The sequence below is a fragment of the Ipomoea nil genome, unplaced genomic scaffold (assembly GCF_001879475.1).
Source record: "Ipomoea nil cultivar Tokyo-kokei standard unplaced genomic scaffold, Asagao_1.1 scaffold0382, whole genome shotgun sequence".
Lineage (NCBI taxonomy): Eukaryota > Viridiplantae > Streptophyta > Magnoliopsida > Solanales > Convolvulaceae > Ipomoea > Ipomoea nil.
In genome coordinates, this window is record NW_017616810.1 from 1,114,656 (window position 1) to 1,181,872 (window position 67,217).

Consider the following 67,217-nt stretch of genomic DNA (forward strand, 5'->3'; position numbering starts at 1 on the left):
AGGTGAGAACATACTCACAGAGTCGCGGGTAAAAAATGAGGATTAATATGATTCATTCATCTGGATAGATCAACAGTTGAATGTTGTTAGGAAATAAGGAGCCCACCATACTTTGTCAGGCCAGAGTGTGGGAACTTTGGAGTTGGAGATTCAGCCTTTTGTGAGAATATAATTGGGACCCATTTAATCCCACACAATCCATATATAGTAGTAATGAATTATTCTATATTCAATGCTGCATTTGTTTGTTTGTGTCTTCATGTCTTTTTAAGGCAACAAGTGGATTGGGAAAACTGATGCCATGAATAAGCCAAATGTATCTTTCAAGTGCGGTGGGTACGCGGGAGTGGAACATTGGTCCACCCACCATTGGTTGGGTGGGAGGAGTAGATAAGACTGCCTCTAAACCCTAATTATAACACCACTAATCAACAAATAATTCAACTAAATATACACAACTTTGCATATATTTATATATTTATATTTTCTTGGAAATATTGTTTTAGTGTATTTATTACTATATATTTTATTTATTATTTAATTTTTAATTATATATATAATGATATTTTAGAATAATTTTACATTTTTAATGAGATAAATGTTTAATTAAATTATGGAAAATATATTGAAGATGATAAGTATTGATATAGTTAGATATATTAATAAATTGACACCACTCATTTCAAAGTCTGGTTACTTGTGTGAATTGTACTCTGTAATTCACTGCTGGAAATTATGAAATTTCCCACCATCTGAAAATGATCTTAAATTAAGTCGAAAGTCTTGTTCCGACTACTTTTGGTATCCGGAAAAATCATTGTTGCTATTTCTGATCACTTTTTGCTTTCGACTTGATATAAGATCACTTTCAGGTGGTCGGAAATTCCATAATTTTCAGCAGTGATATAATGTAATTCACTATTATTACTACATTAAAAAAAAAATAGTGAAAAGAGAAACTCGCAAACCACACAAAAGATATAAATTGCACTAAAAAGTATGAAGACCCTGTAGATAGACACGACCAAGAGAGTATTGACAATAAGTGAACTCGTGACTTTTAGGTTATAATAATATTTTATATATATATATATATATATATATATATATATATATATATATATATATATATATATATGTTTCACCCACTCCCCCTCTTTTGGACACAATGAAATATTTTTATTTTTATTTTAAAACAAATACTTTTAGTTATATAGATGTATATATTAATTGATTACTTACGGGACATAATTCTTTTTACTTAATTACCTCGTTACTTTTGTCTTCTTCGATCACCATATGAAATGAATTTTTCCATGGACCAAAATAATGAAAAAAAAAAAAAGAAATTAAAAAGTATATATATTTCCCATTCAGACAATGCTTTAAAAATAAAAAATAAAAACTTTGAAAAAGTTTAATGACTTGCATGCCTACAATTTACAGGTAACATTACATACAAATTAGTTATTTAGTCTTTTTGTAAACATGTATGACACAACCCTTACATTCTCGCTGTAACAATTTACATGTAATTAAAAAATAACATTGTGCTAATACTTGTAAAATAATGTTTTAAATATCATATGAAATTAGGAAGCAAAATTTTCTCACCAACTTAGTTCCGCGTGTTTTTGTTTTCTGGTTTTAGAACCATTTGCAAGTCAAACATACAGTTGGTGGATGTGAAAGATTGACTAGTTGCCCGTCGACCAAACCTAGGTACAGATATTCTCAATCTTCCTCATCACGTTTACTAAGAACTAATATGTTCTTAATATTAGTTGTTTATTATTTAGAAAAATTTAACGGATCTGATACAATTTTTGAAAATATACAGTAATATTTTGGTAACTTTGTCTAATTTGAAAGTGTAATTTTAACACTATATAATGTAATTTTTAACTGTATATAGTGTATTTCTAGATACACCTTAAAACCTAACAAAAAAACATTAAATCTTAAATCAAAAAACTTTGAACAGCTTTTTGGATTTTAGCATTTGAAGCAATAAGCTGTTACAAAAAGCTAATTAGTCAAACATTCATTGATTGTTTTACCAAGTCAAACAGCTAATAGTGATCAAATAAATCAAAATTGGTTGATAAGCTAACTATGTTACCAAGCAGGCCAATTATGATTTCATTGACCAAGTAAATTTGTATAGAAAATTATTGTACATATTACAAATTGCCATTATATATTTGGATGGTAAGGACAATTATATCTTATATATATGTTGGTGATTTGGATTATATTATATGAAAGAACATTAATTATTGGCGCATGACATTTGGAATGTTTGAAACTAGCCAAGATGATGAATACATTTCAAAATAGCAAATGGATATCCTATGTAATTGTGTCGTACTACGTAATTGACAATTATTTTTATTTCATATATATATATGTTAGTTTATTTCATGTTTGAACAAGCTAGTACTCACAACATGATGATGATGAATGTATCCATATTTGTTTAGTGGTGGTGATGTAGTACAAACATGTCAAAATGACATAGTCCACACTTAGGTATACCTAATATAATTGTATATACTTACCCTAAATATATATTCATTTTAATACATACTAAGATTTTTTTTATATGAAATTATTATTTGTCTAGCTTGTTTTTAAGGATTTTCGTGATATAAAAATGTTTGTGATTGTCACTCAAGATTTTAGTGTAAGAGGTCTCATGCATGATCTATCAATCTTTACTTCGTCTAGATATACGTGCACCGAATGATGTTTGTTAAACCCTAAAAGCCTACCAAATTAAATTTATATATCACAACAAGATATTTACTGAAAATGGTTCTTTTAATTTAGCCTCTTAGTGTTGATTTAGTTGCTCATGAGTTAATTAAGGGGGGATAATTTAATCTTAAGACTCTTAATAAAGTGATGAATTTAATCATCCGTCTCTAAAATTAGTAGTGTTTCATTAAAATCCTAGAGACTGAATTCATCATTTCACAAAGAATTTAGTTCAGAGATTAAATTTACACATTAAATAGATGAAGATTCGATCGAAAGATTGTATCTACAAAGTAACTATATTTATACGACTAAAATTTCATACTTTCATCCTAGTAGAAGTTGGATTCTACGAGCGCGATTTGAGTTAATTAAATCCAGACTAGTTTGACAATAGTGAGGATATCACATGTTGTATGCAAAGAAAAAAATATTGATAGGAGCGATAAGAGGTCTTTAAATTTGGAGTTTAAATATTTTTCTTTAAAAAATATTGATGTAATACAATAAATATAATTGACACATTATAAACTTTTTTGTAAGCAACGTAACGTATAAAATCTTAAATTGCAATAATTTCACAACTTATGGCAATCTGTTGGGCAAATGTTTGGAGACTCGAGTTTAATCTCATATCATCGAAATGTGACGTTAACTATTATGCAAGTATAAGGAAATAAAGTTTGCACATTTGCTACTAACTATAACTTTTGGTGTACTGGTTAATTTAATCTGACCATACTTCGGTGGGTAACATACGATTTTTTCCTTGTTCGAATTGAGGTAGAAATTTCATGTAAAAAAAATCAATAAGAAAAAAAGAAATTATTTCTCTATCATGTATTAAAATATGTTGGTCACATTCGAACCAATAAATAGACTAATATATTAAAGTATGTATTTGTTTAACTTAAAATAAAAGATTAATTAAGTAGTTAGTCAATTCATATATATTTTATTAATTATTTGTATATTTATTCCGAGTATCGCAGCAAATACACAGTAATACAACTGAAAATTCTATAATACAACGTTAATTGTCCCTAAAAACACCATAAATCAAATAAAATACACATTTCATCGTACTTTAGTACTTTATATGGAAATTAAAATATAAAACAAACACAAAACAGCAAAAGTATTATATGCGGATTTAATTTGCAATAAATAAATTAAGAACTCTTCTTCTTAGCATACGCTTGAAGAGCGTCGCCGGTGAGCTTGCCGTACCGGAACTCGTCCATGATTTCAACGCCCATGTCGACGTAGAAGTCGTAGGATTTCTTGTTCCAGACCGCCACGATCCCCTCGACGGACGAGAACCCCTTGTCGGCGGCATTGGCGGCGACGGTGGAGAACATCAGCCGCCCCATCCCCAGCTTCCGGTAGCTAGCCCGGAAGTACAGGCTCTCGAAGAAGATCCCGGGCTTGTCGTAGAAGCACGAGTAGTTGGGGAAGAAGAAGGCGTAGCCGGCGATATAGGCCTCGTGGTCGGCCACGTTGGACCGGAAGGCATCGCTCTCGTCGTCGGCGACGGGGGCTTTGAGGTCGAACTCCTTGACGATCGGCTCGAACCCCGACTCGTCGGGGGTCGGGGCGGGGAACTCGGTGGCGGATACCTCGACGAGGAGGATGGTCGGCGAGTAGAACGGAGGGTTAGGGTTTTCTTTGAAAAGCATCTTGCACAAAGAATCCTCGCTCACTTTATAGAGGTGCGTTAAACTGTGGTATTCATGGATTTGGTAAAACAGTTTGTAAATATGACTCACATCGGATTCTTTTGCCAACCTAAGTCTGGCATAGATTTTATCACTAATTCTTAGTTTCTCAGTAGTAACACCAGTATCAATAACAGCCGGCGGAGCCATTACGGTGGTGATATATATATATATATAGTGGTAGTGTAGTGATATGGAGAGAGAAAAGGTAGCTAGCAAAAAGATGATGAGAATTGAAGAAAGTTTGTGTTTGGTATGAGAGTTGATTGCCTTAGCTTTGATGATTCAAAGAACTTCAAAGGGTTTGGTATTTATAGAAGAGAGAATTTGCCACCAACCAATAGAAGTAGCCAAGTCAAATATATATTATGCATGGGTTACGTTTTTAACTTTTGATCATTGGTACGGTAATATAATGCTGAATTTTCAATTTTCAATTTTCAATTACTTGGTGCCTTATCTAATATGAAACCTCCAAACAGTGTCTTAGATGGAGTTGGTGGCCGGAGACAATTTTTTTTAGTGGACCTACATTATCAAATCGGACTTATCCTCTTTGGTGCATCTTCCTTGTACATTTCGGCAGTTGTCGTCCCATTCTTCTCTATTCAATTGCTGGCTAGATTTTAATTTGGATACTTTTTTAACCAGTTGCTTTTGCCATTTTATTTTATTTTTTGGGTGACGAGAGAAACTCATATCTACTACTCTTAAAGGTGTACTATATTGGATAAACCTTACTTGTGTTGTGTAATAGTCTGTCAAACCATACAAAAGAAGCAGGTTGCAATAGGAAAACCCTGTGCGACAGGTTCAACCGAAGGGATGTTTGCAAGAATTAAATTCATGACCTTCAAGTATGAGACCCATGCTCATCCAGGCCACTAGGATTAGGGCTTTTTGGTGTATACCTTAGTTGAGTTGGTGGATGAGCTTGGAAGTTTAGTTGATCGATCTCATGATCAAAGGGATATTTAGTACACTTCGATCCAACAAGATAGTATGGTAACTCAAGTGAGACTCAATCATTAATTTCTTTTAACAAATTTCACAATCAATTGAGCTGTCAATGCGAACATGATGACAGTTATGTAAGTGGAGGGATGATCAAAGAAAAATTCAAAGGACACGTCTTTAAAAATATTTAATTTTGAAAAGTTAGTTAATTGTCAACTTGAGATTTTCATAATGGGCAATGCCAGATCTGACGAGGATGCTGGCTCCTGGCTTTGACGTTGTTGATCACTCGAATCTTTCTCGTTCCATTTTTTATTTGGCTCCTCACAAGTGACAATGTCCCGTCGTGTTATACATATATGTTTTTTTGTTTACAAGAATGATTAGTTCTGGGAATGACTAGGTCAAATTAATTACTATACTATACATAAAAGAACAAGAATGAAAGAATGATAAAGTATTTCTTGTCCAACACGGTTTACCTGTCCTGTGTAATTTGTGGGTTATTATATAATAACAGAGTCGATGCACACCATTGAGTAGTGGCTTAATTGGAGTTTTTCTCATCACCCATTGAGTCGTTTTTTTTTTTTTTTTTACTACAGGTTTCGTCAGGTAGGGTGCAGTGGATACTGGGTACGACCTCAAGGGCACTCCCAAATGGATTTATTGAGACTTCTGGTTAAATTAAAAGAAATACACATCATCTCATCCACATCCCACGAGGTCAGTTTCTTTTTTTTTTTTTTTTGCAATATATATTTATACATTTATGTTCTTTTTTCTTTATGAACAGATACTACAATGTAATAGAGCTAGTAGCATTCAAAAAAAAATGTTCTTTTTTCTTTTCTTACAAAGCAAGAAACTGAAAGAAAGAAAGAGTGGCCTGAAGGCCAAGTCTAATAATGTTTTAAAATCTAATTAATTAAGAAGTTGAATAACTCCCTTACAGATATCTTTGTCCTGGAGGTTGAGAATGCCACATGCATCTCCAAAATAGTTGTTCCAAGGTTGCTTTCAACTTTCAACTCTCCTGCAAAGTTTATTAGGTATTATTGCACCACTAATTTACTCGCTAACTTTTCATAGTGGATGATGCAACTTAGCTTCATATCACACTTCAATAATCTTTACCTAATTAATATAGATTATTATTAGGGTTTGAGATAGATATAAAAATTGATGAATTCAGATGCATTTAATTTGGAAGAGTGAAATGGTCTATTAATACTTGCTCCAATCATCCTTCTTATTAAAGTCTTTTAAATAAATTACAGTTTGGTCGCAAGATACTGTACTCGATCCTTGAAATTTTTACCCAACAATCTCTTTCGAGTAACTTCCACTCTTAATTGGACATAACCTTATAAGTTAACTTAATTGCTTTATAAAGAACATTTTATAGGTGCACGTACTAGTCAAAAATATCTGCAAAGTTTTGTACTATATTTACTGTTTCTTTCCCCCATTTACATACATTTTGATCCATTTGGTAATAACGTGGATTATGCACAAGTCAGAAGAAATTAAGAGGTGGATGGCAAGATGCAATTAACCTAGCTAAGGTAGCTTATTCTTGCAAATTATAATTTGGTAATAACGTGGATTATGCACAAGTCAGAAGAAATTAAGAGGTGGATGGCAAGATGCAATTAACCTAGCTAAGGTAGCTTATTCTTGCAAATTATAATTTGGTAATAACGTGGATCATGCACAAGTCAGAAGAAATTAAGAGGTGGATGGCAAGATGCAATTAACCTAGCTAAGGTAGCTTATTCTTGCAAATTATAATTTGGTAATAACGTGGATCATGCACAAGTCAGAAGAAATTAAGAGGTGGATGGCAAGATGCAATTAACCTAGCTAAGGTAGCTTATTCTTGCAAATTATATTGCTAATCATGCATAAAACAAGCTAATTAAGAAAATTAAATACAATTCTTCCAAAAGGCCCTACACTCCGACAGAGCATTTGGGACGATGTAAATCATGGTAACTCAACTGAACACAGAGGTTATATCGGTGCTCACTGCGCACAAGGAACCCCGTTGCTCCCACACTGCAACGGTGAAACTCGAACTCTAATCATTCTTCCAAAGTTTCACCTCTGTGACCAGTTGAGCTGCCCATGCGGGTGAAAATTAAATACAATAGTGAGACTTTGTCCAGGTTGAGAATTACAATGTGATATCACATGCATGACATTTCATGTTTTTTTTTTTTTTTTGAAATATTCATGTTCTATTTTTTTGTTTGTTTTTTAATGAAATATTATAAAGTAAAATTGCAAACTTTGTCAAATAATTTGTAGTCAAGCAGTATAACTATGACTCTCCAAATGGGAGTTCACAAGTTCAAACTCTAGTATGGACATTGCTTCAATAGGTAGAGTCAGTCAATTTTTGGCAAGGATTAGGGTGTATGTAGAAAGTTATAGTTGAAATCTTTTAAATGATACACATATTAATATTTTTATTCAATTTTTAAATAAATCTACATGTTCATAAAACCACTACACTATTGTAGATTCATTAAGTAATTATTGTAAGTTTATATAGTCACTATTGTAGGTCTATAAAATGACAATGGCAAGTTCATAAAGTCACACTACAGTTGTGGACTTGTGAGCTCATAAAGTTACTATTAAAAACTAATAAGTCACTAGTATAGGTTCATTATGTTACTACTGCATATTCATAAATTTACTACTACAAGTTCATTAAATAATACTTAAAGTTCATAGGGTTACTGCTGCAAGTTCATCACACAATTATTAAAATGTCATATTGAAAATATATCAATAAAAGTGTCATTTAAAAGATTTTAACAATATATTTTTTTATATATCAATTCTATTTATTCAAAAAGAAAAATAGAATAATATATTAAGTTATGATTGATTAACTTGTGTCATTTTATAAACCTACACTATTATTTTTTTGAACTTATAATAATATTTTTATGAATTTGGATTCATAATCTCACATGAATTCTGATCAATGATATAATTTGTCAAAAAATATTATTCATGTTTCTCTTCCTATATTAAAAATTCACAGCCCAATAAATAATCCAATCTCCATCTTGTTTCAATTCTCAAGACCCAATAAGCCAGCAGCCTAGAATTCGATCAGCCCAATTCTGCCACTCAGAATAACCCTTCAATAGTTGTTATACCATGGACCTCGGTCCTAAACGACGTATAAATTGTGTATTTTTAATATTGAAATTGTAAACTTATAGAATATAAATTGTGCTTTTAAGTCAAAACACATAAATGCGGAAATACAATACAAGGTCATCAAATCCTAATATGTTAATATTGTATGACTGCAATATTTGAAAGAAACTTGTGAATACAAAACAATGTAATCAATTACATATATGTTTATATTATGTGTTCGTAGTATATAAAGTTTAAATTTTTAAAAGATAAATTATAAACATTTACATCCGGATTCATATAATAATTTACAACCCTTCAATGATGCAATCTATACAAAAATATACTCTACATAAGCCTTACAACACAAAGCCCAAACTTGTCAAGTTAAAACCCTATGACTCAAAATTTTAGTAATACTTCCACAAAAAACTTTTATTTTTACTGTTAAAAAAAAAAAAAAAATCCTACCCTTATACTTAAGTGACTAACATCATGTTTAGCTCATCATAGAATACGAATTGAATGAATATAAATTTTACTCATAAAGAATGAAATATGTAAGAAACAAGGAGAGTGTTATCTATTTACCGCCTAAATATAAATAAGAAATGAATGAGAGTGACAAATTACATAAGTAAATATCCTTCTCATTTTAGGAGTTTTTTTTTTTTTTTTTTGGAGGGGGGGGGGGGGGGGGGGGGGGTGAGCTAGTGCCTGATTTGGAGGAGAAAGGAGATCAAAGAACGAGTGTTTGAGTTTCTTGAACAAAAAAAAATGACAGTATTTTAGAAATGTACGAGTTATTGTCAACTGGCGACCACTCTCACGTTATTATTATTATTGTTGTTGTGTTCTTCTATATACACAGTTTATGAGTCTCACAAAAATTCTAAATAAACTTAATCTATTGGGAATACTCTAAAGTAATTTAAAGTTTAGTTTGTAATTCAATGACCAAAAATACTATTTAAAAATCATTCTTTATTTATTTTTACAACCAAATAAATAAATTTTACAATGTTTTATGATATTACGGAGTATTAATTTAGAGGGTAAAGTAGTAAATAAACATTTAACTTTAATATAAAGGCACAAATTAAATCGTAGAAAACCCCAAACCCTTCCTAAACCCTTGTACTAGGCTTCTTCCTATCTTCTCCACTTCTTCTTTCATGGCGGAACTACGTGAGAAAATCATCCATTCTATCCGCGCTTCCGAGCTCCGTCTCCTCCGTTGCACTCTACCCTCCGACCATTCCCCGTCGTCACCGGAGCCGCAGACTGATTCTCCATTCGCGCACTTGCACCGCCTGTTCGATCAAGTCATCGAGTTGATTGAGTCCGGGCAGTATATCCAGGCGCTCTCCTCTCCCGCCGTGCTTTCCGTCTTCTCCTGCTCTCAATTTCAGCCTCAATTCGTAGATTCCGGCGAGTCTGCTCAGCAATTCTACTCCGAGTTCGTGCCCGGATGTGTAGCTTCATTCTTCAACGATACTAATGGGGATGGAAATTCGGAAGATTTGAGCTTGGAGAACGGGTTTAAGGCTCTTGTGGTTATGTCCGTTGCGGTTGCCTCTTTCCTTGCATTCGTTCAATGCAACACTACTGGGTCAGCCACAGTTTCAATACTACTGCTGAAAATGAATTCATCTTTTTTTTTTTTTTCTTTTTCCTGTAATTAGTTTATGGCTGGTAAGTTACTCAGTTACGTGTTTATTGGTTCAGCCCAATAGAGATCTTTCCACAGATGCCTTTAGTTGCCTTGGCTACTTGTGATGGAGAGAGGAGTGACAGTGGAAGGTGGCTGGAATGGGAAACATGGGCACAAAAGGAGTTAATGTCAGTAGGTTCGGATTTACGTGCTAAATTTTCTAATGTTCAGGTAATAATTGGCTGACATTGGTTGCCATTAGTAATAATATCCTGTTTACATTACACAATTATGGAAAGATTAGAAAAAAAGAGGAGATGGTATTCCAGTCTTCCTATTAGTCTCATTATGCAATCAATGACCATAATAAAGGAGAGTAGATTAGAGAGGGGAGAGATTATTGTGCCTTCTTGATTTTCATCTGGATAAGCATCTTTCATTTCCTTCTCAAATATTTGTGATTTTCATCATAAATTTGTGCTGGAACATGCCCTTTTATTCTCTTCTTTATGTCTTTCTTTTTCTGTAGTATATAATTTTGGCAAAGATCTTGCTCATGAGCACAAAAGATCTTTTATTAGAAGGCAATGTGTCTTCCTCGGTGAAAAGCATCTCGTGGTGGTTGGCTAGGTTGCTTCTCTTTCAGCAGAAATTGTTAGATGATCGTTCTTCTACACTGTTTGATCTACTACAAGTTTACACTATTGAAAGTTTAAATCAGTTTGGTACATCAGAGAAAGCTAGAGATTATTGGAATTCTGAGATCTCAAGTGAAGATGCCTTGACAATTGTATCAGCTCTTCGCTTAGAGGCTGGAATCATGGAACTCACCTATGGGCGGATTGATTCTTCCAAGTGAGTTGTTTTAGTTAGATGCTTTGACTATCATATTGATACTTTGTTCAGAAATGGAGTTTTATAAGGTACTTGTATTCCAGAGTGCATTTTGAATCAGCAGCAGCAGCATCCAGACTTAGTTTTTCTTTGAGTGGGGCCATGGGCTTTCGAACTGTACATCAGGTATATAGTCATCAAATAAGACTGAACTTTCTGTGCTATGCTTTGATGTCACAAAAAGTAGGAATGATAAACATAAACTATCAGCAAGGAACAAAATGTTGTAGAACTAGAACAATAGGCTTAATATGTGGTTATGAAGCAGTGCTATAGATTTCTGTATCAAAAGGAAAACATTAGAACTGGGAAATTTACTTTTAAGGACTAAAACAGGTAAAATACGCCTTTTACAGTGGAAGAGACCAACTTTATATTGGATGCCTGAACTAAATTTGCTAGCTGCTACTCCCATACCTAATCTAATCCTTGATCCACTAGTTTTAGTTCAGAAGAAACTATCCAAAAAGTAACATAATAGCTGCCTGGAAAAAGTGATGATAACAATCTTGGTAACTATGGGAAGAAAACAAAAGAGACACCCTAATTTGAGTAGAATTACTGTTGTGGTATGGCATTGAAAACTGTTTATGGTACATGACTCTAGCTTGCTTGCTCTTCATTACCTCAAATGAGTCTTGAATACAGGTTGAACCAAAGGCCCAACTGGTTCTCGTTGGTTGCACAAATGGTGGTGAGAAGGTTGCTCAACAAGGCCATGAGTTGCAGAGTGATGCTTCTATCACTGGTGAAGATGCTCAGCCTCCACATCTACGTGAAATGTCTGAAGCATCTGATATACTATTGGCGCCAAGGTTCTTGGAAGATGCCAAAACTTCTGAAGCCAACTCCAGTATTGCCACTACCCAATTAAAGTCAGTGCAGCAAGCAGTAGTGTTGGCACAATGTCATTTTATAGAGAGAAGTGCTCGGAGTGATGAATTACAAAGTAAGCTGTGTGATCACAATCTATCTCTGTCTCTCAATTGATGGTAGTAGAAGAAACAAAGGAATGCTACTCTCTTCATTATACGACGTTTTCTTATGCTCACATTTTTTTTTAGAGTGGGAGATGGCTCCATATATAGAGGCAATTGATTCCCAGCCCTCATCACCCTTCATGGTATGTGATAGAAGTGATATAATAATTATTATTATTATTTTAAAATTCTTGTAATTCAACCTCTCAAATGAGACTTCTGATTTTGCTCTTTTTACTTCTTTAAGATCAGAATTTTTGTATCCCACAAAGGAACGTTTCCTTCCCTCTTTGGTTGTCTGTTCATGCTAATTGATTTGAATAACTAGATTTATTCTTTTATGGTGGAATTGAAATTCTTTCTTCACTCAGATACATTATCTCTGTGACATTTTACGCATCCATTGGGAGTCAACTCGTAGTCGTACAAAGCAGCGTTCATTGCTGATGATGGATAAACTGGTAGGGCTGCTACATTAATTGCATGGTGTCAGTCGATTGCATTTCATTGAACTCTTCTCATTTTATTATGGTTACCATTAATTAAATCAATGCCATTTTCCTTTCTACTGGTTCATTTATCATAGTTGTATCACTGCCTATTATGCACTTAATAAATAGCATCCTGCCTTGATTATCTTCTGGCAGCATGTGTAAAATTAGTAAAACGAAACTAGAAAAATGTTCGGAAAATTTAGAAAGATAAAAAAACAAAAAATTCAAAAAATGGATTTGTGATAGTTTAATGGAGGAAAGTAGGATGGGGTTTATGGAGGAACCACTAATTATTGTAAGACATTATTTATGGATGAATCCTGTAAATAATGTCACGTCAGGGGTGGTTTCTGTAAGAGTTCTATTGCCCTGAGTCACTGACATTGTCTTTATATTTTCTTCTTTAATTGATATCTTATCCTCTTCTATACCTCATGTCCTCATCTAATAAATAGAAATTATTCTTCAGTGTTACCAAGAGTTGGCTAATGAAGGATAAGTAAAAGGAGTACAAAATGGCACGCAGAATATTTGCAGCATTAAGTTACTAGCTTAAATGCCTCATGTTATCCCTGGTTTCTGTGGCAAGGTTAATTTCTTTGGTTACCTCTGTATCATTTTGAGTATTTTCTTTTTTTCCCGAGTGTTCCAGGTCCAAAGTATATACGATCCCTCACCTGGAGTTTTGCAGAGGATGCTTTTTTGCTTTGAAGTTAATATTCCTACAATCCCTGCATTGCGCAAGTACGTTTGTTATCTTTGTTTACATTACTTCTAATTGAACAGTATCATGATTTTTCTCAAATATTGTTGTTGGTTCACGTAAGAGTGCATTTTTTGCATCATTTCCTTTCCATCTTACCCATAAAATATAATTGTCTATTATGTTACATACTTACATCTCTATGCATTTTTCTTTATGGTATTGTGATACATGCTCTGAGGAAGTCTTATTTTAGATATTAATAAATTACTAAATAGTTATTTAGAAACTAATAAATAGTTATTTAGAAATTACTAAATAGTTATTTACCTTATTATTCTTAGTCTTCGAATTAATTTAGGTAGTTTAATTATTTAGAAGATTTCAACAGATTACTTAGCTTATTTAGTCATTCTATGAGTTGTATTTTACCCTATAAAAAGAGAGTATTATTCAGAATAATAAGAAGCAAAAGTTTAATCCCAAAAAGGGTCTAAGGGAGTTTTGGGTCTCAAGCAAACCCAGTGTCTTCTTCTCTTCTTTTCTTTTTCCAACTATTATTCTTTCTTCCTTTTTCCCTATGTTTTCTTGCCCATGACGGGAGCACATAACATATTGACAGTGCATTTGGTTCTTGGCCAGGGAGTATGGTGATCTACTAGTAAGTTGTGGCTTGATTGGAGAAGCTGTCAAAATATATGAAGATCTAGAGCTTTGGGATAATTTAATTCATTGTTACAGGTACAATCTAAACTTAAATAATATATTTTTGCATGCATAATTTTGATTTTACTAGGAAGTGGAGGTTCCATCTGAAAACATCATGTGCTTCTGGTAGGCTAATGGAGAAGAAAGCAGCAGCCGTAGATCTCATTAAGGCACGATTATCTGAGATGCCTTCTGACCCAAGGTTATGGTATGTTGACGTATACTGTCTTCTCTAAATTTTCTTTCCTTAAGTTAAGCTGCACTTTCCAGGCTCATTCCATGAATATGAACTGCTTAAGGGTAGATTATTTGCTTTCTTTCATTATGCTGTTAATTTGGTGCATTGTTTATATCTATATACAATAAGACATATATTTGCCATCAATTTTATAAGGATTCAGTTGCAATTGGCATCTATATAATATGCATATCTGTATTTTATTATTGATGGGGAATGAAGGCCTAATGAATCGGGCCTGGGTTTGGAGTGTGAGCTGTGCCAATTGAGTTAGGCTAATGGTTGGTCGGTCATCCAACAACGAGCAGTTGAGGGACGAAAATGGGTTGATCAAATGGGAAGCATAACGCTTTCCATATTGGATGTGCAGGGGCAGTGCATCAAGTAAGGAGGGTTGGAAGCATGGGTAGTTAAAATGGACTTGTGCAGTGGGGGCTTGGGATTACGGGAACGGTTTTAACATAGAGGTATAAATTCTTTTGAAAGAGGATGGGCAGGGGTTTAGTAATTTTTACTCTTAATATGTTGCTTGTTTTTCTGAGCAATCTTTGTAATCTAATACCAAATTAATTGTGTAATAAAAAGTCAGAAGGGCTTCATGCCCAGCACTTAAATTAAGCTTGCTATCTTAACATTTCCATTATGCATCCCGTATATACAAGATTACATACTTAATACCCAATTTGTCTTGCGCTTGGGAAGGAAAAATCCATCAATTATGTTGAATTTTATGGATCATCTTAATTCTTACGTGAACCATTTATAATTGCATTTAGTGATGATATTTTCTAAACCTCTTGACATTGGTATTCTTTCTAGGTGTTCATTAGGTGATGTTACAAATAGTGATTCATGTTATGAGAAAGCCCAAGAAGTTTCTGGCAACAAGTCTGCTCGAGCACTGGTGACCTGAATACCTTGGCTTTTCTTTTCTACTCTTTCCTTCGGTGTTTTCCTCAACTCTGCTATAAGTATTTTGAATAATAAAAGAAGATTTTTTTCAACAGCGGTCTCTTGCTCGTAGTGCATACAATAGGGGTGACTATGAGAAGTCAAAAGCTCTATGGTACACAATATTATGCTTCTGTTTACTTCTTAAGGTGATAGCACTACTGCATGCCTTCAGACTTCATGACAATTTCTTTTGGCCTTAGGGAGTCTGCAATGAGAATGAACTCTATGTATCCAGATGGATGGTTTGCATTAGGTGCTGCTGCATTAAAGGTCTCTGCTAAATTTTGGACTTTGTTCACTGGCAACTATTTCTCTCCCAACCTATATATTTAAATCATCTGACATGCAGATTTTCAGCATCTGATATTGGAAAGAGTCATCAAGTGCAATTTTTTTTTTTTTTTTTTTTTTTTTGTCTCTCGTGTCTATTAGAGGTTGTTTATACAGTTTCTTTTAATTTCTAAAATCATATAGGCCAGGGATGTGGACAAAGCCCTTGATGGATTTACACGTGCTGTTCAGCTTGACCCTGAAAATGGAGAGGCTTGGAATAATATTGCTTGTTTGTATGTTTTTTCCTCATTTTCTTTTGGATCTTTTAGAAGCAATATCTACAGCCTGTTTATCAATTTTTTTTTTTTTATTTTTTTATTTTTGGAATTTCAATCATACTTCTCATTGACCTAATTCTGTTCCAGTTCTTGTTGATGTACAATTTCTTAAATCCTAAATTCCTAATGTGACAATCTGAGTTTAAGGTAAATTGAGTGGGGTGACACATTTTGACTCCTTGGAATATCTTGATTCACTAGTTTGGGAAGATGTGGGTGGGACTGAACTAGTAGTAGCTTAAAGGAAGCTTGCTTACACCAATGAGAGACCCATGTGGTATCTTTAGCAACTTAATTGTCTGTCTGGAGAGATGCATTCTAACATGCAGCAGAATGGTGAAAGAAGACACATGTTATGGACTGCTGGTCATGTGATAAGGACTGTTGAGTTGACTATATGCTTTGAGATCTGTTAAGGAATTGTAGTACATTATTTACAAGAACTTCCTAAGTGTAGAAAGAGCATCTCGAGTTTTAGCATTTTGTTTCTTTGACATTGAAAAAATTCAGTAAAAGATGATTAGGAAATCTGACGCAACATAATTGGCAAGACTGTACAAGACCTTGACTTTTGTATGCTGAAATATAGCTTCTATCAATAAGTGTCTCGCTTCCAGGATTTATTTGTCTTTTGCCTAAGAGATAAACTATTCAGTTTTTGTTATTATTTTTAAAAAATAATAATAATAAATTGTGCAGGCATATGATTAAGAAGAGAAACAAGGAGGCTTTTATTGCATTTAAGGAAGCATTGAAGTTGAAGTGATTACTCATCCTTTACACCCATCTTTTCTGCTTTTTCCCATGGTTCAGTTATATGTCTGAATTTATTTGGAGTCTTATTTTTTCGACTTTACAACATTTTGCAGGCGAGACAGCTGGCAGATGTGGGAAAATTTTAGCCATGTTGCTGCAGATATTGGCAACGCCAGCCAGGTAATTTTGTACTTCATGCTGGCCTCTAAACTTGTTTGGTGTATACTGCTCTAACAAAATGTTTCTCGTGCCTTTATATTTTTATTTCTTTGTTCTTCATTTCGAAATGAAAAGGAGAAACCATAGAAAAGTGAAGCAATGAGTTTCTTTAGTTGAAGGACATTTTGGCTACTTAGTGTTTTCCCTTAGAGGTATGATCATGAAGGAGTCATTTCAAGTTACTCCAATGTATTCCTCCCTGACCAATTCCCAACATGAAACTTGCTTTACATTACAAGGGCTATAAAAGGTCTGTTTAATTAAACAAGAATACCAGTCAGACCTATACCGCTATACGATCATTGCATCTGAGTGACCAGACAGGCCACTGTGTGCTTCAGTATCTGAGTAATATATGAATATATCCCATTGTATAGAAATACATTGCTTAATGATACGAAATAATATGGACCGAGGTGGCCATATCTCCTAGTACCTGACTACCTGTATAAGGAGTGTGTAGTAGCATCCTGATGAGTAGTACCTATGTGCATCAGAATCTGACCTCCTAACTCTTTTGAATGATATCTATCTTATAAACATAATCTGCTATGTGGCTTTTACTTGTGATTATGCTATTATATTACTACTTTAGTACTTTATTTTGAGATGTGTGAAATAAAGCATTGATCTCAGAATCTTCATGCAGGCATTGGAGGCTATACAAAAGGTGTTGGATATAACTAAGAAAAAGAGAATTGATAATGAATTGTTAGAGAAGGTGATGCAGGATCTTGAAATGCGTGTGTTAACTACCCATTCTGCGTCTCTTGCATCTTGCAACATCACTAACTCTGCTGATGCCACCTCCGATGTGAACCATGCTGACAAAATAGTGGGTTCAGAAGCAAATTTGGCTTGTGAACGGGAAACTGAGCACTTAATTCAGTTGCTTGGCAAAATCTTACGGCAGGTAAATTGAATCTGGTTCTATACCACTGTTCATTCCTGATAAACGAAACAGATGCAATTTCTTTCTTGTTATAAGCAAAATGGTTCAAGTGCTTTCTCAAGAGCACACACAATGTAGAGACATACCCCTGCCGTAAAGGAGTGGCATGACAACTCCTAATATAATTTAAAAAAAAAAAACATTATGAACAGTAAATATGACAATCTTTTCTCATCCGCCAGGTGCATCATGCCTGTATCTATTTGAATTGTCACCTAGAAATTGGTAAATCTGCCAAAAGCATTCCTGGTTCTTTCTGTAAATGATTTTAAATGATCTTGTTTCTTTGATCTAGATAGTACAAAGCGGTGGTAGTGCAGAGACGTGGGGGTTGTATGCTAGGTGGCACAAACTCAAAGGAGATCTGACTATGTGTTCTGAAGCCCTTCTGAAGCAAATCAGATCATACCAGGTATTACTTAAGCTCTGTTTTTATAATTCAATCATTACAAGTAAACTCCTTAGAGAATTTCTTAGATCTGATATATTTTAATCAACTAATCTTCCAACATCTGAACCCTAAATGTCCACAGAAATTTTCCAAGAAATGGACACATCTATGAATGTGAAGCTTAGTTTCAAATAATGAATTTGTTACTTATTTTAATGTCAGACTGAAGGGTCTTCACCTTGCTTGTTCTGTCTAGATATTGAAGCATTGCTCTTTTAGTGCCCACTTGAATCATTTATGTGCTCACTTTCTCTTCGCCTACTCAGGGATCTGATTTATGGAAGGACAAAGATCGCTTTGTCAAGTTTGCAAATGCTTCGCTGGATCTTTGCAGGGTGTACAAGGAACTTGCTTGCCGCAATGCTAGTCGTAGAGAGTTGTTTGCAGCTGAGATGCACTTGAAGAACACTATTAAGCAGGCAAGTTCTTTATTTTCAAACATCGGGATGTTCAACACTATATATATATATTCTCGTTTGGTTTGCAAAACGGTGAGGTTCCTTAGGTAATATGAGATTTTCGGGGATCTCATTCCCTCTAAATCTTTAGGAAGTGTAAAATTCTTGAGTTTATGCAATATAATATGAACTGAACACCCAGAGTTATTATCTACGGAGTAGTATTTATCCATCCCCCTTATAAAATCGGTGATTAATGTACGAGTTATTGTCATTTTTCAAAAACTCAGGCGGAGGCGTTTTCGGACATCCAAGAATATGAAGACCTTCAAGCCTGCCTTGATGAGGTGCAAAAGGCTCTGCAAACTTAGAGCTTCTGCACCAGAAGACTGAAATTTTGAAGTTAATTTCATTTTACAGTGGAAAGGTAACCTCATATATCATATATTTTAAAGGACAGTTTTATTTATTAATTTTATAAACTTTTCCTGAGTAGTTTTTTAATGTAGGTAGACCTGGAATCCTATGTTGTATTGTTCCTATGTTATTACCATTAAATAGGATTTGGATGGCCAGGGATAGGAACTGTTGTACGATGTATAACATTAATTTGAGTTACATAAAAGTTTTGTTTTTTCTTAAGTAAATTAGTTTGATGAATATTGGAATGCAATACCACTAGCAAAAGATTTATTTATTTTTTGGGAAGAGATTTATTTTTTAATATACTAAAAGTTCATTTTTAGTACATTAAATATTCATTATTTGAAAGTTCATTTTTTGTGTACTGAAAGTTTAATTTCAGGTATATAATCTAAAAACGAACATTTAATATACTAAAAACAAATATTTATTAGTGGTTCAACTTAATGTAGATCATGGTCCATAATATAATTTGTCCTTCAATGAGTGGCCATTAATTTGTAAATAGAAATAGAAATATAAGGTTTTGGAAAATTGAAAAGGTTAAGAAGAAGAAAAAAAAAAAAAAAACTGTAAACACAATTACAAAAACAAAAGGAATTATGGATCCTATATTATGACTACATACACAATTGAAATTTTACTTTGTATATGTTAAATGTGCATTTGATGCATATTCCATTTTCACATTAGTGGATGGAGAGTTGATCAAATTTTAAATTTAGATATCCAGATTTTAGAGATACTAATTCATCATGATTATATATGTGATGAATCGTATAATTGAGATTCAGTCATAATATTGAATTAATTTTTTTAAAAACATCAGTTATTGCAATGATAACATACTTTCATGAATATTGTTCATTTATGTGTTGCGGATTGTGATCCTACTCATTATAAAAAAAAAAAATTAAAAAAAAAATTATTGACATTTAAAATGTGAAAAAGAAATATAGATGAATTTATTTCAACTATTTCATATATGATATATGTTGTTTTCAAAAAATATATGATATATGTTTATTGCTTTATTATTGTATTTAAATATGTTTCTAAAATAATTTTATCTAACTTTAAAAGTGCTCTTTGTAGCATTATGGAGTGAAATTTTTAAAATAGATACATTCATGGATAAATCTTAAAACCTAAATCAGAAAAGGTAAATCATAACCTTTAAGTCATAAATATTAAAACCCTAAATAGTATAAATGAATCTTAAATGATTGAATCAAACTAAAAAGTGAATCCTTAAACTACTAAAAGTGAATTTTAAGTGTACTGCACTTTCAAACTAATGAAAATGCACAGTATAGTGTTGCACAATGCATTTTTAAAATTGAAGAAAATTATTAAAATATCGTTGTATTTTTTGTTTTTTTCTCCTAGCTTTGGAACCGTTCTATCTGACAAGATAAATAGTTGACATTAATTTTAATTTTTTAAGTGGACAAGATTTCATATAATTCTATATATATATATATATATATATATATATATATATATATATATATATATATATATATATATATATATATATATATATATATTTATTTATTTATTTATTTATTTATTTATGGAAAAATTGTAAAAAAAAATGTCCCTTATAATATGTCAATTATCAATGTCACCCCTGAATTATGAGTGGTATAAATGTTGCCCCTCAATTATCAAAATGGTACACATATAGCCCCTCCCATAACGGGCATGTGGTTTCACACCGCTGTCCATCGCTGGTACTTCGAATCGAGGGAGGGAAAAACAACTAAATTACATATTTACTCCGACTTAACGGTGTCGTACACTAACGGGGAACCACATGTCCATTACGAGAGGGGCTATATATGCACCGTTTTTATAATTGAGGGGCAACATTTACACCACTAATAATTCATGGGTGACATTGATAATTGACATATTATAGAGAAGCATTTTTTACACTTTCCCTATATTTATTGATCAACCCATATGAACCACGTGATTATTCACTTTAAAAATAAAAAATTACATGAGTCATCGTTCTCAGTCTTCTCACTTAAACTGGAAAAATCCGAAGGCAGACGAAGCAGCCACGTGGATCCATTACATCCCACTATCAAAAGCCATTTCTGTTGTTATATTTCTTCTTCCCCTAATTTCCTTGTTTCCGTTAACCCTCTTACCCTACGCCATACCAGAGTGACGTCACCAATGGCTTTCTCTGCGGTTTTCTCAGCGCCCATAACCTTTGGTTTCGTTAATACTGCCAAGCTCAACCCGAGCTCAAACGTACCTCCTTCCATGGCGTTTCTTTCTTCAAAATCGTCGTTTTCCCATATTGGCCTTTCTCTCCCATCCTCCAAGCTCTCCGCGCCCCTTCTCAACTCCAAACTCTCCGCCAAGATATACTCCCGAGCTGCCACCGACAAGTCTATTCATGATTTCACTGTCAAGGTGTTCTATCAACTCTTCATATCTATCTTCAGTATTAGCTGCAGAATACTGCTCTTATTCAGTATTAAATTGGATTTTGTTGAAGTTAGGGTTGGGAATTAGCATCTTTGCCTGTTTCCAATTGGAGATTTGAATTTTATTATTAGTATTATTATTTGGAATTTGGAATACTCCTCCGTGTTTAATTCGGTTAGAGTTAATTCAGTTTTTCATAATGTTAAAGTTTATTATTTGTATATAAAATTTATATATTTAGAATACTATTAAATACAAAAAAAAAAAAAAAAAAAAAAAAAAAAAAAAAAAATCAAATTTAGTACTAAAAAGTAAACATAGAAGAAAGAGTTGAGATTTGAAAATGAAGAGTAAACATGACAGGTAAATTGAAGAGAAAGTTAGGTTTTAAACATGACATGTAAAATGGGGAAGAGAGTAAATGTTAAAAAGTTGATGCTTGAAAGGAAGAAAATTTCCTTTTTAAGACCTCTCTTGAAAATTGATGTTTTGTTTATTTCTTCTTCTTGCTTTGTATCATATTGTGTTAGCCTATTAAATTGAGGGAGTAATATTATACATAGAATGCCAGTTGGTGACTCACTCTTACATTTTTTTATTGTTCAATGCAGGACATTGATGGGAAAGATGTTTCACTCAGTAAATTTAAGGGAAAGGTTCTGTTGATTGTTAATGTTGCTTCCAGATGGTACTCTCTCCTTTGTCTTATATAAATGATGTAGTGGAGAAACATTGCCGTTTTCCATGATCATTAAATATCAAATATGATCTTTCTTTGGGGAAACCCCAGCCCAATTGGTCAGGTTGTTGGCTTAGTAACCACAATGTTACAAGTTTGACTCCCGGTGGAGCAGCCTATTGGCTTTCTTGGTTTGAGCTGGTCAGCTATAGGCAAAACCTAGGCTGGTTTACCTCCTTGTGGTCCTTTGTCGCCTAGGGTCACAAGTCGAGGTTTACCCAGTGCACACCCCCCGTGTAGTGGCTGTTGGTTTCTTTTGTGGCCTCGTCACTCAAATAAATAAATAAATAAATAAATATATATATATATATATATATATATATATATATATATATATATATATATATATATATATATATATATATATATATATATATATATATATATATATTACTGAATTTTGGCACTGAGTCATGGTTGCTGATCTGACTGGAGTTTTTTATTTTTGGATTTTCAGTGGTTTGACAACATCTAACTATTCAGAACTCTCTCATATATATGAAAAGTACAAAACCCAAGGTTAGCTAGTTCTTGTGTCGGTGGAACTTTCCGATTGATCGGACATATGATAATACTTGTTTAATTCCATTTATTGCAGGATTTGAAATTCTTGCTTTTCCATGTAATCAGTTTGGAGGGCAAGAGCCGGGATCCAATGAGCAGATCAAGCAGTTTGCTTGCACACGATTTAAAGCTGAATTTCCAATTTTTGACAAGGTTTGTTGTATTGAGATTTCCCAATATGCTATTTTAATAGAATGCTGAATGGTATAGATTAATAAATTCATGGCAACAGGTTGATGTGAATGGGCCAAACACAGCCCCGGTTTACCAATTCCTAAAATCAAATGCGGGAGGGTTCTTGGGTGATCTGATCAAATGGAACTTTGAGAAGTTTCTTGTGGACAAAAATGGAAAAGTTGTAGAACGATATCAGCCAACAACTTCTCCTTTCCAAATAGAGGTATCCGTTTACTCATTTATAACTTAGTAACTTTCTGCTACTTGGAATCATGGATGTGAACTATGTGTGTTGGCCTATTTAACCACTCTAGAGTTCATAGTTTAAATCAACTACTTATCAACTTGTGCAAGGAATAGCAATAGTTGATTTTTTTCTCAAACACTATTTCAAGTTAATTAACTGTTCGTAAGTATGCTTTAATTTGATATGTGTTGATTAGTCTCTTCGCAATCTAGTTAGTTTCTCTTAAGGAAGCTTTAATTTGAATGATTAAATTCATCTACTCTCCTGATAAGGATTCTTTACTGTTTGGATTGAATCCTGTTCCCTAGACATTATGGAGCTTTTGACCCTGCACAATGAGATCCCTAACTTGATCGCCAAGGTTGATTCTTGGGCTCCCATGCATCTGGTTAAATTCCTATTAATAGTAGTCCCCATGAGAGCTTTTGTCCATAACCGTGAAAACTTGAAGCCCTACACCCCCTGAAGATAAGAGGTGTTTCCATGCCTTGACATTGGGCATTCTAGGCCTTGGGAGCTACACGTGTTCCCTGCCTGGTCTTGAATAGGGAACAAAAAACAGAACCCCAAAAAAAGAGTAAAAAAAAAAAAAACCATGCTGTAATTTAGTTAACGAACACTGTTCATAAGTGGCATAGTCACATAGGGTGGAAACGGATGGTAAAGAAAGGCATTGCATGGCCAAGATTTGAGAGTATTGTTTTTGGTTCTATCGAGTACCTTGTTCCACTCCTGAATATATGGAATCTGGAATCATTCTTGACTGAGGCTAAGAGGCTCCTAGAAGTCAATTATGAATTATCAATCTTGCCCTTCGATAAATAGCTTTCATACTGTAACGGAGTGTTTGGTTCAAATTATATCACATAACTTCATGAATGTGAATACTGTAATATTATATGCCCTTTTTTGGTTCATGGGAATGTAAGGCTCCCAAACTTTGTTTTTAGTTCATTTTTTGTGATATTCATGGGAATCACATTCCCCCCAAATTCTTAGGTTATGTGAAATTCCCGCGAATATTGCATCACCTAAACATATTCCTTGAACCAAAAACCCGTTAAAGGTCTCAACATGCCTAATGCCATAAACACTAGACTAAATTCTCTTGCAATGTCAATGTGCCCCCCACCCCCCACCCCCACCCCCTCTTTCTTCCCGGTTTCCTACACTCCAACCTTTCAATTTTATTTTAGTGTATGCTAAATTTATTTGCTTTCATCTTCCACAGAAGGATATTCAGAAGCTCTTGGCTGCATGACCTGTGTTATGTTGAAGCTCTGTACATAGATACCGAGAAACAAAGATGAAGAGAAGCAGCATTAGAATCAACTCTACCAAGTTCGATTATATTTACTGGAGAAGGAAAAGTTTCTGAAAGGAAAACTGCAGACATGAACATTCATGTATTCATAGAGCCTTGTAGAGAGACTAGAGAGTAGCAAAATAATTTGCCAACTAAAGATATGCAGCTGGGCAGCTTTTGTGCTTTCTAAAACATCTTTTTCCTTGATTAACTTATTGGGGTATGGTCAATGGTGAATTTTTAAAAAGTTTCTTGTGTTCTCCATGCTAAATACGAAGAAAACAAAAATTATAAACAATAATATAAAAAGAGAAAGAAAACAAAAATTATAAACAATAATATAAAAAGAGATAATAATTGGAGTAGTCATCAATTGACGACCAGTTTAATCGCCCAGCGGGCACATGTACTCTCTCAGATAGTCAGATCCAATACAATTGCAATTTTTATTTTTATTTTTAATTTGAAAAATTAAATTCTTACAAAAGAATTTTGATTTTGCTCTTAACACAGTACAAATTTTTCCCCAAAAACCTCTATTAATGTTGTTCTTACAATTGAAATATTCGTAAAAATAATCTACACAAGTATGTGATACATATATCTTGAATTTTAGTTTGTATTAAATGAATTGTAGAACTGTGTCTCAAAACCATACTATCAAAAAACTATGTGAGGTAGAAATTCTACCTATACATATATCACCAAAACCTAATATCAAAAAATTATCTATTGATCTCCCCCGAGGCTTAGCATAGTTGGTTCGCCTGACTTAGTCATGATTGGAGGCGACAATGGGGAGTTCTAATCCTACTGAAAACATTTATGGGAAAAATAACCCAAGGATGCTGGAAGGTATGAATTGGATTTCTTGTACGCACATGAAGACTAGGATCTGACCGGTGGACTAATTGTGCGACTCGCAATTTACATCCGCAGTGGCTCTAGAAGCAAAGTCTTGAATCGCAAGTTATTACACAGGAACAAGGTTTATCCGGTGACTACGAGTTTCCCTTAACTGTGCAAATGCATGGCCAACTATTTTTAATTTTTATACAAAGATGTACTCCGCAAAACTATTACTCACAGTCTATTCAGAACCGGTAGGCTGCTCCAGTGCACCATCCACCGAATACTCACAGTCTATTCAGAACCGGTAGGCTGCTCCAGTGCACCATCCACCGAATCCTTGCGCTGAAATGATTACACAAAGCATAAGCCAAGGCAAGGAAGACTGGAAAAAACCAACATAGGAACTTACATAACAGCTAAATGCCTAAATACAGTAGGAGCAATAGTTCTAGAAAGTAAGATGGGACAATAAACTAACAGGTAAATCAATAGGCATCAACTTTCAATTCTAAGCATACAGAACTAAGACAAAGAGCTTTGATGACACTCAAATGCATTAGTACACAAAACAAAATCAGTAAAAACTGGTCCTAGCCTAACCTCAGCAGATCCCAATCAATACAAGAGATAGCAATTACCTTCACATATATCAAGCCATAATGTGAAGTAGAATGACCAAAAAGCTTACCATTCGTTTGCTGATATAAGGCTGTAGTTGTACTACAGTTGTTGATTGGCTTCCAATCTTGCCAGATATCTTGTTTTCAATCTGAAATTCTTTCCTAGATTCCTTCCTACTGCCAGATTGCCAAACTCTACCAAAATTGGGGAGCCAATTTGCATCAGCTTTGTTCATTACAAGTTCTCCTTTCTTCTCCAACTCCATCTCACGTTTTCTTCTCTCAGCCCAAGCAGCACCAACCCGTTTTGGGTTTAGTTTAGAGGATTTCCTCTTTTGAGATAGATAATAAAGGTCATTTTCCCCCGAATTCGACACAAACTCGAGCTGATTTTGCTCAATAGCATTAAGCCAAGGAGGAGGTGCTCCAGAATGAACATTCCCTAAGATGTCTTCTTGTACTGCTGATGAAATTTTTGTAAGGTTTGGTAAACCTGAAAATAAAAGAAATGCAGATGAATAATGCCATACAGAAAGAGAGTGCAGAATGTCTAAGACTCTAAGCATCCAAAAATGCTATACCACACAGACAGAATTCAGTGAACAAGAATATATTTCATATTTACCAAGAGAAGTTGTTTCCCCTTTGGCAGTTCTCTCATCTGGGAGTGCCTGTTATGATGACAAACCAAGATATTGAATTTGTTAATGTGGAGGCAACCATGACCAAATTTGAAAAGATGAAATTTCATAAATATTTAATACAATAGGAGCTAATTCATCACAGAAAATTGACACAGTTATTCCATTTTCAACATCAGCATTTACAAGATAAATTCTATAGAAGACAAAGGTCCTGTTTGGTAAAAAATTGGCCTATAGGCCAATTTTGGCTTATTTGACCACTATTAATTGTTTGATTTAGTTGAAATATCAATATAAATGTTTGGTTAATTAGCTTTTTGCAACTCCAGAAGGCTAAAATTAAAAAAGCTACTCCTAGCAACTTTTTCAATTAGCTTTTTGAGAAAAAAAAAATTATACCAAACAGATATCAGCTAACAGCTAATTTACCAAACACTTTTCTACAATCAACTAATGTTATCAAGTATTTATACTCTTTAATTAACACAATCAGCTAACAGCAAACAGCCATTTTACCAAACAGGGCCAAAATGCATCATATTTCCAATGCATATAAAAAGTAGTTTTTCAAAAGTTGAGTATATCTTCAGCTTTATGGCCTATAGAATACCCAATTTAATACAAGGCTTGGCAAGGGGGCAAGTGCTAAATGTTTTTATCAAAACTTTCACATATGTTCAAGCATGCAGGCACGGACATACAAAAGTTGTCTTTCTTGTAAACAAAGCATGCATGTACCAGATCCTACTGAGGTCAATGTGGCATAGCCACATAGTTTACCAAGCATGCTTGGAGATTTAGAAGTTAAGGTGAAGTGTGTGGAAATCATAAGCAGTGGTGTTTTGTGGGTGCGCAGTGGTTGCTGTGTTTTGATTATTAACCAGGGCCATGAAGAGGGCCATTTGGTTATGAACTGACCGATTTGTGATCAATGTCAGGGGGTTAGTTGCTCCAGTTCCACATAGATCTAAAATTGTGTTATTCCAAGAAGGTAAGCAGGTTTATAACTTAGCATGAGTCAGCTCATTGTTGCCCATACTATGTTACCTTCTGTTGGTTTATGGTCCTATAAAAGCTTCTTTAAGATGGCATATTACACAGAATAAAAGGTGTAGTGAATGAGGAGCATGACTGCATGAGAATTTAATGAACTCTCAACTTCAAATATAATGAATTGATAAATAGGAACTTTCTAATAATTTTTTATGGTCAAGATACAACTTTAGGTAAGATGTACTACATAATATAGTCCAGCTGTATGAAATGAAATACAACCACTAAGGTAAAAGGACTTTTTTATATCAGTACTAATCATACAAACTCTACAATTGTTACATTTCTGTAACATCTTACATGTCTGCCACCAGCAGATCCAAGGCATTACTTCTCTCGTTTGGATCTCTTCTCCTAATAAGATATTCTTCTTACAAATTCAGAAATTAGGACTTCCATTTTAAAACTATTGGGGTTGATATTCCAATATATCTCTTTAAATATGAAAAGCATCACACAATATACAATTTTATATCTGACCTTTAGTAAGATCAGGAATGAACAAGCCTATTAGTATCTAATAATAAAATGGTCAGCCTTTACTTGTCATCAAGAAAACACAAGGAGCATAGCAAAATATCAACCAGTCCAAACTTTTGCTCAAAAGCACATGGAAAGTCATAAATGTTAAACTTCAAGGACACTGGAAGAGAGATCTAAAATTTGAAGAACATAGATAAACAAAAAGTAAGTTGAAGAAGCAACTAAAATTAATGTTAGTAACCACCAACAATATCCTACATAGTACATACCATGACCTTTGACAGACATGTAGCAAAACAAACAAGAAAAAATATTACACGAGACTTTTAAAAATCACCATGAAGGGAAAGAAAGCTCAAATAAAAACAAAGACAGAAAGAGAGAGAGAGAGAGAGAGAGAGAGAGAGAGAGAGAGAGAGAGAGAGAGAGAGAGAGAGCTCACATATTCAAAGAACAACATAAAATCATATTTACTAAACTTGAAAGAGAATAATATAGTCTTGCCAACTAAAAGGGAGGAAAGAAGGAAAGAGAAGCAAGGAAAGATTGATGACTTACAAATCCATTAACAGGAGGATGGCATGATAAGCATGCATAACTGTGATGTAAATGAGGACAACCACCCTGTGTGACTGGTAACTCTGAATTATATATCTGAGATCTCTCATTAGTATAATTTTGTAAAGGCACAACAGAATTTGAAATATTAACATTAACAGCATGAATATTATCTTTTCCAAAACTATTTACATAGTCAGAGTTCATTTTATTGTGGATATCATTTGAGGGTCCAATTAAAGGCCCATGAGAACCTTCACCAGCAGCCTCGGTCTTTAATGCTTTGCACTGTTTCTCCCACTGCAGAGGATAATAGATGTAGACTGTTAAAACAGTAAATACGACGGAAAAGAAATGAACAGTCAATGCAAACTGAAAATGTCTAGCAATTGTTTGGTCCATCTTTGTGTGTGTGTGTGTGTATAGCAATTGTTAAACAAAACATGTGAGTGAACTTCAGCTCTGGTCTTTAACATTTGCCAGAAAAGTACACGGTAGATACAATGTTTAAAATCACAATAAATTGTGTGTATTTGTGTATATTTCAGCTTATCTATGTTTCATAGTGAGACAGCGAGCCAAAGAAAGGCACCTTGGCGAAATCAGCCTCCGTAATCCGGTAACAATCAATCTTGTCCATTCCACCGCCATATTTCCAAAGGAATCTTTTCACTTTCTTCAAATGATCCTCGCTAGCCAGATGCGCAATCGCATTCTCACTAAATTACAGTTATCACAAAAACAGTATCACCAATACTTAAACAACAAATAATCAGCATCAGTTCCAATTTGCTCTATAAATTGCTTTACACTGGACCTGTTGAAGAAGCTGTGAAGCTCAGGAATATCAAATTGGCAGAAGCGGCACCAGAGGCGGTTGAGAGAGGCGTGTTCGGGGCGGAGAGGGGTAGGGTTTTTGAGGGAGGAGCGGAGGTCGGCAAGCTTCGATCGAAAGCGAGAGAGCGCTGCCTCCAGCGACTTCTTGTGGTTGGGGAAGAAGTTGTGCCGCCGGCCTTGGTTGTGGTTCAGCTTGCAGACCTCGCAGAACTCAAAACCTTCATTGCTCTTCTTCTTCTTCTTCATCCGTTTCAGAACGGTTATGGAGATTTGCAGAGGTTAGGGATTGAAGTTCGAAATCTTCCTGCGGAATTCAGGAACCACTCCCCCACCTTTCTAAGCGGTTATACGCCTAAATTTTTAACTAAAAAAAAAAACAACAAAAAGAATTAATAATCCATTAATTAAAGAAAAAAAAAAGCGTATAACTGTATATAATTTTTTTTTAATTGTGTATAACTGTATATAATTTTTTATCAAGCTTCGCGTGATTAATCTTAAACCCACATAATTTCACATTATGTGTCGTCAATTAACTCATCGGTCACAGGGAATGTAAGCAGGTCGTCCCTCTTCGCAATCGCAGCTTGGTGGATTTGGATTTGGAGAAACAACAGCATTTTCAGAGGTGAGGTGATCGATACCAACAGGAAACTGGCGTGGATCAGGGAAGTTGTAACAGAATGTCACAGAGCTTTAAAGAGGGACATCATGAGGACCACTGGCACTGCCACACCTAGAGAGCGGAATACCAGCTGGAAAGCATCGGAGAGTCATGGATGGACTCTGAACGTGGATGCTAGCGTGAAACCAACCACTCTCCAGGCTTCTGTGGAGGAGTTCTCAAAAGAGCAAATGGTAAATGGGTTCGAGGCTTCTGTGGCAAGTCCAACCATGAAGACGCAACTGTTGTTAAGGCGGAGGCCATCTCAAAGGGTCTTGCTTGGGCTTGGAACCATGGTATTCGAGACGTTGAGATTCAATCTGATGCCAAGGGAGTTGTTCAATGGATCACTGGGACCGATGAACTGAGGGGACCGCTTTGTGTTTATATGGAGGAGATTCGCGACTGGCTCACAAAGGATTGGAGGGTCTCAATCCTTAGTATCTATCGAGAATAGAACGCGAGTGCTGATGCCGCTGCGCTCTTGGGAGCGACGATGGACATGAATTGGAGGGAACTGGAAAAATGTCCTATTGGTATGGACGAGTGTATTGAAAGAGATAGAATGCGTACTACCCAGGTGCGCAGTGAGAATAGCTAGCCTATTCTGGGGTCCCCTCTCCTTATGATAAAAAAAAAAAAAAAAAAAAAATTAAGTCATCGGTCATATTCAAATATTCATGTGTGTACAAGAATTTTTAGTGGAATTCAAACTCTCACTATGCTATCTCCCGTCATGACCTTTAAATAAATATGTCCGAGAATGAATCAACTATGCTAAATTCCAGAAAACTATAACGGTATATAGTTACATATATCAATGGTGTACCTACTATTGTATTAGTAGTTCACTTGCAATGATATACTACTTTGAAATATAAGAATGTGATTAGAAATATTATTATTAATTATAATCTTAATGGGTAATATTATTTAGTGAAAGTGCAATATATTTTTATATTGGTCAATAAATATTATATAAGAAGGTTTCTTCGTCTCCATGGTCGGAGACAAAGAAGTTTCGTCAGAGACGAAGAGCAATCGTTATGTTGTGCATTTGTATGCACCATGCATGGTGCATATGGATGCAACAACGACGTCGTTTTGACGTCTAACTTAAACCAAAAAATAAAAAATAAAAAATTGCATAACTACACATCCATAATTTCATAATTATACATCAAGAATTACATAACTACACATCCATAATTTCATAACTATAAATCCAAAATTGCATAACTACACATCTATAACTTAATAACTATACATCCAGAATTGCATAACTACACATCCATAACTTCATAACTATAAATTCAGAATTGCATAATTACACATCCATAACTTCATAACTACACATCCATAACTTCATAACTACACATCCAGAATTTCACAACTATAAATTCAAAATGAATGAACTAAAAAATGAATAACATAATGTTGTTGCTGGGAATCGAAACTGATTTTTTTTAAATAGAACGCGCGTTTTGATGCAAAACGACGTCGTTTTGCATCTGTATGCACCATGCATGGTGCATATGGATGTACAACATAATTTGCCGACGAAAAGTCTCTTCGTCTCTGGCCGGAGATGAACTCCGGAGACGTGTTTCTTATTCTCTTTTTTTTTTTTTTTTTTAATTTTAAATAATTACTTTTAAATAATAATTTTTAAAAATATAAATTTAAGATGACCTGTGAAATTTGTAAATTAGACTAAATGTATAAAATTTGTTAATTTATGGATTCAATTATTACTTTTTTAAGGTTAGTAGCTTAATTATATTATTGTCTACAATTTGATTATCTATTTCACCTTTTTTTTTTTTTTTTTTTTTTTAAGTAGTATTTTTACCGTCTTATCTTCTTCAACCCGACATACACGATAACACGAATTATTGCTGAAACTCCGAAATCTCACTATCTCTCTTTCTCCAAGCCGAAACGCTCTGTTCGCACAAGGTGAAAAGGGCTGTCTTTTTTCGGATTTCCAGGTGAACCTCGCTGATTTCTTCTCTCGTCGTATATTTGAGTACATTTAGGTCTGTATTTAGACGGGTGATGGCAACTTTTTGAAATTATGTGTTGAATTGCTCCGATTTGTAAAACATGTTTTCCAATTACCAGAGAAAACCGTTCTTTCCCCTAGTTTGGTTTCTGAAAGTCTCAACTTTTAGATGATTTTGAATCTTTGCTCCTGGATGCAATTATTTTCCTGACATTATGAGGCATAAGTATTTGCGCCACACTGAATTAATTACACCGACAATTTTCGTTGTTTTACTGCATACTTGTGAGCATGTGTTCTATGGGAATGGGAAAGTTAGAGATAATTTATTTATATTATGTTTTATATTTATAGTTACCAAATATAGTTTATATATTATTTGTAGCTTAAACTAAGCTATAAGTTATAGTTTTGCTCGTGCACCGGCTAAACCAACCTAGGATGCCCATAGATGATAGGTTCAAACTTAGAAGGTCGGCTCAAACTTAGCAGCCAATAGGCTGCTCTCACTGGGAGTCGAACTTATAACCTTGTGTGGTTACCATAGCCTGACCAACTTGGTGGGGTTGCGCCAAGAGAGTGGTTTTAGTCTCATGATTCTTCAAGGACTTGTTCTTGGGAGTGATGTATACAACCTCAAGAATTATCATTTTAGCAATTTGGTTTGTCATTTGATTTTTGTGAGTTAAAATTACAAACAATGAATAATGTGATAAATTCATACTTAAATTGACAAAGTGGAACTGAATCTGCTATGATATGTTGAGGCATTGCTATAATGTTCAGTTGTTCATATCTAGCTTTATGAGTATAAATATTTGTAATGTACTGCTTACCTATTTGGCTGCGTTTGGATCAGTGCTTGTTCAAGACAATATGTCAAGAGTCTATGTTGGGAACCTAGACCCTCAAGTAACTGAGCGGGATCTGGAAGATGAGTTCCGTACCTTTGGAGTAATAAGAAGGTATTTCAGGGATCTAACCAAGTTAAACAAGCTTTCGAATGTTGAAGTCAATTTGGTGCACTACTACTGCAATAGAATATTAGAATGGCAAATTTACTTGCTTTAGTTGCTGTCTTTTGATGTTCTCTTGGCTTCACTTATTTTTTTTGAAAAAGAAGAATATGTCGGTTCTTATGTATTCCCAAATTGGTAGTAAACCTACCATTCTTTCTGTATGGCTGGGGAAATGCTTCACTCATTTTTAACTGATTAAATTTTTTTTCTGAAGCATTTGGGTTGCAAGGAGGCCACCTGGCTATGCTTTCATTGATTTTGATGACCGAAGAGATGCTCAAGATGCAATCCGTGAACTAGATGGTTTGCCTTTGATATTTTGGAATTATAACTTTATGAATCAGTTATTAAATATCACACTCATATTATCTGCCTTTCTGAAATAGCAAGACTAGTCTGGACAGACTTCTTATCTCTTTGAAATTACTTTTGGGTGGCTAATGAATTACGTCATTTCATACACTTTCTGATAATCATCTGCTGTTGAGTATATTTATATTGCAAACCTTTTTGTATGTTCTGCTCACAATAATTTTGGAATAGGTAAGAATGGTTGGAAAATTGAACTCTCTCACAATTCTAGAGGTGGAGGTGGGGGTGGGCGTGGGCATGGTCGCGGTCACTCTGGTGGTTCCGACTCGAAGTGCTATGAGTGTGGTGAACCAGGCCATTTTGCTCGTGAGTGCCGGCAGCGTGGAGGTGCAGGAAAACGTCGGAGTCGCACTCCCCCTAGATATCGGAGGAGCCCAAGCTATGGTCAAAGGTGAGATATCAAAAATGTATTAAAGTATTGATACCTTGCTTCCCCATTCTCCTGGCAAAAGTAAGGTTTGTAATCCTCCTGAAGCAGAATAAGAATATTATTATTTTATGAGCTGTATTCCCCTGGTGTAATAAAAAATTAAGTTGAAAGATGTTTTCAATTGCTTCTTATAGTTTACCGGAATTACTGAATTGTACCAGGACTTCCAGCCCTCGTGGTCATTCTCCTAGGCGCCGCAGTTTGTCACCTCGTGACCGCAACTCCAGCCGATCCCCATACCGTGGAAGAGATGAAGTTTCTTATACTAATGGGTAATTTTTAATTTTTTTTTATGAATTAGGATTTCTTCATGGACATCTTGTATTCTGGGTAGACATGTTTATTATGAGTCTCTTTTTTCAACCATTTCTTGTTCATATTTTTTCTAAATTTCTTCTGACAGTACAGTATTTGATCAGGCATTAGTACGTGTTATTGTCCTTATGTCTGTCTAGAGTCCATATTATTCGAACGAGTTTCATGTAGTTGTGCATTCACTCGGTGCCTTTGAAGTAAACTGTGCATGCACAATTTAGTTCAAGTCATAATTAACAGGGAAAAATGCACTAATGATCACGATTTTTATTTCCCCTCTTTTAAGCATTGATGAATTGAACTATTCATCTTTTACATTGTTTCCATGGTGGGGTATGTGCAGAAAAAGCCTCGGGGATCGCCACATAAGCAGGAGCTCAAGAGTGGGAAGATAATTGCCAGATGCAGTCTTGAACCTTTTGAAGTTGTGTATCTAATATCATTGGACATGATCCACAACTGTGTAAGTGGGGCCGCCCCCTTTACTTCATCTGGTGGATTGGTTACTGGTTATGATTCCGAGTGTATTTTTTTTTTAATCTTGTGGCTTCTATCTAGGAACTACTTATTTTGAATTTAGGTCGTTGGATCTCATGGTAGCTAAATGTTTATGTTTTTTGTTTTTTGTGTTGAGGTGTCTACTGCTTGTCTGCTTCCTTGGTTTTCTGCTTCTGCACTCCCCTGTGGTTTCGTTCTTCACTGCCCAGCTGTGGGATCTTCAATTTCGATTGATTGTTGACCCCGGCTACCCACATTGCTATGTTCTTCTTTGAGTGATTCTCTGCAGTTATTATGCTCCTCGCCTCAGCTTTATAGTGGCGTTACTTTAAGTTCGTTTTAGCAACAAGCAGCTTCAAATGGTTCAGCCATTAGTTGGGGAGTTGATGTTCTCCTTAAACCACATCGAGTTTTGATGTGCCAATCGAGACGCTAAGGCTCATAATGGAGTGAATAGCAGCAAAAGGATCATATGAAACTACAAATTGCCTGCCTTTCTTCCATGAATAACTTTTTATGTTGTTACAACTTTTTATGTTGTTTTTTCTAGTCTGCATTGTTCCCATTTTATCAAGTGGTTCTTGTATGCGTGCATCATTAAAAAAAAAAAAAAAAGTTTCTTTGAGTAAGAGTCAAATTTTACGGGTGCAATTTGAATCAAATTTAAATAAGTCTTATACTAGTAGCTGAGCTTGGGTGGTAGAGTTTTGTTTGTTTTTAGTAGCTGAGCTTGGGTGGTAGAGTTTTGTTTGGTTTTTTTAAATCAATTAATGTAACTTTATTCTAAGCAAATTTAATTGCAACAATGGCAATGTTTGCATTCATTGTATTTAAAATTATCTTTATCCATGCAATACTATTTTATTTTTGAAAGTTAGTTTTATTTTCACATAATATTAAATTTACAATTTTTTTATTATTTTCTCTATCTCTTTACAATCTCAATCGACTTTTTGAAATAAAAAATCTTGTGGTCAAGCAGTATAAAGTGACTCTTCCAAATAGAAGGTTATGGGTTCGAGCTTAGTAGAAGTGGTATATTGTATATTTAAACAGATATTACATATAATAGGGTTAATACACTAAAAAAAAATAACAATTTGAAATAAAAAATTACAAATACAAAAGCTCTACCATTGTATGTGTTACACAAGCTTGCAATACACTTAGAAATCTTTTACTTAGACAAGAAGTATAAATGCTAACTTAGCATGGAAAGAATAAAATGAGAAATACGAGACACATGAAAATGACAATTAAAAATAAAAAAATAAAAAATAAAAAAGTGGAAGAAATATATAAATGGTCAAATACACCCCTAAACATTATAGGAAAGTGCAATTAGGCCATTAAACTTTAAAAAATATAAAATCATCGTTGATCGCCATCTTCAACAGTAATCCAAAAAAAAAAAAGGACACAGGAAACCAAAACAGCCGTTAGCGTCCAACAGCCTCCTCCTTCAGGAAGAAGGCGACCGGCGCCGCCTTCTTCCTCAGTTGAAAAAGGCGACGCTGGTTTCCTTCTTCGACTGAGGAAGAAGGCGAAAGGTGACCGGTTAACGGTCACCGACGATTAATTTAATAATTATCGGGTATTACCTATTTGTGACCGATTATTTGACTATTTTCCCTTAAAAATATAAAATCGTTTATTTAAACAAAATATTGAAATAGTAACCTAGCATTCACTAAACTATTTGAGTGTCTTGAAATAGATGATCAATTGAGTTTTCATTCTTGCTATTACGGTATCACCTTCTTGTGGAGTCTATTTCAAAAAAAAAAAAAAACAACAAAAAACAAACAAAAAAAAAAAAAAAAAAAAAAACCAAAAAAACAAAAAACAAACAAAAACTATTTGAATGGTATATTTATTAAAAGTGGAGTACCCAAAAATTCCAAATAAGTGGACACAACCGTTTAGCGTGTAAACATTAGCTGGACGTTTGGCAGTTGTTTAGCCGTTAGTAGGCAGCAATATTCTACTTATTAATTAGTCTTAACTACTCTTAAATTCTTAATCTCGATTGTGACCTACAAGAAAATGAAATATAATTGTGACATAAATGTGGAATTGTCCACCCATGCACCATCACACTCCGTAATTTATGAATGAGTTAATCATAGTGCCTCAACTAACCAACAGAAGTCAGACTGGTTAAAATTTGATAGAATTGAATGACCACGAATAATTAATTAAAAATTTAGAACTAAACATGTCACAAGTTACAACTACTAGAAGAAGCTTTTGTCCCACATTGAAAAGGGAAGTGAGTTTGCACTAGTATATGTACAAGTCTCCTTTAGAGGGATTTTGAATGGTATAAGAGGCTTTCTCTCCCACACAAAAAGAAGAGATGCAAATCAAAATTTGAAGGATTCCACGACTCAAACTAACCTGCAATGTAGACCAAAGGTTACTCAATACATATCATGTTGACATGGTAATAATCACAATGATTTATCACCTCCACAAATTCCGTCAAGTCCAAATTTTTTTGACACCTCTTCACTGGAATATGTTTCTTCTTTTAATCTTCTCTTAGCTGATGTAAAATATTTGTTGAGCTCTCTTGTTCATTCTAGTATCTCTTTTGTGAAACGTTCTACAAATCGAACAGCTCCTTTTTATGTCTGAACGTAAGGAGTGGTCTTCTTCCCATCCTTCCTTATGTAATGTTCTTTCTCATGATTTAATATAAGCTATGTTTGTCTTCAAAAAATTAAAATTTCATTTTTTTTTGAGCCACTAAAAAGTACTGTAATTGTCAAAAAAAAAAAAAAAAAAAAAAAAAAAAAAAAAAAAAACTAAAATTATCTTTAATTTGCTCCATCAATGGGGTACTGACATGCATTGACTCCTTGCACCGTACCCCTAGCCAGCCTTTTTGTTTACTTTTGCATTTATAATTTTTTTTTTTTTTTTGGAAAGCACTTTTGCATTTGTAATTCATCACCACGCCATTCACGCCACATCAATTGGAGATTCTTGGACTTACTACTCATTTATTACAAATTACAACTCTCCAAACTCTATTCTCAAGTTTACAAACGCTTAGCTTTATTGCAAGTGGAGTCAGACGCCAAACAAGTTATTCAAGATATCAACACGCATCTGTCGAGTCACGATGTAGAGCTCTTGAATTTAGATATTCGACCTTTTAGAAACAAGAAATCAACACGCCAATCTGACTGACATCATAGTTGATAACATAATATCTATTTTGATAAGTTTTCCAAATGTGTCATTCTTTTTTGTTAAGCGTTCAGCGAATTTGATAGCTCATGTTCTTGCTAAGACTACCCTTTCTTTGTCTGAATGTATGGTTTGGTTTGAGTTTCTTCCAGCTATCAGTTTGAATAGTCTGAGTTTTGATCTTAATTAATGAAAGGCTCTTTTTATTTGCCAAAAAAAAAAACTCTTCAAACTCTATTCTCCATCTTCCAATGCTTAATTTTAAAATATCTTATAATCACTTAAATATGTAATTGATAATTATGATATATATTAAAAAATTGCACCACAATGAAATGCACCAATGCTTCACAAAATGCACCATACACCAAAAAAATGCATCAAACTGCACCACATCTATGGTACATTTTTGAACACTTTTGTGGTGCAGTTATACGTACATAATAGTGAGTGATCGCACGGCCACACGAAAAGTACTATTTACACGGATATGTATATATATATATATATATATATATATATATATATATATATATGCGCCCCCCAACAAATTCTAATGTTTCAATCAATAGATTGCATTGATACAACAAGTTTTGGAATTTATTATTTGATGCAATGGATACAAAATCTAAAATATTTTGGGTTGTATGTACTCGATGCACATGTGCAAAGACATTGCTACGTAGTATACATGTTATTAGAGCAACCTCATTAATGAGGTTTTTGGGTTGAATTTTATCATAACTATGTAAGAGAGAATAGTAGAGGGAAGAGAAAGAAAAAATAAAAAAAATAACTAAAATAAAGGGGTAGGGGGGAGGGGGGGGGGGGGGGGGGGAGGAGGGACAGAAGAAAAGCCTAACACAAAAAAAGTAAAAAGAATAATAATTAAATAATGCCGTTCACGCACCCAGCTAGTATGTGGTGCAGCAAGTGCGCACCTGCTATAAGTTTTTCCAAATTCTTTTTAATTAGTGAGTTCCATTAAAAACCAACCTTGCAGGAGAAAAATTACCCCTAAAAAGTAAAAGCCCCATCCCTATTTGTTCAAAAACTTTACCCATGTTTTTTCTTCTGAAAAAACCTCTCCAAAAATTACAATTGTGGTTATTCTAACTTAGGCGTGTAGTTGAGTGGAAGGGACTCGTTCACTTCAAAGGTTCAATCCTTACTTTAGGTATGTAGCAACTTTAAATTTCTAGGTTAGCTGTCTCATCCAATAGAGATGTCCACAATATGATGGATGGGATTAGTCACTATGTTCGACGGTGGAAACGTAACTCTTGATGCCCGCATGGGTAGCTCAACTGGTCATAGAGGTGAAACTTTGGAATAATCACCAAGGATCGAGTCTCACCAGCGGCAGTGTGGGGGCAACCTCTCAAAGTGAGGGGGGTTCCTTGTGCGCAGTGAGCATCGGTCTAGCCTCTGTGACTAATGTTCAGTTGAGTCACCATGATTTACATCCCCCCACCGCTCTGTCGGGCCCTTGGGGTTGGGGTTCAACCTTTTGGAATAATGTTATTAGTGAGATTCTCTCAATATAGTTCAATATAAATTCAGTTGAATTAGTCTTATCTTTGAGACTCCAATAACAATACAGTATGCTAAATAAATTATTTTAATAAATAAGATTTTAAATACAATGTTTTATTTGAAAAAAGAAATAAAAGAAACTCAATGAAATTATGTCTATAAAGTAACGTTCGAAAATAAGCTCTTATTTTAAGCTAGGAGCTTATTTTATGAATATTACCAAACAGAGATTATAGCTTATTAATAACTTAAAATATGCTATAAGCTCCTAAATAAGCTCTGCCAAACATAAGCTATGTATAAAAAAATTGAAGCGTTGTCGGTCAAAGTATTTTGGGATACATTGTACGTGGGGCCCAGAAATTATAAGCCAGAATATTTATTAGGGTTTAATTTAGCTTAGCTCACGACATTGTCATTACTTAATTTAGCTAATTGAAAATGACAGTGTCATTACTTCCCTACCCATCATTCGAGACGATTTTATATATATTTCTTCAATTATGAGAAAATTTATAATCATTATTTAAGGTATGTATTAATTAAATATTTCGTATTACTTTATGTAAACTATATTTGACAAACCTAGTTAAAAAAGTAGCTGAAAGTTTAAAATGAGCTGAAAAGCTATAAGCTAGGAGTTGAAAATTAAAGAGTTATTAAACTAGTTGTTATGCTTGAAAGTGTTTGGTAAAATTAATTTTTTGATAAATTGATAAATGTAAAAAGGCAAAAAAAGACATCTTCATAAAATTTAAATTAGTTTCATTATACATTAGAATTTAACATTTTGCCTTCAAAAAAAAAATTAACATTTTAAAATAAAATTATTAGCATAATCATGATCTAACATCTCATAATGAAGTAGCAATATTGTTGGGAATCTCCTTCATCTAATAATAATAATAATAATAATAATAATAATAATAATAACAACAACAACAACAAGCTCTACTAATTATTAGTTTATTATGTTAGTAATGTTATTATTTGTTATTATTATTTGTAATCCTAAGTCTAGTCATATCATGTATTAGAATAAGTCTTGTTTGACTAGGCTATTAGTTAGGAGATAATAGTGGTATAGTTTCATATACTCTCCTGTATCTCTGTTCAGTTGAAAACTGAATAACATTTTTTTCTCTAATCTGGTATAGTTTCATATACTCCATAATTATCGCGCCACGTTTCAGCCTGTCCAATTGCCTTAGACATAACAGGCAAACTAACCACTAGATTGACAAAGTACAACTCGTCACTGCCGAGTATGACCACTCAGGCATGGAGCTATTTCCAGTCTCCCAAGCCAACCCATCAAATATAGTTTATCCTTACCTATTTCCTAGTTCTCATAAATAATGTTTTGTTACTCTGTATTATATGCAAATTAAATAATAAAATGATAATCTCTCTCTCTCTCCCTCTCTCTTAATTAAGAAAATGTCATTTTTCATATCTGATTATTGAAAAATAGTACTTTTATCCTTCTATTATCACGTTGTCACTTTTCGTTCCTCAATTAATTACAAAATGACTATTTTCATAGAGTTTCCTTTTTAACCAAACTCTAACAAAACTTAGAGAAAAAAAAAAAAGAAAAAGAAGTCATTTCACATATAATTAAGAGACAAAAAGTGAAAAAATAGATAAAAATGTGTAATTTTCTTATAAACGAAAAGTATCATTTTGTTGTAGATATTACTAAAATTATACAAGATTAAATCGTGAAAAGAAGATCCTCTGAAACTAACTCAAATCAAACTTGTCATACTCAATCAATTGGATCACTCTTTTTGAAACGCGTGCATTGATCATATATTTATTTCTATAAACCAAACCAGCTGTAAAACGTTCTTAACTATGAGGCCATCCAATGGGATGAAGCCGGGCGGAGGCAAAACTGCAAACCGAACAATCTTTCCAAGAAATATATTTTAACAATTTAGAAAGGCAAAAGGGAGAAAAGAAATCTTTCTTCCTCCTGGGATTCAGTGTCTTATTCTGACTTCCTAGATGCTATATACTGTGCCCATGATTTATTCCAATAATTTATTTGGACTCCAATCGCCATCATGACCTTCACGTCCTCACTCTCCAACTGTCTTCTCTGTTTTTTCTTCCCACCAATTTTTTAATAATATTTTTTGGCACTGTCTTTCTCCAATAATTAATTAATTAATAAGTATAATTATTGGACCGATTATCCTAAAGTCTTATTCTAGTAACAGTATTAAAGTTTGAATTTTTATGGAAACTTAGGGGGTCTAGGAGATCTTAACGAATTAGAGATCTTAACGAATTAGAGATATGATGAAGACCCTTTATGTACAAAGTGTATAAGTAATCGGCATGAAATTTAGGACTGATTGGACAACTTGTGATTTACCATGTCCAGCGATTCTTGGACAAGGTTTTCCAGGCTTAAGATTAGTAAAATTTATTGTATATAAAAAAAAATGCAAATCACTGCAGATAAATCCTTCGATTCATGGTTAGTTTTTACTTTTTTTAGTTATGCCTTGGTTGTGAAAGTCAACCAAAAGAAAACAGCTTTGGTTTCTGCTTTAAGTTTGGTCGTTGCTGTTTCTCCTCTCAAAATAGCTCCACCATTCTGCTTTTCTTTATGTTACTTTTTAGGTTGATTGTGGGATTTGTGGGGGTTTCTTTTCTTTTTTTGCAATGGAAAGTTTCCAAAGTGTTCACCCTTTTGGGGATTCTTATACTCTTCTGCAATGAAAATTTATAGCTTTGCTTGAGCTGGTTGTGAAGCATTCATGGAGGCCAAGAAGGTAGTCAGGTAAAAAAAAAGATGAAATTTTGATGATTTACAGTGCACTATTTTGTCTTTTTTACCTTGATATTCAGCTACCCATTTCTCATTCTTGATGAAATGATGGAAAAATTATAGGTTTTACAGTGATGGGAAACAGAATCTTGGAAATTCCTGGGATAAGAATGAGAAACAGGTGGCTGGGTATAAATCTTCTGCAGGTTTGATAATAGCAGAGGATAGGAGTGGTGGAGAGAAGATCAGTAGGGTAAATGGGGTTCCTGGGAAAGGAAAGTTTAAGGTTTTCCCAGAGCATTATGGGTCAGGAAACAGGAAAATTCTTGATCCTGGGAGTGAGCTTGTCCTGCAGTGGAATAGGGTGTTCTTGTTCTCTTGTTTGGTTGCGCTTTTCGTGGATCCCTTGTTCTTCTACCTGCCTGCAGTGGTGAACGATGCTTCATCATCATCATCATCATCTTGTATGATAACAGACTTGAAATTGGGGATTATCTTGACCTGTTTCAGAACACTGGCAGATGCCTTTTATCTGCTACATGTTGCTATGAAGTTTAGGACTGCATATGTGTCTCCAAGCTCAAGGGTGTTTGGTAGAGGAGAACTCGTAATGGATCAAGAATTGATCGCGAGGCGCTACTTGAAATCCGATTTTTTCATCGATGCCATAGCTGCACTGCCTCTCCCACAGGTATAATCATGCTAATTCTTGCTGCAGATGATCTTGGTTGTGTGTGGTTCTGTCGCGTTTGATTTGGTTGTAGGGTTCGATTTGACGAGAAACTTGTTGGATTAGTCTTGAACTAGTCTAGTTTAAGATAAAAACATGTAAATTTAGCTCGAATCGATGATTGTTTTGATATTGATGTTGCTGTTCTTGAGCATACCGTCGTTTTGGTTTAAGTAGAAATAATCCGCGCTTTCTCCTTTCCTTTTTCCTTACTGTCGGGTGAGTCCAGCATCCTGCCATCGAAACGTGGCGCTGACTGTTATCAAGTATAAGAAAATAAAGTTGCGCCTTCGCTATTAGCTATAGTTTTTGGCGTAGTGGTAAGCGCTTGATCCTGACAGTTACCGTTTTTTGGTGAAATGCCAACATAGTTGAGTGATTATAACCGGTGTATATATATTGTTTAGCGTTGGATATATATGCTTTTCATCCAGGTGTTTGCGTTGTTCTATCTATTTAAAGTTTTGCGGATAACTTATCCTTGTTCTTGGACAGATTGTCATATGGTTCATCATACCTGCAATTAGAAGCTCCCATTTTGATCACACAAACAGCGCCCTCGTGCTGATAGTCCTGCTGCAGTATATCCCCCGGCTGTATTTGATTTTCCCGTTGAGCTCTCAGATTATCAAAGCCACTGGCGTCGTCACAAAAACAGCTTGGGCCGGGGCTGCATACAATCTGCTACAATACATGTTAGCAAGCCATGTACGTTTTAATTTCTTCTTAAACTTGCAATTCTCGTGCTTTCTGAAAGGCTAAGATTAATGTTTTTTTTTAGGTCTTAGGAGCATCTTGGTACTTACTGTCGATTGAGAGGCACGCAACGTGTTGGAAATCGGCCTGCAAGCTCGAACAAAGTCCAATAAGATGCTCCCTTCATTTTCTGGACTGTGGCAATTCGTTTTCTGGACTGGATAAACCGAGATGGGCGAACAGCACCCGAGTATTCACCAACTGCAACCCTAACAATCCCAAGTTTTTCAATTATGGAATTTACGGGAATGCAGTTACTAATAACGTCGTCTCCTCTAAGTTCCTCGAGAAGTACTTCTATTGTTTATGGTGGGGTTTGCAGAACTTGAGGTATTGTCGTGCCCCATACCGCTAATTTCATGTTTTCTTAGCTCAAACTGGCTTTAATTTTTTGTCACCATTGCAATATTTTTTGCAGCTCTTATGGACAGACACTAACCACGAGCACTTTCATTGGCGAAACGTCATTTGCCATACTTATCGCGATTTTGGGGCTTGTTCTATTTTCTCATTTAATTGGAAACATGCAGGTACTATATATTTGTAGTTTTATAAGATTGCAGAAATGCATAAAATGAGCTTGGATTTGAGCTGAGATTATAGAGAAGTTTGAGTCTTTTTGCGTGTTTTAGACATACTTGCAATCCATCACTGTGAGGCTCGAGGAATGGAGGCTGAAACGACGAGACACTGAGGAGTGGATGAAGCATCGCCAGCTTCCCCACGGTCTTCAGGAACGTGTCATGCGTTTCGTGCAGTACAAGTGGTTCACTACACGCGGGGTGGATGAGGAATCCATTCTCCGAGCTCTGCCTTCAGATCTTCGTCGTGATATCCAAAGACATCTGTGTTTGGACCTCGTTCGTCGTGTAAGACCTTTCTCCTGATCATACTCTTATAACATTTTATTTCCTTGCAAAAATTAGATTTAGACAGACTGTTTAATGTTGTCTGTTCCTGGTTTTTAATCTTGTTTGCATAGAAACATTATCCATTCTGTCTCTGCACCAGACAGTTGAGTCTTCTGTCTGTTTGGAACCTTAGATTTATCAACTCGGTTTTGTCTGGAACGGGCCGAACGGCCCTGTTAGGTGTCTGACACAAACCGCTAATACAATCTGCTATCTGTTGACCAATAGCGGGCAAACAAGGCCTACCTACATAACTTGTGTGAACTTGAGTTAAGGTTTAGCTTGCCTACAAAACGGAAAATTCCCTCCCCCGAGCCCCCGATAAGATAGTGAAGGGGTTGACTCAACAGCCCATTAAGTGGGAGGACACCCATATTGAGTGTAATTCACATACTGCAACTGCCAGAGCTTGATTATGTGTCCTTGTCCATAATCACTAACTTAACTGCCCATACAGGTGAGTTAACGTTTAGTGTTTTACACAAACCGCTAACACAATCTGCTATTTGCTAACCAATAGCGGGCAAACAAGGCCTACCTACATAACTTGTGTGAACTTGCAGGTCCCCTTCTTCTCACAAATGGACGATCAGCTGCTCGACGCCATATGTGAGCGTCTTGTATCGTCTTTAAGCACACCGGGGACCTACATTGTTCGAGAGGGAGATCCGGTGACCGAGATGCTGTTCATCATCCGAGGGACGCTGGAAAGCTCGACCACAAACGGGGGCCGGACGGGGTTCTTCAACTCCATAGCCCTGAGGCCGGGGGACTTCTGCGGCGAGGAGCTCCTCGCCTGGGCGCTACTCCCAAAATCTACTCTCAACTTACCATCCTCCACCCGCACAGTAAAAGTACTGGGCGAGGTGGAGGCCTTCGCCCTGCAAGCCGAGGACCTGAAGTTTGTGGCCAACCAGTTCAGGCGGCTGCACAGCAAGAAGCTGCAGCACACTTTCCGGTACTACTCCCACCATTGGAGGACCTGGGCCACCTGCTTCATCCAGGCGGCCTGGCGGCGGTTCCAGAAGCGGAAAACGGCCAAGGATCTCAGCCGGAGGGAGTCGTTTTCACACCTCGCCAAGGAGGAGAAGCCCGCAGACGATAACGGGAGCGATCAAGAGGAGGGACAGTCCAAAACCAGATCAAACCAGGCAAAACAGAACCTGGGCGTGACGATTCTGGCTTCGAGATTCGCTGCAAATACCAGAAGAGGAGTTCATCATCAGAAGATGAAGGATATGAACATGCCTAAGCTGCTGCAGAAGCCTGATGAGCCTGACTTCTCAACCGAGCCAGAAGACGACTAGAAGAAGCTCGATCAAGGATTGAATATGGATGCATGCATGGATGGATGGATGTTGATAAGCTGAGGATATAGGAATTTGGTGAAAATTAAAGCTTTGTTATATAGAGTGTAATATTTTTGTGTGAATATTGATGGGATGGATAAACATTGGGGGTGTTTTGCAATTAGTTGATAGCCAATTATGTTAGCTATTTTAACATGTTGATATGTTATAGAGAAATATTTGGTAAATTAACTATTTACTTTTAACTGATTACAGGTAAAATGATAAAAACATAATTATATTGTGATATTTACTTAACTCTTAAATTTATTTTTATTATTTTTATTTTATTATTAATAACGTTATATCTATATATATATATAAAAAAATACTTTGTAGCAAATAATAATTTAATATTAAAAATATAAATTCAAATAAAAATAAACATAAATATAAGTTGTTAATAATAATTAAACATAACCAATGATGACAACCCGGCGGGAATGACCCGGAATTCATCCCTCATCCCTTGACCTTGCCCCATTACTTGGTGGGATGGAGAATTACTCTCCATGCGTGCAGATATTTTTTGAGGACAGAGATTCTCTATCTTGATTTAAAAAAAAAAAAATTATACACATCCTGCTTTTTTAGTACACTATAAAATTATACAATAATTTACAAATTTATATATTTAAATATCTAATTAGCCTAACATTCAATTATCTCAAATACAACTGGTAAAAAAAATACTTAAAAACATTAAACAATACTTAAGATTTAAATTGTTCAAATGAGTCATTAACCAAAATACTAAATGTCCAAATTTTCAAATATCCAAACATAATAACTTGAAAGAAAATAATAACCAAAAGTCTAAATATTAATGCTTATACACATTAGTGTAAGTTGATATCAACCAACTACTCAACTTCACTTTTTTTTTTTCCAACTTATTTACATTATTATAAATATTTTTCCGCATCTTATTGATATGGTAAAAGCATCCAACACCACAAATTGTTAAGGGCGAGAGAAGTTCACTCCTCAGTCCTCTCCATGCAAAACTCTTTAAAACCCCTCCGCCACCGGCAAGTTTCGCCGTCGGCCATCAATCTCAGATCATCAGTAAAGGCGCCACCGCCTTACACGATCTCCTTCTCTTCCATATATCAAAAAAAATAATTAATAAGAAGGCAAAAATATAATAATGAGTCCTTTGCAGCTCTCCGCCGCCGCAGTTATCCTCCTAACATGCATCCTCTCCACCGCCTCCGCCTTCAACATCACGCGGATCCTAAACCGCTACCCCGAGTACGGCGTGTTCAACGATCTCCTGACTCGGACCGGTTTAGCGACTCATATCAACGCGCACTCCACTATAACCGTTTTGGCCGTGAAAAACGGCGGGATCGGCGATCTCTCCAGCCGCCCGATCGACCTCGTCGACGAGATTCTCCGGACGCACGTGATTTTGGATTATTTTGATATCATGAAGCTCCACCGCCTGAAGAATCACCAGGCGAAGCTCACCACCATGTACCAGCAGACCGGAATCGCGGACCGGAACCAGGGGTTTTTGAACGTCACCTCCGGAAAAGACGGCATCGTTTTCGGATCGGCCGTTAGGCGTTCCCCTCACGACGCGCATCTGGAGGAGGAAGTTATGAGCCGGCCGTACAACATCTCCGTGCTTGGCGTCTCCACCATCATCGTGACTCCCGGGCTCGACGACGACGACGGCCGGACGGCGCTTGCGCCGGTGGAAGCGCCGCCTCCTGACTCCGAATCACCGGCACCGGCTCCCGCACGAAGACGCCGCCGCCGCCGGAAGCGCGCCCCTGCCCCAGCCGAGGCGGAGACTCCAGCTTCCGACGCCGACGACTCAGACTATTCCCCGACAGAATCTCCGGCTAACGGACCCGGCGCGGACGGACCGGAAGCCGATTCGATATCCTCGGCCGGAAAGTCCGCCGCCGTTTCCCTCGGTGGTTTCTTCGTGCTGTTGTGCTCTCTGCTTGCAGCTCACTAACTTTTCTTGAAGACTGCTGAGGATATTAGCCATGGCCATGATCGGAAGGATACAAAAAAATATATATATATATGATCAAATTTTTTTAACTAAACATGTCCCAAAAATATATAAGTGGCTGAATAGGTGATTTTTTCAATGGAAATTTTGAAGGAGATATGATATGATAAGGTATCTTCGGGATACCAGGTCAGCATTGTATGTATCACCCTGTAATAATTTGACAAATCGTCAATTCAAGGAATAAATGGACAAATCCTCATTTCAAAGAAAAAATATGATATTTTCTCTCTACAAATTGATATCTTAGAGCATCCACATCAATTAGGGAGAATTGGGGATAATGTAAGAGTGATTAGGAGCGAGAACGTGGGAGGGGAGAGAAAAAAAAGAAAAAACTGATTTGAAAATTGAAAAAACTGATTTAAAAATTTAAAAATAAATAAATAAAGGCTTGTCAGGCGCGCTCACCTTTCTTTTTTCTGACATTATTTTGTGATTTGCAGGACAAATATCTCTTCAAACCCCATATTATCCACTAGTGTGGATGCTCTTATGATTCACTTGTCTCATTAATGACTTGAAATATTGATTTATCAATTTACTATACGTTGGTATACATATATCACTTTTTTTTTTCTCTTTAAAATGTTGCTTTGTCAATTTACTATAAGTCTAGTTAAAATGTTAGTTGTGGCAAATTAAATCTTTCATGCATTGAAACCCTCCACCTGCAACTCCACGGTGTGGGATGACGCTCTCCCTCCACTCGTTGGTGCATAACCACCGCCCTCCCGGACACGTCGAGAACCCGCCGGTAGGGAGCCAACCATCGCCCTTTAGGACACGCCGCCCAAGTGGTGCTATGTGGATGTAGGGTTCCGGCACGAGACCGGGGAGGCTACCTTCGGTGGACGGGCAGTTTACGGCGGCTCGAAACGGAAGGTTACCACCTTGTTTTTCGCCACTCATGGCAGAGACTCTGGCTTGTAAAGGAAGCTCTATCTTGGTTCTTGGAGAAAGGGATAACAACACATATTCTATCCTATGTTGGCGTTATGGTCGAATAGTGTAGGGAGCCCATGACATCGTTTAATTATTGCACTTTAAATTATGTTTCTAGAGTTTTAAATTCTCATGCTCATATCCTAACTTCTTTAGCATTTGATCAAGATCAATTGGGATTCAATCCCTCCTGACTCTATTACAGCTTTGATAAATCTTTCATGTTATTGAAACCCTACAAATTAATTTTGTGACTTTGCTAAAAAATAGTGACTAAATTTATATCATGACCACAATTGAGGGGCTTTAAAGCTAAGGTGTTAAAAATCTATACTATATACTCTATAGTCTATACTATTATATAAAAACAAAATCCTAAACTTTAATTATCCGCCAAATTCATAAAATTTCTATTCTAATATTGTAAAATAATAATGCAATACAATTCCTAATAAAATAGTCTAATAAAATTCTTAATAAAATATATTGGTTTCTACTTTCCTATTCGTATTATAATTCTATGTTAAAATTTATATTCTAATATTATAAAATAATAATGTAATATAATTCCTAATAGAATATATTTTTCCCTACTTTCTTATTCGTACTATAATTCTACATTAAAATTTATATTCGTAATACAATAGGACAATATTCAATTTTCTCTCTGCACTATAAGACTCCAATCTGGCCACACAATCCGACACCTCCATATAATACTTTCGAATCTGCAAAGGAATTTTCGTTCGATTCTTCAAATAGTAAATACTAATGAGATCTGTTTTTGTCTCTGCTTCCGGCCTATCCCCCAAGACAATAAAAAGTAGTTGTATAAGACTTCGGCGCTTACTCCATGATTCCAAGGTGAATATTATTACTCTATAAACCGTAGAACTATAGTAATAATATTCACCTGGGAATCATGGAGTAAGCATTCCAGTGTTTGTTGGTTGACTGTGGAACGTGGATATTCGCTTGACAAATAATAGCGCATGGTTGCTTGATGTTATCTATGTGTACTTGCACTTTATATTATCAACTTTTACTCTTACACACTAAATCTTGATGTCAATATTTGATTGGAACCTTCACATCAAAAAGTAAAATTGATGGGCTGAGATTTGGAGTAGATATAGAACTCTCTTTTCATTATGTGGTCCTAATTAAGGGGGTTATACACGATTTTTAACAAAAAGATGCCAACATGAAAGGGTAATAATGGAAAGAGAGAACAACTCAGTTCCTTCTATTAATTAGGGGGATTTTCATAATAGTCGGACCCACACCACTTTAAAGCTACTATCCTGCTTCACGTGTGAAGCTTACAATTATGCCCAGCGGGCGCGTTGTTGGCCGTTCTTTCACTTTTTTTTTTTTTTTTAAATCAGTATTTGTATTTTTTTTTCTTTTCTTCTCTTACCTAATTACACTTACAAAAACTTCTCAAAATTCACAATAAAATTCTCATTATTGGAGATGCTCTAAAGGCATCCTCAATAGTGTGAAGATTTTGAAGAGATTTTACAGGTGTGATTAAGAAAGAGAAAATGGGAGAAAATGCATAAAGAAAAAAGAAAAACAAAATATTAAAAAAAAAAAAGTTTAACACACCCAGCGGGCGCGCTGTTTCTGCCCAACGTGCAAGAGATGCGCAAATAAGAAAATAGATGGGATCCACATTACTGATAAAATTCTCATTTTACTGCAACAAACTCAGGAGTTTTTTGCACTTTTGGTCCCATGACTATGATGTCATTAACAACTTTGATCCACGACTTTTAAAAATTGTAGAATTGGTCCACGACTATGACTTTCTTAGCAAATTTGGTCCTTTCGGTGCATTTTTCGTTCAATTTTTACCAAAAAATTTTACTTCCCATTTTAACATGGGTAATATTATCTTTTCCATCTCACAAATAAATAAATAAATCATTAAACACAACCAGTGGTACACTGATTGAAATTAAATGTCACCCAATTCCGATTCCACTTTCAGTTTCACCCTCCTCGCTAAACGCCAATTTTTTTAGCTGTTTATTTATTTATGTCATTAGTTTCTGAGATGGAAAAGACAATATTACCTGTGTTAAATTGGAGAGTAAAATTTTTTGGCAAAAAATTAAATGAAAAATGTACCGGAAGGACCAACTTTGCTAAGAAAGTCATAGTCGTGGACCAATTCTATAAGTTTTAAAAATCGTGGATCAAAATTGTTAGTGCAACATTATCGTGGACCAAAAGTGCAAAAAACTCACAAACTCAGCCCCCTCTCTCCTCTCTCTTCCCCGTGTCATTTTTTCTTAAATCTTGTGCAAAATCCCCATTTAATGGGTTGAAGTACAAGTACTAAAACTTTCCAATCAGTATCTTATCAGTCCTATCACCTCACCAGTCACCACCATACCCATTTTTGCGACACGGAGCTATCCAAGTTAAAAACACTTTCTTCCAAGTCTTTTGCAGCGCAGCCATGAAAACCATTCCTCCCCAAAACCCTCACTTCTTCAAGCCCATTTTTAAAGGTTTCAAGAATGGCGTGGTAAGCATATCTCTAATCTCCCCGTATGTATATGTGGATTTCTTAATTTCTCTGCTGTTTTGTTCAAAGATTGCGTCTTTTTCCATTTTCAGAACATACCCACAGCTTTCTTGGCCAAGTACTTGAAAGGGCAGGACCCAAAGTTTGCGATACTGAGAAGGGGGGATCGGAGATGGCGGGTGAAGATCCGCGGCGGCCGGATGCTCGCCGACGGCTGGGAAAAGTTTGCGGCGGAGAATGGTTTTGTTGTAGGTGACTTTGTGGTGTTTAGACAGGAAAGAGATACGGTGTTTGATGTTTCGGTTTTCGAGCCCAGTCTATGTGAAAGAGATTTCCCACTTCCTGTCCCTCAGCCTTCCAACAACTTTTGCTCTGCTGGTAAAACATTTTCTCAAGGCTTCTGCTATAGAATATCATAGGAAATAACATATTAACATGTGACTAAATATATTTCATAATTTGTTTTGTCTAATTAACGTCTAATTGTGCGTGTCTTTTTACTCGAGACTCACTAAAAAGTAAAAACTCATTTATTACAACACTTCTCTCCTTCTTTATCTTCCCTCCACCTATATCACTCTCTCCTCCATATATGTCCAAAAAAAAAAACATGAAACTTATGTTTATAGATGTGATGAAACTAATTGATCCGGGTATGCATGGGTCAACTAAGCATAAAATATAAAGGACGAAATAGTAAAAGAAATAATATTGTACTCCATAATAATAATGGATGGATTAATGCAAGAGCATTACAAGAAATATTGTGTAATAATGAGACATGATTGTATAGACTAAGACATGATAGAATATAAAGGAAATCCTAACCAATTTGGACCACAAGACAAGGCCAAAACCTCCGGCAAATTGTTCTGTGCACCCGGGTTTACATTGCAATGTTGATCCCAATTCAAAGTTCACAATTTATATACTAAATATTCACAATTTACATACTGAATGTTCACAATTTAATATGTTAATTGTTATGAGCCCACCTTGCAAGGTGGACCTGGGTCCATGGTATAACTATTGAAAACCCCCCACGCTGGGCCACAGGGTTGGGCCAAATCCAACTGCCCCTACCCCGGAGACGGACTTCGAGGCAGAACGGCTATCACCCAATGCCGGCTGCTAAGGCCGAGTCTCGGACACGGGACTTGGGCCGCGGGTCCCTGCACCTGAGTCCAGCCACCCGGGTAGCCTCATCTGGTTCTCTGGGTCCAGGTCCTTCACCTTGGACTATCCACTGCCAGGTATTCTATCTTGGGTTCGAACCACCTTCTTGGTCCGGATCACTAATCTTGGGTTTCAGATCCCTATTTTTGGACCGTTTCCAATATATCCATTAGCATATATGCACACACCTATTTTACTACTTATTCCATTTCTTCCTGAAGTCTATTTCTCCAACGATTTTAGGAACCATGATTCTTTCCCTGTAGTTTTGTAAGTCTATGTTGTTATGTTGTGCGTTCCCATGATTTATTGGGGGAAAAGTTGTTCCAATTCTACTTCCGGCTTAGCAAACTGTTCAAATTTCTGGTGTAACAATGGTGCACTTGTTAATTTCTGTAAGATTGATGTTTCTTTTTGTTTTTTTGTTTTGTTTTTTGTTTTTTTTTTTTTTTTTTTTTTTTTTCCTGGTCTCTGAATGGTTAGTTGAACCAATAGCACGAGATACTACTTCAACCTCACCCGCTGATCATCCTTACTTTGTTTCCACTATAAAACCGTACTGCCTCAAAGCTCAACAACTGGTAAGAGTATCCTCAAATGCAGAAGTTGAACATATTTATGCATTATAGGTGTGAAACTTGAATGTGTTGCAGTATCTTCCCATGGAGTTTGCGAGGTCCAATGGCCTAGTGGCAAAAGAAAAGCGCGAGATGATTTTAAGAGACGATAAAGAAAGATCGTGGTCAGTGGTTCTGAGGAGAGATGGCTATCATTTCGGTATTCTAAAAGGTTGGCAAGCATTTCGAGTGGCTAATGGTTTGAAAGAAGGAGATGCATACAAGTTTGAGCTGATTAAGACTGGGAAAACGCCTATTGCCAAATTGCATTGTAAGTATGGTTTTTCTTCCCCGCTTTTCACTGCTCGTGTTTGCCTTATGGCACAGCAAAACTGTTTCAAATTTTCGGGCTGTTTGGTATGTCAGATAGGATTTGGAACAATTGTGTACATGTTAAATGTTAATTTCTGTTTTTCGACTTGGAATTTTTGAACCAATAATAGTACTGGGCACTACTTCATCTTCGTCTGCTGAGAATCCTCATTTTGTTGCCACTATACAACCGTACTGCCTCAGAAGGTCCAATCTGGTAAGAGTATCCCGAAATGCAGAACTTGAACACGAGAAATAATAGCTTTATGCAATATCTGAAACGAACTTGAATGTCGTAAAATTTCTGCAGTATCTTCCGCTGGAGTTTGCAAGGTCGAATGGCCTAGTGGGAGAAGAAAAACGCGAGATGATTTTAAGAGACGATAAGGAGAGATCGTGGACAGTAGTTCTGGGGAGAACGGGGCATCACGTTGCTCTTATGGGAGGTTGGCGAGCATTTCAGATGGCTAAAGGTCTGAAAGAAGGAGATGCATACAAGTTTGAGCTGATTAAGAGTGGGAAGAAACCCATCGCCAAATTCCACTGTAAGTGTCGTTTCTCTTCCATCTTTTTAGCAGTTTTGAAGGCAAAAACTTGTGTTTTTCTTGCACATATGGCAATGGGAGCTAATGGTGATTGCAGCAGGTCACTTTTCTGGAGAAGAAGATTGAAGGAAGCTGCTGCAGGCATGCTTTTTTGTGAATGAATCCATTGTACTAAAAGATGTTGTTTTCCTTGTGCTTTTTTGCTATGTAATCTTAGACTCTGTAGTGTACAAAGTTGATGTGATCTAAATGAATGGATATGATAAGGTAGATACCTAATACTATTGGTACTATAGAAAAATCCTAATTTCACTAACTTAAGAACAACCAAATCAGACTAACAAAAAATAGCTGCAAATTGGAGAATGCAGTAAGCTGTCATATAACAAACTATGCAATAATGTTTGTATACGAATTCTGTAGCATAAATGGCCGACTGGAAAAAACAAGAAACTAGTTGCAAAAAAATAAGCTAAAAACCTCTTAGAATCAATGTGTCAGTATTATTTTCGATGCGCTTCAATATCATTCATTGTCTTGGGCAACTTGTTCTTCTTTTGTTGATATTTCGCGTATGTATACCACAAGCCACCAACCGTGTTGATCACCAGGCCAGTGACATTTAATGCGTGCACTTGAACTCCTCCCAACAACACAAAGCCTAGGGTCTGCATTAGACACCCGAGATTTCATAAGAGCTTTGGTTTTGTTCCCCGCAAAATAAATAACTTAAAATGATGGCAAGAAGCAGCAAGCATTTGTGCACAAAATGACAAATGACCGAGGATTATAATCATACTCACCGTGGATCCGACCCCCTTGAGCACTCCAACAATTGTGGTAGTTAAGGCAGAGTTGACTACGGTACATAAAAACATTGTGTAATTTAAGACTATACCCATCACCAGTGAAAGTAGGAGTGTGACAAAGAATGATATAGAAGTGCTCTGTCAAATGAGAAAAAGAGTATAATTTAAAATGATATCAAAGTACTCCATCAGATGAGAAAAAGAGTATAATTTAAAATGATATCAAAGTACTCCATAAAAGCAAATCATAGAAAATGAAGTGGACAGAGCATGGCATATCTATGTGGAAAATATGAAATCAAAAAAAAAAAAAAATGTTTTACTATTGCAGCCAAACCATGTCATATCTAAGATTTTTGTATACTTTCTTAAAGTTGGAGATATATAGAAAAATTCAACCAGCTCTGCAAATATCTAAAGGTAAGTGCTTTATAGTTCACTCTTTGGGTGATGAGGGAAACCTGCAGCCACTACCCGAGAGCGTGCACTAGGTAAACCCTGCCTTGTGACCCTAGCTGGCAAAGAACCACAAGTAAACCAACTTAGGTTGCCCATAGCTGACCGGCTCAAACCAAGAAGGCCAATAGGCCGCTCTCGTTAGGAGTCGAACTTGTAACCTTGTGGTTACAAAGTCAACAGCCTGACCAACTTGACTAGGGTTGCCCCCTACAATCCATTATTTAAATATTACTTAGTTAGAATGTGTTATTTGTGTTTTATACATAGAAAGTTTCTCTTCAATCTACAAAATAAATGTTTCCTAAATTACGATTCAAGTTACCAACTGCTGAACATAGTGACATGGGCCAGGAATCTAACCTTTGTAAATAATATTGACAAAGAATCTGGAAACTCTCCTGTAGCTATAATAAGGAATAGCAGAAATGGTAAAGACAAAATGCTGTTATAGAACATAATCTCTATTGATGAAAGCCCATCCTCTGCTCCTGACCTTTCAACTAAAACAAGGTACATGGTCTGCAAATGAAAATGAAAACTTTAGCACTTAACTCAGCCAAGGAACACTCTGAACCATCTCCTGAACAATGGGCACTGAATGACAAACCTGAAAGAAAACGGAAATAAAGGCCATGCTATATCCGAAAAGATCAAATGAAAAGTCTCCCAGTGCTGCTACAAGAACTCCAGCAGCAGTTGTCAATACAGAAAGAATGACCTGAAAAGAGAGATGGGTTGCAAATAGCCCTAGAGAGGATAAATTTGAAATGTGTAATCGAGGTATTTGTTATATAGGCATTTATAGTTTATCCCCAGATGTGAGCCGATATTAACTTAGAGTTCACTGATATACTCCTCCGCATAAGAAGACTTCATGAGATTCTTAGAATTGTCTCTTGCATTTAAAAAAACAAAAAAAAAAAACAAAAAAAAAACAAAAAAAAAAACAAAAAAACAAAAAAAACAAAAAACAAAAGCAAAAAATAAAGGAAGAAAGAAAGAAAAATCTAAAAAGAAGAACAAGAAAGGAAGAAAGGAAGAAAGAAGTGAGAAAGAGGTTCTGTGAATAGACAAAAGCACAGTGTGTGTGGAACAGGATAGGTGGGATTAAGAACAATACCAATTGATATCTGAGAAAGAGAGAGAGAGAGAATACATGTTTCACATCACTTATGGTCCAAATCAAGTTTGATAAATTATTCTCTAGTTGATTTATCAATATTCCTATGAGTACTAAAATTGCTGTCAACTAATATCACAAGTCCCACCATTTATAGTTGTAAAAATCTCATTCAGAACATGAGAATGCATTTAACTTGATAAATATTTCTTAAGCCATTACTCTTTGGGGCTTGTCAGGGCACAAGGTGCACTAGAAGAGCAAACTTAGAGCTCACAATCAATGGGATATTAGGGACACTCAAGAGCTTGCCTGCAACTCAAAGTGATCCACCATTAGTCCCTCCATCAAGGAATTAACAAGAAGAGTAACAGAGGGACTAATGGCGGTTAACTTCACATAGTTGGCGATGGGTGGCTAATTTGGAAGTTGAAGGGTTAAAGTGTCAAATACGGTAAATATGGGATTCAGAAAAGGAATAAATCAGATATATGCATTTATGTATTTTCAGCAATACGCCAATACCTAATATAAAAAAAAAAAAACAAAATCAGTAACAATCCATGCTATTCAGCAAATCTCAACTTGGCCGCTGACTCCACTAAAATACATGTACATTTACAGATGAAACAATGTCATGAGATAGAGCAAAGTATCAAAACACCCAAATGTATAAACTATAAAGTAGCCAATGCTGGCAAGAACAGTATCCAGTAAGGAAACTAGAAGTCCAAGTACAAACCTGAGTGGTAGGTCTTGCCTTTCCCGCAAAGAATCCAGCTACTAATACAGCGAGTGGTGTAAGCCTTTTGATGGCAATATACATTGGAATATTGACTCCTTTCAAGCTTGCTAATGCAAATGCCACATTCGCATTATAGAACAAGGAAACCAGGAAAAGTCTTTTTGCAGTCTCAATGCTAAATCCTTTGGCTTTAGTGTATCCCAGTACCCTAGCGAAGTAAATCAGCAAAGTTGATGCTAATTGCTAGTATTAAAAGAAGGAAGCTAGTCAACATCCGAAAAGATCCAAAACTTAAAATTCAGCTTATATACACACAACAAACGAGCCTACACCTGAAGAGTGAGAAGCGTCATTGACTGAGAATATTGCATAAGCACAGCCTTGTTTATGAACACCATAGCCATCGATGCAACCCCATACGAGACTGCAGCAACCAAACTGCATTTACATACGCACGCATCATATTAGTAAAATCCCCAGGTGCCCACACGGACAGCACGAACAGCTCAATTGGTTGTGGGGTTGTAGATTATAGGCAAGGACACAGGATCAAACCCATAGCCCCTCAAGAGTTAAGCCCAATATGGTGGGCTCCTTTGCGCCACCATGCCAAATGGTCATTGAGTCACTGTGATTTAGCATTCCACTATCCTATCTAGTCAGAATGTGGGACTTATAGGCCAAAGAATTTTGCCTTTTATGGGAAAAGGCAAGTGGAGTTACACCCCATGTGTGGGCTCCGAAGCCCTGCAAAGGTCCTGGCCATCGAGTAAGTTACTGTGATTTAACCTCCACTATCCTGTCAGGGGATGTGGGGCCTAGGGCAAGGGAATTTCTCATTTCGTGGGAAGGGCAAGTAAAATCTCCAGGTCTCAAAACCAATACAGGTATGCATGTATGTAAATAAGGTATGAATTTCATGCGTTGATCAGAAATGAAGCCGGACCTGTTATACGGACTGATTTCCATGCTAGCCATCGTCAATCTCTGAGCTTCGAAGAGTATACTCCAATCACTTTACTGACCAAATGCAAACACAAATTCATAGAAAAATTGAATCGGATTACATAGCAGCGCAGTGCATTTCACGAACGAGAGGGAATACCCGGTGATTTGCAGCGACAGAGTATGATTCAATTGCGGATTTACATAACTTGATGGGATTCGGGAGAAATCTGGTATGAAGAATTGAGAAATTGGGCGGAGTTTTCTTGGATCCAGAGAAGGTTATCCTTTCCGCGGAGTAGAAAACGTAGACCGGACCAAAATTCAACTACAAGTATTCTGGGAAAGGTTACGTTTGTAAATTAGTTTTTATTTATTTATTTATTTTTTAGTACTGTCAACTTTATTACAAGATAATATATGTTTAATATATTGAAGTCTAAAGTGTCAATATCCCACCATCAGTGCTTCATCTTGTGATTTTTTTTGAATGAGAGCTACAGATGTACTAACTAACTCATTCAAGACGAGTACGGCTGTTGGGTAAAGGATTTCTCAATTAAAGTCGGTTCTACTATAGTTTCTCAGTGGAGTTGTGGGGCCTAAGGGGGGGTCTACGGCTCTGCTTGAGAGAAAGAATCGATAAAGGTATGGGTAGAGATGGACTCAACCGCAATGGTTGCCATCATGAATAGGGAGACTCAGATGGAGGAAACAGTTGTGACTTTAGTAAAGGATTGTTTTGATCTCATCTGTAACTTTCGCATGATTAAAGTTACCCACATTATGAAGGAAGGAAATCAGTGTGCTGATTGGCTAGCAAATTTTGGACAAAGGATTTACTGGGGAACTCTCATTTCGGACTCACCCCCAATGGAGCTCAACTCTCTTCTGGATGCTAATTCTCGTAGTAGGCTGGTCCCGAGGATCCGCTAACACTCTCACCTGAAGGTGCCAAGTTTACTCAAAAAAAAAAAAAAAAAAAAAAAAAAAAAACAGATGTACTAACTGAGCACAATGTACTTCGCTAATTTATTGTATGCTTGGCTAATTTATTTATTAGTTAGTGGTGAGTTAACTAATTCATTGACATCCAATTAATAAAGTCACATCAGAAAGACAAAGTTTAGACTTTAGAGGTGAAAATAACATTTTTTCTACTAATATTAAAGGAAATATCATCAACAAAAAATAAAGGATGGTTGGTAAGCCAAACTCTTGATACATCTCATAAGTTACTCTATACAAGTCATAGTTAATTATTTAATATCCTAGATAAGAGTACCAAAATAAGAAAGAATAAGCTTCACACGCAATTCGTGAGTGATAAGTTGAGCATCCATTTCAACTTCAATTTTGTCCCACCCCAACTCCTTCAGACAAGTGTTTTACGTATAATTATAGATTTTGCATCTTTAAGTAAACAAAGAGTCTTGAGTAGTTCTCTCGGTTGCACAAAAGTTTCCATCATAGTTACGAATGATCCAACCAAATCCATTTTTCTGCTTGTTTGAGTCCAAAGTTGCGTCTTTGTTCAACTTAACTAACTAGTAAGTGATTTTTCATAGGAAGCTACGAAATAGTTATATAGTTTATCATTTGCAAGCTTCCATCTATCAAAGAAAGAAAAAGTGTTATATACAAACCTATATGGATTAAGAGTGACAATTCCTTGAGTTATATTATTTTTAGATTAAAATCGTTTAACAAATGTGTTGATAGACTCGCCAACCTAGGACAAAATAGCATGTGGGGGACGATTGTATTCGAATCACTTAACACAAGACCCTCAGGCCCCTCTATTGCACAAAAAGAAATAACTCCCAACATATTATGAGCATTTGTCAAAATAGATCCTTCCACAAGCATTGAGAATTCATATGGACCCATTGATGGGATCATGGGAAGTAACAACACTCTTAGATAGCAATTGATGTCAAGTTATATGAGTAATTCAGTTTAAATAGTAAGTGGATTCATACTTATTTCAAATGTGTGATATTCTCATCAATTACAATCCAAAAGCTAAATCAGTCCACATTTATTGGGAGTTCCAAATCCATTTCCCAACTAAGCAATAGAAATATATTTTTGAAAAAACAAAACACATAATTAATATCTATACATTGCTAACAAAAAATGGCAATTATAGCAGTTGCTGATTGAAGCTTCTCTTTGGTGCAGTAAACTAAAGAAAAATGTCATCTACTCAACAAAATTGCACAGGCTCAAGAGTCTGTCTATAGATTATGATGTGATTTTTGTGAATTATATGTGGAGATGATAATATTATCAGCACTCTATTCTGACAGCTCCACTTTCAGAAGAAATGAACTTTGGTTTTCGGTTGACTTGCTCCAAGCACTGGATTATGTCCCCTACCTGGAAGTCGAACCAGTTGTTGATCACCAGCCCGCATTCTGAGCCTTTCCCGACTGTCTCCACGTCCTGTTGCTCACGCTTCAGGGATGCGCAAGGCCCTTCGTAGATAACTTCGCCGCTTCTGAGAAGCCTCATTGATGATGATCTGGTCATTCGGCCATCGATCACCTTACACCCAGCGATCTTCACATCCTCTCCCTTGGCTTTGCTTCGCCCTTTGATCTCGAAGATGTCCAGCACCTGTGCTTCCCCGGCAACCTTGGTCTCGAAAGTACCGGGAGCTTTTTCAACGATCAACTTGCCAATGTCCTCCAGTAGATGATATATCACGCGGTGCATAATTATCTGCAAGCAGTTTCAAGAACTTTAGCACAAGTATCAAATATTTTTGCAGCTTCACCAAGTGGCTTGTGGTCCACTGGTACCCGGTTGCTCCCCTAAGTGGGAAGTAATAGGTTCGAACCTCAGTTAAGGCAAGTAGTGTGTATATGTAGGGTATCCCCTTCCTTATAATAAAAATAAATAAATAAATAAATAAAAAATTGCAGCTTCGAGTTAATTTAGTAGTGTAAGGTTCACGAGTGGAGTAATAGTGATAATCAATTATGGAAGATTGGTCAGTAAAAACCTTTATGCCGGCTCTGTTTGCTGCCTGACTCAGAGAAGTAGGCGGACTTCTCACATTGAATCCCACAATACATGCGCCACACGCCTGTGCCAAATCCACATCAGACTCAGAGATGGGCCCAACACCGCCATGGACAATCAGCACATTAACCTATGACACATCACATTGGATAAACAAAATTGTAAGATGTTAGGATTAAGGTTTTTTAGGAACAAACAAGCAAAAAACGGCAAGTTTTTTAATTGGCATACCTGAGGACAATCCATGCTCTTTAATGCATCTGTGACAGCTTGGACAGTGCCTTGAACATCTCCTTTTACTATGATTGCCATCTCCACCCGTTTGGACTTCTCTTTGTTTCCCTCTAATATTTCTGTATCTTCTGATTCCTCTTCTTGCTCCTCTTTTAATCTATCTGCCACCTTCTTATTTAGTCTATCTCGTTCAATCTTCTTTTTCCTCCCTTCACTTAGCATCCTTGCTCTTTCCTCAGAATGCACGACAATAATATCATCACCGGCCATAGGTAGCCCTTTCAACCCTTCAATCTCAACTGGCATAGCAGGTTTAGCCTTATCAGTCAATTTTCCCACCACATCCCTAATAGCCCTTATTTTCCCCCACTCGGCACCTACGACAACATGCTTCCCAGAAACCAGTGTTCCTTTTTTCACTATGGCAGTAGCCAACGGACCACGTCCTTTGTCGAGCCTTGCTTCAACTACGTAAGCTTGCGCGGGTCCATCAATTCGTGCTTTGAGATCCATCAACTCAGCCTGGAGAAGTAAAGCTTCTTCTAAGTCATTCAAACCAGTTTTATTTACTGCAGAAACTTCAACAACCTGAACATCTCCGCCCATCTCCTCTAAGGGCAGCCCTTCTGTAGCGAGCTGGACTTTCACTCGTTGTGGGTCTGCTGAAGGTTTATCGCATTTGTTAATTGCAACAACGATCGGAACATTAGCTGCTTTTGCATGAGCAATCGCTTCTAGCGTTTGAGGCATAACACCATCATCGGCAGCCACTACCAACACAACTACATCGGTTACTGCTGCACCTCTCGCTCGCATTGCACTAAATGCAGCATGGCCAGGAGTATCGAGGAACGTGATTGATGCTCCTGAAGGCATGCTGACAACAAACGCACCCAAATGCTGAGTTATGCCCCCAGCTTCTTTAGCAGCCACAGACGTTAGTCGCAGAGCATCTAAAAGTGACGTTTTACCATGATCAACATGACCCATCACTGTGACAACTGGAGGACGCGGGAGGAGTTCAGCACCATCATCTGAGTGAAGCCGCCTGACATTAACTCCTACTTCCTGGGAAAATGAAAAAACATAAGCTAACCAAAGAAGGAAGGTAGTAAATGGCCTAATATCTTAAGGGATGAGCTATTAATAATGAATTGGATACATATTGGGGGGAAATGGAGAGAGGGGAGGCTTTGAGGAAGAAGGGATGATAGAAGATTTAATTTCATGCTAAAAGAGACTAAGACCATCCTACAAAAGGAACATCCATGGTTAAAGGCCAACCACTTAGCCACCTAATTAACTACAAACTGCAAGTCATCTCTTGGTACCATTTCTGACACACACACCCAAATTTTCAAAACATGGGAAGGAAAAATGCAATTCATTCGTAAAAAGAAAATATTACCATTGCAACTAGCTCAGCAATGTCAACACTGAGAGGGTCAAATTCTGATTCAACTTTCTCCCCCACATTTACAAGGATATCCTGTACAACAGATATTGATTCTCCACATCTCTTGGCAAGCTCAACAATGGTCATTCCTTCAAATATCTCAATTGTTCTCTCAGGAGAATTGCCAGGTTTTTTATGTTTAGGAGGGATGTAAGGTTTTTCAACAGGTGGGGCAGTTCTTTTCGGCCTTTTCTTGAATTTTCCTTTTTTTTGAGTCTTCAAGCCCAATGATTCATCATCCTTTCTCACAGAAAGTGCTTGTGGAGTGGCATGAAGACACCTGTGGACAAACAGTTACTGATGCTCCATAGAATCTTTCTTTACAAACTATGAAAAAGAATAACATTACTATTATCTTCAATCACACAAGGATGGGCAAATGTAATAACTTTCCAGTTATGAAATTTACTATCAGGGGTCAGTTCAACTTAAATTAGCCTCGATCACAATCTATTTGGAGTCGGCACATTATCATGCATCCTAGAGGAAAAATAACCTCAGTGTTCGACTTAAAACTCAGATTCTCCTAGGGAAACATAATTGTTGCTATCTCTTGTTTTAACCAATGAAAACAGTTCATTTCACTTATCCGTATTCAGACTTCAGATTATCCTATGGTAAGACTATTGTGGCTATTGCTGAACAATGCTCAATTTTCTTAACACTTTCCCATGAACTTTTTATTTGGTAAGAAATGAAATGATTATATATATTCTCACAATAATGCAATCTATAACCTTAAATTTTAGAGTGAAAGCTCACATCCTTAGTTACATCCTTTATGCAACTTTACAAAATTGAAAGGATTAAAATTACATCCAAGAAGATATCCATGCATACAACCTCTCTGCCCCTCCTTCCCTTTGTCTTATAGAAAATGAGAGCTTTATCAACCTCTCCCTCTCAAAAGAAAAAGTACTCAAACGTCCAAACAGGATTTTTTGGACTAACAACAATTTCATGGGAAATGCTTGCAAGATCATCCCTGCACAGAATAGATCAGACATTACATATAATGAAGTTATTGGTTTACCTTATCGATATTTTATTGGTCCCAGCATTGGCATTTTCTAACAATGACACTGGATTTAGGGAATATCCTGCAAAGAAATTCAAATATAAAAGTCATGCAATCATAGATGAAAATCATTTGTCATTTTAACTCTCTTCTTAATTCAACTGAGAAAGTAAGTGGAAAGTGGGAGGGTGCAGTTGCTTTTTATACAAGCACAAAAGATAGTTGTGGCACCAGTAAAATTGAATGTCAAACCATAGTAAGTCAGCTGAAGAGATAGGCTAGTCAATGGCCAGTGTAGAACAATGGGAATCAGATGCATATGTATACGTACCCTCTATACATCTAGCCAAAATGGGAAGTGATTTTAGTGTTTCATCAAAATTGGAGGATACTGAGGCTGCTGCCTCGTTGGATGTCACAGTCAATGTTTTTTTGAGATAAGAAAGTACACCCTGCAAAAGTAATTAAAGGTAAAAATCATCATTTCCTCTAAAGCACAAGAGTTTAGCAAATTATATGAGTGATCATCTCAAGGATTTAAGTGACATATTGTGAATTCAACAATGCCTAAAATTAGAATGGCCAATAATCCCCTATATAATAAAGGGCAGTTTATAATTAGAATGCCAATAGGTCCTCTACCTCTATAATTTGACAAAATTTCCCAAGTTGATAACTATTTTCCTTGTGTTGTAGCTCTCTAGGAAATTTAAATTTAAAAAAAAAAAACAATTAAATAGGTATAATGTCCTTGAGGTTGTCTTTTTCCGTGTCTGCCATATACCTAAACAAAGAGCCAATTTTTTAATTGGGCCTTGGTGAAATAACTATAAAATCTCTAAGCTTGTGTCTTTTTCCAGACCTGCTATTTATCAAATAATGTCATTTTTCCATTATTTTCTATCATATACCATGCGTTTTACTATTGGGCATTTGGCATCAAATTTTCAACACTTTGGACAACATGGTAACTGGTTTATAAATAAGGGTTGACAGTTGGACAAAATCAAACATTTTTGGAAATTTATGTCAGAGAAAATAGCAATGGATCAGTGTCATTTTCAAAAACTATGCTCCAGACTTCAAACTCCAAATTAAGTACAACTACTGCAGGTGATATCTAATTAGGTGAACAAGTGAAGCTTCACCATAAAAAAATATTTGTGCTTTTAATTTAATGTTGCAAAGATATTTCTAAGTATCAAATCTAAAGATTTAAGCATAAGACAACTGATTTTCAAGAATTCAAGTGTCACACAATGAAGTCATTGTGAATTTGAAAATGCACCTTTTTCCCTACAATTCTCCACGCCATTCATATGCTCAATCTCTGCACCTTCAAGTAAGAACGAAATCAGCAAAATCAGCTAACACTTGTTGAAATTTTAAAAAATTAGAAAGGTAGACTAGTTCATTTGCAACCATAAAAATAAAAAGTAACAATCAAAGATAAAATTTAGAAAAACAATTCCAAAATAATGCTACGTCCAAACAACCAAGGGAAATCTATAAAAACCCTAACTTCTTGATCAGTACAGACAGTGAACATAAATGCATAAGAATTTGCTTCATAATTGAAGAAAAAAGAAAACCTGAAAATGGATACACACATTTATTAAAACCACAAAACCATGATTCCATGAAAGTTCATATTTTTATCCATTTTTGTCGGCTCATTCTTGTATTCCACTTTTATTAACTTCAAAATTACGAATTGGCCAAAAAAAAACTGTAAGTTTCATGTAAGAAATCAAGAATAAGGATTTTCTGCAAAACAAACTAGGAGTTCAGATGAACAGAGTGAATAGAGATCAGAGATTATAAAAACATACATACGTGAACATCCAAAAGTATGCCTATCTGAGAGAACTTTGGCTAGGAAATTTTAAGAAATATAGTCCCCATAGGTCAACTCAGGTTTAGCCCACTAAAAACTTCGCCCAACTAAGCTTTTAGCAATTCCAGCTACTAGTGACTTTTCAAGACTTTAGGACTGGCAAAGGGGGCAGGGCAAGACACATCCCCGTCCCCCATTCGAACATATGAAATATGAAGCATCAAAACTAAAAAAACCCTCACAGGAATTATATCGAACACATGGAGGGTATTTCAAATAGCATACTCCCTTCTCAAATCTGAAGCTTAATTCCATCAAACCCTATCTTAAGCAAATTAATGGCAACCCACTCTCCTTTCTGCATTATCATTCTTACATATAAATTTTACCATTAACATACAAGATGTAACTCTACAAACTCCTCACAAAACTCTAATACTGACCATCCTATAGCAGCAGAAATCTCAACATGAAGAACGGGTCATGCCATGTGATTAAGAAAGAAAGCAGTGACAAGAACAAAATATGGACAAGCATCCTATGCCTTCCTGGATTCGCTGGTCGTTCATTGTAACTCAGGCTCTTCCCTTTCAGATAAGATGAACTCAATGCCCCACAGAAAGACATACCTGAGATAGCTTTGATAATCTGCTAAGGTTGTGGTGGCGACAACGTAATCAGGTGGCGATGGTGTTTACCGTCGTGGAGAACAGTAGAGACTATATGAATGTCGTGTCTGCCGGGCTTTCGGAGTTGAGCTTATGTTTGGGGTTAACTAGGAATTAAGATTCATTCGAATCACGAAAAATAATTTTGGTCTTAATGAAATAGGATTTTTTATTTTTATTTTTTTTCTAAACATAATAGGATTATAACTATCAAGTATGTTCAATTAAATATTTACTCATTTTTGTCAAACAAAATTTCTTAAATATATCATATTTGCTATTGCCAAAATATTAACACTTTATGATTAAATATGAAGTTTTAACTCACCTTCAAAAATTACTTGTTGAAAAAGTACACAAATTTCTTTATATATATATTTTGTTAAGATCTCAACTCAGAATTGAATATTACAACTCATCAAAAAAGTACAAATTTTATTTTGTACATATTTGTTGCCAAATATACATATTATTATGTGACCTTTGTAATGAAATGTAACATGGCAATATAACCGAAGAAAAATAGTTAAATAAGTCTATAAATTTTATAAGAAAAATTAATTAAACCAATAAACTTTTAAAAATTATAAGATTGTCGG

At 35.8% G+C, this 67,217-nt stretch overlaps 10 protein-coding genes across 20 annotated transcripts; 6 read left to right on the top strand and 4 right to left on the bottom strand.

The window, feature by feature from the left end:
• Positions 1 to 3,695: 3,695 nt before the first annotated feature.
• LOC109171922 (tyramine N-feruloyltransferase 4/11-like) lies at positions 3,696 to 28,611 on the bottom strand. 2 transcript variants are annotated; one of them, XM_019321019.1, is made up of 3 exons: positions 28,584 to 28,611; positions 22,592 to 22,613; positions 3,696 to 4,641 (listed from the first exon to the last, which is right to left on the bottom strand). In XM_019321019.1, exon 3 carries the CDS (start codon positions 4,626 to 4,628, stop codon positions 3,933 to 3,935), a length of 696 nt encoding a protein of 231 aa, XP_019176564.1. In that variant the 5' UTR covers positions 4,629 to 4,641; positions 22,592 to 22,613; positions 28,584 to 28,611; the 3' UTR covers positions 3,696 to 3,932. The 2 variants fall into 2 exon arrangements, with proteins under 2 accessions (XP_019176564.1, XP_019176563.1); XM_019321018.1 differs by lacking the exon at positions 22,592 to 22,613 and having other exon boundaries at positions 3,696 to 4,656; positions 28,582 to 28,597.
• Positions 9,729 to 19,272, top strand: LOC109171918 (tetratricopeptide repeat protein 27 homolog). Of its 2 annotated transcripts, XM_019321011.1 has the most exons (20): positions 9,729 to 10,212; positions 10,329 to 10,485; positions 10,784 to 11,109; positions 11,193 to 11,274; positions 11,797 to 12,097; positions 12,213 to 12,271; positions 12,500 to 12,589; positions 13,275 to 13,366; positions 13,968 to 14,066; positions 14,164 to 14,241; positions 15,091 to 15,175; positions 15,279 to 15,337; positions 15,426 to 15,495; positions 15,700 to 15,791; positions 16,536 to 16,598; positions 16,706 to 16,772; positions 17,461 to 17,724; positions 18,059 to 18,175; positions 18,481 to 18,633; positions 18,903 to 19,272. In XM_019321011.1, the coding sequence occupies exons 1-20, from the start codon at positions 9,776 to 9,778 to the stop codon at positions 18,981 to 18,983; spliced, it is 2,772 nt and encodes a 923-aa protein (XP_019176556.1). In that variant the 5' UTR covers positions 9,729 to 9,775; the 3' UTR covers positions 18,984 to 19,272. The 2 variants fall into 2 exon arrangements, with proteins under 2 accessions (XP_019176556.1, XP_019176557.1); XM_019321012.1 differs by lacking the exon at positions 16,536 to 16,598.
• On the top strand, positions 21,146 to 24,766 carry LOC109171921 (probable phospholipid hydroperoxide glutathione peroxidase). Its single transcript, XM_019321017.1, has 6 exons — positions 21,146 to 21,468; positions 22,095 to 22,171; positions 22,680 to 22,741; positions 22,821 to 22,939; positions 23,019 to 23,186; positions 24,442 to 24,766. Exons 1-6 carry the CDS (start codon positions 21,226 to 21,228, stop codon positions 24,469 to 24,471), a joined length of 699 nt encoding a protein of 232 aa, XP_019176562.1. The 5' UTR covers positions 21,146 to 21,225; the 3' UTR covers positions 24,472 to 24,766.
• Positions 25,080 to 29,939, bottom strand: LOC109171919 (TITAN-like protein). 4 transcript variants are annotated; one of them, XM_019321016.1, is made up of 7 exons: positions 29,544 to 29,939; positions 29,319 to 29,445; positions 28,727 to 29,026; positions 26,614 to 26,659; positions 26,057 to 26,481; positions 25,704 to 25,710; positions 25,080 to 25,650 (listed from the first exon to the last, which is right to left on the bottom strand). In XM_019321016.1, exons 1-7 carry the CDS (start codon positions 29,807 to 29,809, stop codon positions 25,607 to 25,609), a joined length of 1,215 nt encoding a protein of 404 aa, XP_019176561.1. In that variant the 5' UTR covers positions 29,810 to 29,939; the 3' UTR covers positions 25,080 to 25,606. The 4 variants fall into 4 exon arrangements, with proteins under 4 accessions (XP_019176561.1, XP_019176560.1, XP_019176559.1 ...); XM_019321015.1 differs by having other exon boundaries at positions 25,080 to 25,638; positions 25,692 to 25,710; positions 29,544 to 29,938; XM_019321014.1 differs by having other exon boundaries at positions 25,080 to 25,602; positions 25,658 to 25,710; positions 29,544 to 29,937.
• Positions 29,940 to 32,078: 2,139 nt separating this feature from the next.
• On the top strand, positions 32,079 to 35,534 carry LOC109171790 (serine/arginine-rich splicing factor RSZ22-like). Of its 2 annotated transcripts, none has more exons than XM_019320862.1 (6): positions 32,079 to 32,218; positions 33,092 to 33,197; positions 33,466 to 33,554; positions 33,795 to 34,014; positions 34,245 to 34,325; positions 34,712 to 35,534. In XM_019320862.1, exons 2-6 carry the CDS (start codon positions 33,109 to 33,111, stop codon positions 34,761 to 34,763), a joined length of 531 nt encoding a protein of 176 aa, XP_019176407.1. In that variant the 5' UTR covers positions 32,079 to 32,218; positions 33,092 to 33,108; the 3' UTR covers positions 34,764 to 35,534. The 2 variants fall into 2 exon arrangements, with proteins under 2 accessions (XP_019176407.1, XP_019176406.1); XM_019320861.1 differs by having other exon boundaries at positions 32,082 to 32,218; positions 34,215 to 34,325.
• Positions 35,535 to 42,140: 6,606 nt separating this feature from the next.
• On the top strand, positions 42,141 to 46,401 carry LOC109171923 (probable cyclic nucleotide-gated ion channel 14). The gene is made up of 7 exons (XM_019321020.1): positions 42,141 to 42,397; positions 42,509 to 43,076; positions 43,611 to 43,823; positions 43,897 to 44,201; positions 44,290 to 44,401; positions 44,504 to 44,740; positions 45,346 to 46,401. The coding sequence occupies exons 1-7, from the start codon at positions 42,375 to 42,377 to the stop codon at positions 46,087 to 46,089; spliced, it is 2,202 nt and encodes a 733-aa protein (XP_019176565.1). The 5' UTR covers positions 42,141 to 42,374; the 3' UTR covers positions 46,090 to 46,401.
• A 650-nt stretch (positions 46,402 to 47,051) lies between these two features.
• LOC109171926 (fasciclin-like arabinogalactan protein 3) lies at positions 47,052 to 48,157 on the top strand. Its single transcript, XM_019321026.1, has one exon. The coding sequence runs from the start codon at positions 47,282 to 47,284 to the stop codon at positions 48,101 to 48,103; it is 822 nt and encodes a 273-aa protein (XP_019176571.1). The 5' UTR covers positions 47,052 to 47,281; the 3' UTR covers positions 48,104 to 48,157.
• Positions 48,158 to 51,499: 3,342 nt separating this feature from the next.
• On the top strand, positions 51,500 to 54,561 carry LOC109171924 (B3 domain-containing protein REM17-like). Of its 3 annotated transcripts, none has more exons than XM_019321021.1 (7): positions 51,500 to 51,647; positions 51,740 to 52,025; positions 53,307 to 53,404; positions 53,477 to 53,711; positions 53,884 to 53,969; positions 54,063 to 54,297; positions 54,395 to 54,561. In XM_019321021.1, exons 1-7 carry the CDS (start codon positions 51,579 to 51,581, stop codon positions 54,421 to 54,423), a joined length of 1,038 nt encoding a protein of 345 aa, XP_019176566.1. In that variant the 5' UTR covers positions 51,500 to 51,578; the 3' UTR covers positions 54,424 to 54,561. The 3 variants fall into 3 exon arrangements, with proteins under 3 accessions (XP_019176566.1, XP_019176568.1, XP_019176567.1); XM_019321023.1 differs by having other exon boundaries at positions 53,319 to 53,404; positions 54,395 to 54,560; XM_019321022.1 differs by having other exon boundaries at positions 54,398 to 54,559.
• Positions 54,562 to 54,632: 71 nt separating this feature from the next.
• Positions 54,633 to 58,722, bottom strand: LOC109171925 (putative UDP-sugar transporter DDB_G0278631). Of its 2 annotated transcripts, XM_019321024.1 has the most exons (8): positions 58,536 to 58,721; positions 58,377 to 58,450; positions 57,763 to 57,868; positions 57,428 to 57,673; positions 56,173 to 56,283; positions 55,926 to 56,084; positions 55,101 to 55,244; positions 54,633 to 54,965 (listed from the first exon to the last, which is right to left on the bottom strand). In XM_019321024.1, the coding sequence occupies exons 2-8, from the start codon at positions 58,406 to 58,408 to the stop codon at positions 54,801 to 54,803; spliced, it is 963 nt and encodes a 320-aa protein (XP_019176569.1). In that variant the 5' UTR covers positions 58,409 to 58,450; positions 58,536 to 58,721; the 3' UTR covers positions 54,633 to 54,800. The 2 variants fall into 2 exon arrangements, with proteins under 2 accessions (XP_019176569.1, XP_019176570.1); XM_019321025.1 differs by lacking the exon at positions 55,926 to 56,084 and having other exon boundaries at positions 56,118 to 56,283; positions 58,377 to 58,722.
• A 1,606-nt stretch (positions 58,723 to 60,328) lies between these two features.
• LOC109171927 (translation initiation factor IF-2) lies at positions 60,329 to 66,741 on the bottom strand. Of its 2 annotated transcripts, none has more exons than XM_019321028.1 (8): positions 66,580 to 66,741; positions 65,402 to 65,443; positions 64,445 to 64,565; positions 64,129 to 64,195; positions 63,048 to 63,375; positions 61,637 to 62,707; positions 61,386 to 61,535; positions 60,329 to 61,102 (listed from the first exon to the last, which is right to left on the bottom strand). In XM_019321028.1, exons 2-8 carry the CDS (start codon positions 65,426 to 65,428, stop codon positions 60,668 to 60,670), a joined length of 2,199 nt encoding a protein of 732 aa, XP_019176573.1. In that variant the 5' UTR covers positions 65,429 to 65,443; positions 66,580 to 66,741; the 3' UTR covers positions 60,329 to 60,667. The 2 variants fall into 2 exon arrangements, with proteins under 2 accessions (XP_019176573.1, XP_019176572.1); XM_019321027.1 differs by having other exon boundaries at positions 65,402 to 65,449.
• Between the last annotated feature and the right edge of the window lie 476 nt (positions 66,742 to 67,217).

Bases quoted from the DNA above. Each gene is read 5' to 3' on its own strand.
- LOC109171790 (XM_019320861.1), top strand. From the start codon at position 33,109: ATGTCAAGAGTCTATGTTGGGAACCTAGACCCTCAAGTAACTGAGCGG. The intron at 33,555-33,794 runs GTTTGCCTTTGA...ATTTTGGAATAG, and splicing joins TGCAATCCGTGAACTAGATG to GTAAGAATGGTTGGAAAATT. The intron at 34,015-34,214 runs GTGAGATATCAA...GAATTGTACCAG, and splicing joins AGCCCAAGCTATGGTCAAAG to GACTTCCAGCCCTCGTGGTC.
- LOC109171921 (XM_019321017.1), top strand. From the start codon at position 21,226: ATGGCTTTCTCTGCGGTTTTCTCAGCGCCCATAACCTTTGGTTTCGTT. The intron at 22,172-22,679 runs GTACTCTCTCCT...TTGGATTTTCAG, and splicing joins GTTAATGTTGCTTCCAGATG to TGGTTTGACAACATCTAACT. The intron at 22,742-22,820 runs GTTAGCTAGTTC...CATTTATTGCAG, and splicing joins TGAAAAGTACAAAACCCAAG to GATTTGAAATTCTTGCTTTT.
- LOC109171919 (XM_019321016.1), bottom strand. From the start codon at position 29,809: ATGAAGAAGAAGAAGAAGAGCAATGAAGGTTTTGAGTTCTGCGAGGTC. The intron at 29,027-29,318 runs GTGCCTTTCTTT...TATCCTCTGCAG, and splicing joins CGGAGGCTGATTTCGCCAAG to TGGGAGAAACAGTGCAAAGC. The intron at 26,482-26,613 runs GTAAATATGAAA...TTTTATTTTCAG, and splicing joins AGGGGAAACAACTTCTCTTG to GTTTACCAAACCTTACAAAA.
- LOC109171927 (XM_019321028.1), bottom strand. From the start codon at position 65,428: ATGGCGTGGAGAATTGTAGGGAAAAAG. The intron at 64,566-65,401 runs GTGCATTTTCAA...TTACTTTTGCAG, and splicing joins GGAGAATTGTAGGGAAAAAG to GGTGTACTTTCTTATCTCAA. The intron at 63,376-64,128 runs GTAAACCAATAA...GTTTGTCCACAG, and splicing joins ACCAATAAAATATCGATAAG to GTGTCTTCATGCCACTCCAC.
- LOC109171925 (XM_019321024.1), bottom strand. From the start codon at position 58,408: ATGGCTAGCATGGAAATCAGTCCGTATAACAG. The intron at 57,674-57,762 runs GTGTAGGCTCGT...TTTTAATACTAG, and splicing joins TGACGCTTCTCACTCTTCAG to CAATTAGCATCAACTTTGCT. The intron at 55,245-55,925 runs GTTAGATTCCTG...CTCATTTGACAG, and splicing joins TGTCAATATTATTTACAAAG to AGCACTTCTATATCATTCTT.
- LOC109171926 (XM_019321026.1), top strand. From the start codon at position 47,282: ATGAGTCCTTTGCAGCTCTCCGCCGCCGCAGTTATCCTCCTAACATGC.
- LOC109171922 (XM_019321019.1), bottom strand. From the start codon at position 4,628: ATGGCTCCGCCGGCTGTTATTGATACTGGTGTTACTACTGAGAAACTA.
- LOC109171924 (XM_019321021.1), top strand. From the start codon at position 51,579: ATGAAAACCATTCCTCCCCAAAACCCTCACTTCTTCAAGCCCATTTTT. The intron at 52,026-53,306 runs GTAAAACATTTT...CTGAATGGTTAG, and splicing joins CAACAACTTTTGCTCTGCTG to TTGAACCAATAGCACGAGAT. The intron at 54,298-54,394 runs GTAAGTGTCGTT...TGGTGATTGCAG, and splicing joins ACCCATCGCCAAATTCCACT to CAGGTCACTTTTCTGGAGAA.
- LOC109171918 (XM_019321011.1), top strand. From the start codon at position 9,776: ATGGCGGAACTACGTGAGAAAATCATCCATTCTATCCGCGCTTCCGAG. The intron at 13,367-13,967 runs GTACGTTTGTTA...GTTCTTGGCCAG, and splicing joins ACAATCCCTGCATTGCGCAA to GGAGTATGGTGATCTACTAG. The intron at 15,496-15,699 runs GTCTCTGCTAAA...AAAATCATATAG, and splicing joins TAGGTGCTGCTGCATTAAAG to GCCAGGGATGTGGACAAAGC.
- LOC109171923 (XM_019321020.1), top strand. From the start codon at position 42,375: ATGGAGGCCAAGAAGGTAGTCAG. The intron at 42,398-42,508 runs GTAAAAAAAAAG...GAAAAATTATAG, and splicing joins GAGGCCAAGAAGGTAGTCAG to GTTTTACAGTGATGGGAAAC. The intron at 44,202-44,289 runs GTATTGTCGTGC...TATTTTTTGCAG, and splicing joins TGGGGTTTGCAGAACTTGAG to CTCTTATGGACAGACACTAA.